The sequence below is a fragment of the Ochotona curzoniae genome, unplaced genomic scaffold, assembly GCF_017591425.1.
Source record: "Ochotona curzoniae isolate NIBS_2020 unplaced genomic scaffold, NIBS_Ocur_1.0 patch90, whole genome shotgun sequence".
NCBI lineage: Eukaryota > Metazoa > Chordata > Mammalia > Lagomorpha > Ochotonidae > Ochotona > Ochotona curzoniae.
Genome location: NW_024467073.1, coordinates 1 through 59,532, shown reverse-complemented (window position 1 = coordinate 59,532; position 59,532 = coordinate 1). Strand labels below are relative to the sequence as shown.

The 59,532-nt window shown below is 40.7% G+C and overlaps 1 protein-coding gene across 3 annotated transcripts; it reads right to left on the bottom strand.

Moving 5' to 3' along the window:
- Positions 1-9,155: 9,155 nt before the first annotated feature.
- Positions 9,156-49,902, bottom strand: LOC121168286 (E3 ubiquitin-protein ligase MARCHF5). Of its 3 annotated transcripts, none has more exons than XM_040998224.1 (6): positions 49,498-49,902; positions 37,246-37,448; positions 18,675-18,805; positions 11,494-11,677; positions 10,860-11,026; positions 9,156-10,111 (listed from the first exon to the last, which is right to left on the bottom strand). In XM_040998224.1, exons 1-6 carry the CDS (start codon positions 49,530-49,532, stop codon positions 9,995-9,997), a joined length of 837 nt encoding a protein of 278 aa, XP_040854158.1. In that variant the 5' UTR covers positions 49,533-49,902; the 3' UTR covers positions 9,156-9,994. The 3 variants fall into 3 exon arrangements, with proteins under 3 accessions (XP_040854158.1, XP_040854160.1, XP_040854161.1); XM_040998226.1 differs by lacking the exon at positions 49,498-49,902 and adding an exon at positions 25,316-25,471 and having other exon boundaries at positions 37,246-37,332; XM_040998227.1 differs by lacking the exons at positions 37,246-37,448; positions 49,498-49,902 and adding exons at positions 25,316-25,471; positions 26,212-26,334.
- Positions 49,903-59,532: the final 9,630 nt, after the last annotated feature.

Sequence of the window (59,532 nt, the reverse complement as noted above, 5' to 3'; positions counted from 1 at the left end):
GATGCCACCTGCAGTAAGGGTACACATGCCCTGGGTGGGAACTGACCTGTGCTAGAAACCCCAGGATGCCCTAATAGGCTGTCCTGGGGTCCCCTGTTCTTGTTCCTAGCAGCACCACAAATTTGCTAGTGAGGGGGTCATAATCACCTCTTCATGGGAAAGCTGATGAGAGTTTGGGTGTTCACTAGAAACTCTGCCCAGGGTGTCCCCAATTTTTAAAAATAATTATTTGTTTTTATTGGAAAGGCAGATCAGATTTATGGAGATGAGAGACAGAAAAATCTTGCATCTGCTGCTTCACTCTTGAAAAGGCCACAATGGCTTGAGCTGAGCTCATCCGAAGCCAGGAGCCAGGAACTTCCTCTGGGTCTCCCACACAGGTGCAGGATCCCAAGGCTCTGAGTCATCCTCTACTGCTTTCTTAAGTCATAATCAGGGAGCTTGATGGGAAGTAGAGCTGGAACATGAACCGGTGCCCATATGGGATCCTGGAACATTCAAGGTGAGGATCTAGCTATTGAGTCATTGCACTGGGCCCCAGGGTGTCCCCACTTGTAACACATACAGATCAGCAGAAGTTACTCAGATGAGGCTTCTGATTCAGTGAATCCAGATGGGGCCTGGGATTCTACTTTTTTTTTTTTTTTTGTATGCAAGGTGTGTTTATTGGGAAAGTCTTCCACTCATTTGATTTAGATTGCTTCTTTTGGAAGGAAGGATTTCTGTAAGCCTCACTTTGTCCCCCGTGGACTGGCAGAGGACAGTGGAACAGCCAACACACAAAATGACTATTTGTGTGTGGCTAAAAGCCATGGTGATTTTGTAGCATGCTGGACACTTCCCACCCATGAAGTAGGAATTGGGCTTGGCAGTAGGTGCTTCTCGTGTTTCCTCTGGAAATCCTTGACGAGAGGCATGTTCTCGTGGGGGAGGTCGTCACCTCTGGAAAGGGGGATTCTGTGCTTTATTATTTTTTTTTAAGATTTTTATTCGAAAGTCAGATATACAAGGATGAGGAGAGACAGAGAGGAAGATCTTCCATCCGATGGTTCACTGCCCAAATGAGCGCAACAGCTGGAGCTGAGTCGATCTGAATGGTCCTTTTCTGGCCCAGGCTCTTCAGCTGTTGCTCGTAGGCTGCAAGTCCCTAAACCTTTCCTTCCCTCCAGTCAGCCTGTCTTGGTTTCTGGAAATGCAAGCCAGGAACCTTAAATGGCATGGTCTCTGAGCCTCAGGTCCCCTAAGCCAGGAAAGAGAGGCAGTGATCTTTATGGGAAGATGGTTGTGATATGACAATGACCTGCCCTCAGAGGCTGCCGCTTCTCCCAGGGTCTGCTGCGGAGGTCATAGCAGCGACTGCCCAGGCTCCATCCTCCCTTACCCTCTGCCTTGGGCTGGGTCAAGTGTTAGGATACAGGAGCAAGCAGAGAGTTATTAAAGCTTTGAACTGAGAGACTGCTTTTCCTAATTACCACTTAACACCTTCCCACTGGGGCCTCAGATGGCCTTGTCACTGTTACTTAAAAATCATATGACTTGGATTTTCTCATTGCACCAGCTTAATGTAAAATTCTTCACATCACATAGAGCAAGTCTTCACTAACGGACTTGGCTGGTGAAGCACTTGGCTTTCGGTGATAATATCATTTCTTTGTACATACTACCCTCTCGGTTTACCTTGTTTGTGCTTTCTTGGGAAGTGAGGGTGACTAATACAGTAGGCATTGTTATTGATCTTATTGATACTGATGAAAATGAAGAGCCAGTATTTAATGAGTGCTTAGGTGTGTTGGGCAATGACTTAAACGTTTTGCATATTCTGCGTTATTTTGTACTTATAATCTTATACCACAAAGTGTGTTTTGATTCCCATTTTACTGCTGGTAAATTGTAGCACAATTAAGTTGGGAACGTGCCCAACATTACACAGTGGTGGAGTTGGAGCTTGTGGAGTTGGCCATGGTTTAATATATAGTCCATTCTGAGGATTTCTATGTTATACTTGAGAAATGCTTGCAATAGTGGGCAAGAGACTTTTTACAAGAGTGATCATTGTCATTTAAAAAAATTTAAATTATTTTATTTGAAAGGCAGTGAGAGAGAGTGACAGAGAGAGAAAGCAAGAGAGTGAGAGAGCACGGTCTTACATCACTGGTTCACTCCCCAAATGTTCACAGTGGTCAGTGTTGCACCAGGTTGAAGTCTGGAGCCAGTAACTCAATCTCTGTATCCCACATTGGTGGACAGACACACCTGTGTGAGGTATTACCTGCTGCCTACCAGCATGCACATAAATAGGAAACTTTTTATAAAAAAAAGATTTTTTAATTTATGTTTTGGAGAGTCAGATATACAGAGAGGAAGATTTTCCATCCATTGACTTACTCCCCAAGCAACCGCATTGGCTGGAGCTATGCTGATTCGGAGCCAGGAGCCTTGTCCAGGTTTCCCACACAGGTGCAGGGACCCAAGGCTTTGGGCCATCTTCAACTGCTTTCTCAGGCCACACATAAGCAGGGAGCTGGATGGGAAGTGGGACTGCCAGGATTAGAACCAGTGCCCATATGGGATAGTGACACGTGCAAGGAGAGGACTTAGCTTCTAGGCTACCACGCCAGACCCAGCAGGAAGCTTGGATAGTGAGTAGAGCTGGGGCTGAAGCCCATACACTTCACTACAGGATATGGGTGGTGTCTCAAATGGCATTTTAACTATTAGGCCAAATGCCAACTTCTGTGTAAGTGTAATTTGAAAGAGCAAAATAAAAAAGAATTAACCAAAATCAGTTGGTTAGATAGCACTTGGTAGATCCCATAGAATGTCTATGCAGCTGTTTGGTTATGTTTTTAGATTTATTTATTCACTTCAATGGCAGGATTATACATAGAGAGGGAAAGGCAGAGAAGGAAGGTAGATATGAGAATGAATGAGAGAGAGAGATCTTCCGTGTGTTGATTTACTCCCAATGACCGCAATGCCGTATCTGGGCTAGGCTGAAACTATGAGCCTGGAATTCCTCTGGGTCTCCCGCATCACTGGCAGGGGCCCAGCACTGGTCCACCTTCTGAAGCCTTCCTAGCATATTAACAGAGTGTTGGACCGCAAGTGGAGCAGGACTTGAACTGGCATCATAGGCAATGGCTTAACTCACTGTGTCACTGATGCTAGTTCCTATGCAGCTTCTTAAAAAAAAAATATAGGAGTTATTTTTCATTATATCATTTTATTTATTTGAATGACAGAGAAAGAGAGATACTCATAGATTTCACATGTACTGGTTCATTCCCTAAATCCTTGCATAGTGGGTACCGAGCCACGTCAGCACCAGGAGCTTAGAACTCCATTTGGGTCTCCCATGTAGATGGCAGGAACCATCTTGAACTACTTGAACGGTCATCTGCTCCCTCCCAGGACATGTACCAGCAGGCAGCTGGAATCAAGAGTAGAACCAAGACTTGAACTCAGTCACTCTGATATGGACGTGCAAGTGTGATCTTAATATTATGTCAGTGCCTTCCCTTTCACAACCATGCAACAGCTAAAAGCTGCTGGCATTGTGGCACATCAGCTTAAGCCACCACGTCACAGTGTTGGTTTGGGTGCTGGCTGTGCTGCCTCCTAATTAGCTCCCTGCTAATGTGCCTGTGGAAACAGCAGAAGATGGACCAAGTGCTTAGGCCCCTGCCACCCACGTGGGATAAAGTCCCAGGCTTCTGCTTTGTCCTGGCTCTTCCTTAGCCACTTTGGCCTTTTGGGAAGTGAACCAGCAGATAGAAGACTGTTTCATTCTGTTTCTCCTTTGTTGTCACTCTGTATTTCAAATAAATAAAACTTTATATTAAAAAAATTACATATATACAGTTTAGAAAACATGAAAAGAAGCTAAGGTAATTGGTAAAAAGCATAGTGCCTTACATGATACACAGACAATATAAGCTCACTTTTTTTTTTTAAACAGCAAAAGCCATTTAGTTGTGTTGATGGTGAAAAAGTCTATAAAGGAAATTGTACACTCTTAGAAATAGAATGGAGGGCCCGGTGTGATAGCAGAGTGGTTCAAGTCCTTGCCTTGCACGCGTCAGGATCCCATATGGTTGCCAGTTCTAATCCTGGCACAGCTCCACTTCCCATCCAGCGCTCCCCACTTGTGGCCTGGGAAAGCAGTCAAGGATGGCCCAAAGCCTTGGGACCCTTCACCCGTGTGGGAGACCTGGCTCCTGGCTTCTGATTGGCTCAGCTCCAGCCGTTGAGCTCACTTGGGGAGTGAACCATTGGACAGAAGATCTTCCTGTCTCTCCTCCTTTCTGTATATCCGCCTTTCCAATAAAAATAAATACATCTTTTAAAAAAAGAAATAGAATGGAGAAGGTGGAAACTTTATTGATATGCTGGCTTATCTGTTGAAGTTTTTGTCAAGTACATTATTCACATAATATTTAGGAAATATTGGGAAAAATTTTGCTCACTTAAAAAAAAAAAATGGAAACACATTCTTCACACTTCACGGCTGTCATTTCTGAGGACGAGGTCTGGGGAGTCCAAGCCCCTGGCTTCAGCCTGGTCCAACCCTGGATGTTGTAGGTATGTGGGATGTGAGTCCTTAGATGGAAGATCTTAATCTGTTTTTGTATATATCTGTCTCTGCCTTTCAAATCAAATGAAAGTAACCAAATACGGGGTATGGCATGACACAATGCTCAAAGGCTCAGATTCTCACCTTGTAAGCACTGGGATCCTATACAGGTGCTGGTTTGTCTCCCGGCTGCTTCACTTCCCACCCAGGTTCATGTTGGTGGCCTGGAAAAACAGTTGAGGATGGCCCAAAGCCTTGGCACCCTGCACCCATGTGGGAGACCTGGAAGAAGCTCCTGGTTCTGGATTGGCGTATTTTTACGGAAAGGATATATTGAATATGTGGTGTTGTATAAAGTCATGGTATTTGAGGATTTCCTAGATTATTTCTAAGTTGGCAAAGTGAAAAGCTACATTAAAAAAGCTACAGTCCTGCAGATTTTGAAACAATAATTACTGCCTGTTGGGTTAGTCAGCTTTGTCAGGGGTACAGAGGGAGCCAGACACCTGGGGCAGAGGGTAGAGTACAGACCACTCTGCCTCTGGGCCCCAGTATGTGCAGAACTTGGGAATCCTGTAGCAGAGCCTGGCAAACAAGTCAAGTTAAGGAGTTCATCCCCCAAATGACACTTTGGGCAACATGTGTAGTAGCCTAAAGAAAAGAAGACAACTTCCAGCTGGAACTCAAGAAACTGTCCACTGTTTGGGAATGGATCCTTCTGTGCATCCCAGCCACTGAGCACAGCATCCAGCCTGGAGTTAATCCTTAGCAAAGGATGCAGGATGAATGAGCATCATGGGTGAAACCTACTCATGTCAGAGACTCCCGGACAGACTTGGGGGTTCTGAACTGAGGCCACTGCTGACTGGTGTGTTGATCTTGTAAATTTGTCAGCCCACTGAGCATGCAGTTCCTCTTTTGTAAAATAAGCATAAGGGTACTCAGTTTTCATGACTTTTATAGTGTAATGCTTGTAAATTGCTCTGTGAAAATACATGGTCCCAGAACAATATTGAATAGCAGTGGTCAAAGTGGACACCCTTGTCTGGTTCCAAATCTTGGTTGAAATGCTTCTAATTTTCCCCCATTCAATATAATGCTGGTTATAGGTTTGTTAAATATTGCCTTGTGTTGACAGTGTTCCTTCTATTCCCAATTTGTTAAGGTTTCTATCATGAAAGGACATTTTATCGAATGCTTTCTCTTTATCTACTGAAGTAATCATATGTTTTTTTATTTGTCAATTTGTTAACATATCACATTTGTTGACTTATAGATGTTGAACCATACCTGCATACCAGTTTTTATGTTAAAGTCCATTTCATCTGACATTAGAATGGCTACTCCTGCTTTTTCAATACATATAGTGTTATTGGATCACATTAGGCAATTTGCATTTCTATTTTTTTGTTTGGAGCCTACCAGCACCTCTTCCAGTTCTTCCTACAGAATATAATACATCCCTGGATTTATAGTCACCCATCAAACTGTAGAGCATTAGAATACATCTTTTTAACTGTTTTTGTTTTTTTTTTCCCAAAGATTTTTTTGAAAGATGGACTTGGAGAGGCAGAGACAGACTTCTTCCATCCTCTGATCTTACTCCTCAAATGGCCATGATGGCTTCAGCTGGACTAGACTGAAGCTGGGAGCCAGGAACTTCTTATAGGTCTCCCACATGAGTAGAGGGGCCATTCTCTGCTGCTTTCCCAGGCATGTTGGCAGGAAGCTACATTACGAGTACTAGGGACTCAATCCGGTGCCCATTTGGGATACCAGTGCAGCAGACAGGGGCTTAACACACTCATCAGAGCACCGGCCATGTAACTGTTTTGGTTCCCGTTAACCAACCTCCATCATTCCTCTGTCCCTTCTTAGCCTTAAATAATGACTGCTCTTAAGTCCTGATAGACTTTTTAACTTCCATGTAAGAACATGTAGTATTTGTCTCTGCCTTGTCTCACTTAACACCTCCAGTTGTGATTTTGCAGTAGATGACAGGATTTTCCTCATGGTCACTTAACATCCCATGCATTTAAGATATTCCTTGATAGACTCCACATCTTAGCTATTGTCGGTAGTACTGCAGTGAACATGGAAATGCAGGTTTCTCTTCGATACGCTGATTTCATTTTCTCTGGGCATTGAAATTACTTTGCAAATCTGCTTTGCTAAAAAACATTAAGCAATTCAAAACCAGAGATGAAAAGTTAAAATAATTCCTGCTTTAGGAATGTTAGGCTTGTGACTGTATCACTAATATGATATCCAGGGTGTTTGACCTAGCAGTCGAGATGCTAAAGAGTTAGAGAGGGAGGGAGACCAAGATTTTCTGTCTGCTGGTTCACTCTCCAAAAAACAGCAATGTCCAGTGCTGACCTGGCTGAACCCAGGAGCCTCATCTGGGATGCCCATGTGGATAGCAAGGGCACAGACACCTGGGTTGCCATCTGCTGCTTTTCCCAGGCCATTAGTAGGCAGCAATTGGGGCAACAGGGACATGAAATCGTGCCCAAATGGGATGATGGCATTGCAGGTAGCAGCTTTACCTGCTATGCCACAATATATTTGAGCCCATTCACGTATACTTTAAGATAAAATGGCTTGTAATCACTTACTGATCTCCATATGCCCATCCTAATCAAATTCAGTGCAAGAAGCTCTGAGGGGTGAGTAGGTGGGTATATGTAGGATATACTTGGATTCTAGACTTAGCCTGCTATACAATTAAGACAAAATCCTCTACAAGACTTTTAAAAAAATTGATTATCTTTACATAAAATTCTGTCTTTGGTAACTAGGTTAAAAAGTTATGTAAGCACAGAATAGCATTTTGGGATTTGAACAACAGAATATCCCCAGAGAACATAAGAATTCTTTACTTAACCTAACAATCCAGCTAGAATTGATAATCTGCTATATTAAAAACAAGACATTAAAAAAGATCTGGCAGAAGTAGCAAGGCAGTGACTAAGTCACTAAGTTTAATTATATATTTGTCACAGCAATTTGATAATCATGTAACGATGAACAATAGTTTCAGCACTTTGAATAGAGGTAAGTTAATTTCTGCAAAGGAATATAGTTGCCATTGAAATTTATAAAACTGTTTCCAGAAATAACATAGTAAAGCAACACGAAAATAAGCCAGGAAACACAATAGACTTTTCTATCCTAGAAGTCTTCATGATTGCTTTAATTTGTCCCCTAATACCTTTCACTTCTTTATTGTTTTTTCCAAGAGTCCAAACAGACTGTTTAGCAATTAAGAAACAACTACTGCTCTTCAAGGGCTACTTGGAGCGCAGAATATCTCCTTCCTTTGATTTAATCATAGAGTTTAGTAGTCTTCTGAGATAAGAAGTACTGTTGCATTTCAGAGATGGGGGCAACCGTAGCTCAAAGTTACCTGGCCAAGGTCATAAATGAAAAGCTGGGTTAAGAGCTGAATGCAGATCCATCCCACTTCAGGCCTACCCGTTCTTTCCCCTTTCCTGGAAAGGCTGTCCTGGCATGTGAGGCCTTGAGATTCAGTCTTCAGTTACCAGGCTAGAGGTTACTCTGAGTCCACTGCCCAGGGCCTGAGAAACCCCTATTTCCTGCCTACAACGGATAGTTGGTTCTCTGAGGCCTCGCGAGCTGTGATAACAATAAACCAAACTCCTATTCCCCATCTTGAGCAACAAAGTAGTAAATTGGGAATTTTGTGCTTGTTTAACTTTACTAAAGTGCCTAAAAGCTGTTTTCTGACAAAATTATGCAGAGAATGTCTACACACACATTGCACATTCAAACTGAAAGCCAATCTTTTTATAATTAAGTTATATATCATATTCTTACACATAATCATAGAGTTTTATATTTCCTTCTCAGAATTCTGTTTTTAATAAGGTTGTCAGTCAACTGTTTCCTCCCCAAGGAATTATATATAACTTTGAATGTTCAACAACCACTCACATAAATATTCTAGAACTCAAACTCAAGACATTTGTACTACAGAGTAATACCAGTCTTGATGAACATAGCTCAATCTACATACCTGTCACTCTCTTAATGAGAAGTGGCCACTTATTAGTAAGGGAAATGGGCACTACTGTCATGCATTAGATACTGTGAATAAGAAAATATGATTTTTGGAACTGTCTTTTAAAAAATTTATTTTAAAAAATACCTGAAAGACCATTCAGATCACTGAACATTAAAATGGTATAAAATAAGTAAATGCCTTTGGAAAATGAACATATATATATATATTGCTAATTAAGAGGCGATTATTTATTGGTGGTAGCCCAGTTGGTAACAAGCAATTAAAATCAAAAACACATTAGTAATGGTTTCCTATAAAAAAACTGAAGGAAATACTGATTTCATTATTAAGACTCATTTTCATAATTACCTTCTTACCAAATGAAAACAACTAGCTCAATGCTTCACCATGCTTACTTGCTGCTGAAGCTCGGTCAGGCTACATGTAAGCTGGCTCAACCCTGTCCTGTTCACCACTGTGCCCCGCAGCACTGCCCACAGTGCCCGGGCAAAAAGGAGGTGATCAACAGACGTCTGAAGAACCAAATCCAGGAAAGAGGAGGTAAAATAACTTTATTGGTTTCTTTTTTGCAAATCGTTCTGCTCAAACTATAAACTGGTAGCTCTAATTTTTAGAAATATTGATTTTAAAAACCTTACTTGAGAGGTGGAAGGACATGATCACTCGTTCTTACGCACACATACAGTAATCCAGACCACACGAGTCAAAGTTACATTCTAAGCTATGAGATATCAATAGTATATAAATAAAATTTAATAGTGAAAAAGAGATCTGGAAGCCCTGTAAATGTTTACCTTACATATGTTTGGAGTACATCTCATGGATTAAGGAAAACACAGGAAACTCATTTGTTCAGGCGGTTATTTAAGTGTTTACATACATTCTTTGTTATTTATAACTAAATTTACATTTCCTCATATTAACATATGTTCCTAATTAGCAGGTAATCAAATTATGCCAGTGAGAAAAATCCTTATAGTACCTTCATTGACTTGCTGACTCTAAGAAAACACTGAACATGAACATGTACAAAAGAGGCATCTGAATAAAACAGCATGTGCATTCTTTAATATTTGTACAATACGAGCTTTACACTTTTGTTTGGAGCAAATCTGAAGAAAACTCAGGCTTCCCATGCTAAGATAATGGTTCAGGTGACTGCCACAGAAGTACATACCAAACAAACCAAGTCACGTCCTCAGGTTTTGCGAGTACTGAGAGGATTTCCCCTGCCCTAGATGCTTTATTACATTCCTGAAAAATATAGGAGCAACAGCTTATCACAAGTCTCCACTAGCGCAGTAATGATGGAATCAAAACAACACATCAGACTTGTAAGGATGCGAAGATGCAGAACAGCTAGAAGTCACAGTTTATGCCTCTTCTTGCTCTGGATAATTTAGAATTTTACGGTGTGCCTGACGTAAATATTGCTGCTGTTTGAAATAAACCTTAAATGCTCCTTTTATGGCAACAAAAGCAATTCCACCCTGGAATAAAAAGGAAAATTAGTTTTTAAGGATATATGTTTAGAGATACATAATAAAATTTACTCAGATCACAAAAGACATGGGCATTGCTGCTGAATTAATTCAGATAACTGCAAATGAAAAAGTTCCCTTTTCTATCATGGGGTGAGACAGGGAGAGAAATCAATGACTGCATGTAATGGTGGAGAAGGGCTTCCTGTGATCCTATCTGAGTCATCTTCCACTCTGCTACAGAAAGGAGAACGCCAGCACTATTACAGATTCCCAGGAAAGGGCAGCGGCAGTAGGAATATTGGCAGCAAAACCACCTGTGGGTCCAGGTCTCATTTAATCCTCCCAGTTATCTGGAAGTATAGCATTGTCTCCATTCTAAGGGCACAGAGAAGTCACGAAGTTTGATTTGGGTTTCACACCAAGGCAGCTTCTGAGTTAGGACTTAAACCAGGCGGTCTGACCCTACGAGTAGATACGCATCACAGTAAACCAGCTGGCAAGAGGAACGTGTGGGCTGAGTCGTGTACATCACAGGAGAGAAAATGCCCACAGCATTGTTCCGAAAGGCCAGAACTGCCACAGTGAGTTCTCTTTTCTTATTTCCTTGAAAGCTATCTGATGACAGAATCCAACCAAGGTGTAAGGCAAAGGAGTCAGAGATCAACTACTTAATACAGTCCCCCCCACCTTATAAAACCAACAGTTTATTCTCCTTTTATGTCACTGGAAATAAGTAACACTGAAGCCATCTTACCAAGATTGTCCTTTGTAAATTAGAGTTAACACTACTGAACATCAGTTTACCAACTATTGTTGCAATAGTAGGAAAGACAAGAGCTCCACACAAAATTCGGGTAGCAGAGACATGATCTGCTAGAGGATTGGCCTCAGCTGGAATTCGAGGAACAGGACAGCCAATACCTAGAGGAAAGCAGTGCAGTTTTAGTGCTAATAAATCAGAATAGCTAAAATATCCTCAGAAAATTTCTAAAATCATGTTATAGTTTGAAAACAAGATCAATTTGACATGTACTTTATAAACACAAATTCACAGGGCCCAGCGCAGTAGCCTGGTGGCTAAAGTCCTAGCCTTGCATGCGCCGGGATCCCATATGGGCGCTGGTTCTAATCCAGACACGCTTCCCATCCAGCTCCCTGCTTGTGGTCTTAGAAAGCAGTCGAGGATGACCCAAAGCATTGGGACCCTGCACCCGTATGGGAGACCAGGAAGAGGCTCCTGGCTTTGGTATGGCTCAGCTCTGACAGTTCTGGCCACTTGGGGAGTGAATCATCAGACGGAAGATCTTCCTCTCTTTCTCTGCTCCTCTCTGTATATCTGCCTTTACCAAACAAAACAAAGCAAAACCCAACACAATTCATGGCCTTACCTGGAAATATACTGTTCAAAATCTGTAGTTTATTTGAGTATTTACGCCATAGTCTAAGCACGTAGTCCTCCCAGCGAATCATCTTGCCTAATATCAGCATGACAGGAATAGTAGGAAGTCCGATCAAAAGGAATAAAGGATCAGCTCTCTCCATAACATCCAGACCTTCTTTATGGCCTACAACCTATGAAACAGAGGACGGCTAGAATCACTTCCATAATCTAATAAAACATGGAATGTTGAAGCTTAATTCATTTTATAGAAGATACTTAATTTTGAAAAAATACAGAAATTAAAAGCTTAAAATGTCTTTCAAGGAAAAGCCAGTCTTGAAGCTATTTCATGTTATACTGGAATAAAGTTTTTAAAGTGGCTGATAATTGAATATACTAATGAAATGGAAGGGGAAGCACTCTAGTTCCTCTCATTTGATTTGCTCAGACTGGGCTAATCAGAGGATAAAACACTAGGGACTCTGTCTTCCAAAGAAGTATCTATAGTCTTGTTCTGTTTAGCAGGCAAGCACAGTCGGGGAAGGGGCAGGAGTGGCCTGCAAGACCAGGACTTCCAGATCACTCACCTTTGGCTCTCTGCTTGATTGCTTAGGGTGTTAGGGTTCTGGCTGGCAAAGTGTGTGCTTCACAGACCTAATCTGTTTAAGGTAGGTTTTTAAGGTGGAGATTTGGGAGATCATAGTAGCAAGTCCAGTTTTCCCCACAGAACCCAGGCATTTTCCAGTGGAACTGTGGGTATCTTATCTATGAGATAATAAAGCTAATACAATCCCTTCCCACCTCTATCTGGGACTTGGGGTTATTTCTTAATTGTTTTAGACCCCAGAGGGCAAGAAGGACAAAACTTACAATTGAAATTCTACACATCCTCTCAAAATCCTTTTCACTTCCTGCTTGGTCTCAGCCTTACATTTCTCTCAGCATCTCCATTCCTCAGGAGAGTTTCTTATTTCTGGTGAATTTTCCTGAAATCCTTTCAAAGATCTTGAACGATAGTTCCCTTCAGTGCAAAGTCTCAATGCTTGCAAATTAAGGCTGTTTCTCGGAGGAGTCATTCTCATTACTTTTAACAGGGGAAGGAGAGTGAGTCTTGGGCTCCCTGCTCACTCAGGTATTGTACAACGAGGTGGCAATTTGATTTGGAAATACTTATAGTATGCTATAGTTCTGATCACACTTGAGGAGTGAGGAAAAAGGGATATTAAAAAAGATCTTGCCTGTCTCTTGAAAGAGGAGAGAAGCAGAAAAGAGGAGAGGGAAGATTACAAGCACCCAGAGCTGACACAAATTCAGGGAAATAAGCTCATGAAATATAAATGGGATTTCTCCAGAAGTAAGGTGCCCTTTGTGTCAGCCATTACATCTGATGGTTTTTAAGGTGAACAACAAGGGGATGTAAAATAAGGTCATGCTGAGAATGGTCAGGGCAGATTGAAATCCTCGGAATCAGATTTGACCCAGGTGAATATGTTCGGAAAGGGTAAAGCTTCAGTCAAATACAGTCTAGGCCTACACAGCACAGAGAACTTATCTAACCAAGACACAATGTTAAAGGGGAGGCTAGCCTCTTATTAGGGTCAAAAGTGATGGCACTGGATATGATATCTCCCATGTCTCCTCACAGAAATGAACACCTTCACATCTTGCATATAGAAGGTGATTATTCTAAGTTGCCCTAAAGTGAAAAGGCCTATATCATAATATTTCAAGAGCTCTAATTCCACAATTTGGCAAAAGTGGATTATAGCTTAGGGACTGTTTTATCCATAATGCTCTTATGGGACATTCCATTTTTGTATTTTTATTTTCCACATAATGACTACTTTAAAATTACAACTAAATGTGATTAAATTTTCTCACAGCAGTATCAATTAAATTTCAGGCACTTGGAAGAAAATCTCTCCTTTTTTGATCTAGAAATATAAAGCAGTGTGAATAGGTATGGACTATGGCAAGGGGAAATTTGTGCATCACGGTAGTGAGAACCTTGTAACCCAGAGGAAATTAAAGGGAATAGGATAAAGGATGAGCGAAGATGGGGCCCTGTACCCCTGAAATAAAGTGCACACAATAATGGGTCAGCCGTAATGATGGTCTACACAAAGTCAGTGAGCCCCCAGTATTATCAGGAACAGCCAGGCTTCATGCTTCAAAACCAAATTATTTTAAAACTTCAATTCTGGGGGCCTGGTAGGATGGTTTAATTGGCTAATCCTCTACCTTGTAAATGACAGGATCCCATATGGGAGCTGGTTCATATCCCGGCCGTTCCACTTCCCTTCCAGCTCCCTGCTTGTGACCTGGGAAACAGTGGAGGATGGCCCAAAGCCTTGGGACCTTGCTCCCATATGGGAGACCTGGAAGAAGCTCTTGGCTCCTGGCTTCGGATCAGCTCAGCTCTGGCTGTTATGGCCATTGGGGAGTGAACTAGCAGACCCGTCTCTCCTCTCTGTAGAGCTGCCTTTCCAATAAAAATAAATTAATCTTAAAAACTTCAATTCTGGGGTAAGATTTACAAAATACAGAAAAGCTTCTTGAAGATCTTACTATCCATGATGTCTAATAGGCTTACAGCAATATGCTTGTCCCACTCCCCAATGCCCAGCCTTACTGAAGAACTAAAAGCTGGATCTTCATATTCACATAGGTTGCAGTTTGTTGATGCTGAAAGGCTAAAATTTAATTAACTGTAAAATACTACTTATTTGGAACTCTCTTTTCTTTTTTTCAAAATTAGCTAAGCTGGCATTGTAGTGGGATGGGTTATGGTGCCATCTGAGTCCTAGTTTTAGACTGGTCCAGCTCTGACTGGGGCAGACATTTGGGGAGTGAACCACCAGATGAAGAGCTCAGTCTTCCTGTTCTCCCTAACCCCAACTATGCCTTTGGAATAAATAAATCCTGGGCTAAGACAGGAGCTTCTTCAGATCCCTCCTACGGACCTGGGTCCTGTTCCACTGCTTTCCCCGGGGGCATTAGGAGGGGGAGGGATGGGATGTGGAGCAGGTGGGACTTGAAACAGTGCTCATATGGGATGTCAGTGTTGCAGGCATTAGCCTATGTGTGTGTCAATGCACTGACTCTGACCTTTTTCTTTTTTTAATTTATTGCAAAGGGAGACAGAGATCTGTTGGCTCACTCCCTAAATACCTGTAATAGTCAGGGTTTTCCCAGGCTGAAGCCAGGAGCCTGTGACTTGATCTGTGTGCCCTATGAGAGCATTAGAGGTCCATGTACTTGAACCTTACCTGCTGCCTCTCTGTACAGATTAGCAGGAAGTTAGAATGAAGATGGAGTTGGAATTTGAACCTATGCATCAAGTGTTCCAAGTGGAGTCTGAATTACTGTGCCAAATGCCCACCCCAGAACCCTACTTTCATGGAATAGTGATGAACCAACAAGTTTTCCCATTCAGAATTAAGGATACTTAAACACTATAATTAAGAGTGGGTTGTCTTCACTTTAGAGACAAGAACGGGAACTAGGCTGAATATTTAAGTCCCACTGTTCCAGGATTAAATGTTCCATCTGCCTCCAGACCAGGCTTCAGTTAAGGAGCCCTAGATTAACACAGGAATTGTAATGCTTCTTCCTTGTTGTATGGCACAGGAGTAAGTAATAAAATTTATTCCACAAAATTTGTAATGAAGATTAAATGCATCAATACTTAAAAGATGTCCAGCCAGGTCCTGGGTGGGGGTGGGGAAGATGACTGTCATGTGTAATCACAATAGAGATTCAATCAGAAGGTCAGATTCAAACATGCTCCCTCCACTGCTCCGCCCCAACAGGTGAGCTTGAGCTGGCTCATGGAGAGGATGAAGGCAAATGGGAAAAGAATAGTGATCTGATTCCTGGATCTGATTTATCCAACTTCCAGAGCATTCAGAGAAGAAAAGGTGAAGAAGGAGCCAAATTTTGAAAAGCAGATCCTAAATACTACTCAGGATTCAGTGGGGCTTATTCCCCAACATATCTGCTTAGACAGTATAAGTTATTTTACTAACACACTTCATAATCATACTACAATTAACTGTTGTCACAGCCAGTCCTCCTCAGTTATGGGTTAAAAAGATCAAAGATGTTTTCTAGTCAGACAGTATATGTGAAGATTATTGCTAAATGATGCCACATTATTTGTAACTTTGGCTTGCTTACACCACTTCCATTTTATCAATCCAAATTATTTATTTCAGGGGCCAGCCTAGGTTTACTTTTCTTGAAACTCTGAATTGGGGTCAGCATTGTGTCACAGCTGGAAAAGTTGCCACCCACAACACCAGCATCCCATATGGACACCATTTTGAGTGCCAGCTGCTCCACTTCGAATCCAGCTCCCTGCTAATATACCTGGAAAAGCAGTGGAAGATAGGTCAAGTGCTTGGGCTCAGAATGAAGCTCCAGGCTCCAGGCTTCAGCCTGGCCCAGCCCTGGCCATTGTAGCCATGTGGGGAGTGAAGACTGTAAATAGGAACATATCCCATTATGCTCTGTCTCTCCCTCTCTTTAACTCTTTAAAATAATAAAATGCTTAAGTCAAAAAGCCCCAAAGTTTGAATTATCTTTCACTTTTTCTAATTTAAAATCTTGTTTGTGGAGTCTCTCTTCACACTCCCTGAATTGTATGAATGCCTCAGAAGGACAGGATGCCTGATCTCAGGGAACACCTCATAGACATGTAGTCTGGCCTTAGCTGCAGGACTGGGCCATCTCTGTTGCTGACTTCCATGCAAGGACGAAAAACACCCAGATACACACAAAAGACAGCCAGTTCTTTTAAGTCAACAGAAGAACTGAAGTGCCTCTTCAAAGAGTGGACAGAAAAGCAGCTGAATGACATTTCAGGCCAAGTTCTACAGCAAGCACCTAAGTCTGTGAACATTCTGAAATAGGCATGGACAACCAACAGGCCTTACAATTTGATACAGAGAGAACAATGAAGAGCCTGTGTAAAGACAGATGGAATTTGTTATCTTAATGACACCGGGGACAAGGCCGTAGCCACTGAAGGGAAGGTCTCTTCTGACTAGTGATGGGGACCCATTGGTGAGGACTGAATTGGGAATAAGAAAGCAGCAAGCTTAGGGTCACAAGCTCAAAGTTGTCAGTCTCACCTACCTGCCACTCAAGTAACAGCCGTAGGGCATTCTTTCCCTTCCTGGGATCCCTTAGGGATTCCTGAGGCAGCATCAATGGAATAGCTCCATCTCCTAGCACCAGTGTAGTCTGACTGCAAGGAATGGTGCACCATCCTGCCACAGACATAGGAAGGAAACATTTCTCTTCCTTGTCTTTCCTTGCTTGATTCTCACCAGCAGACCAGATGGGTCTGTAATTCCCCGTCACTTTTCTAATAAGCACTAAAACAAACAGTGCAAGCCTGAACTGAAGTTGGATGGTGGTGGTACTCTACATATTAAATCAGGCTAAGGAAATGGAATCTAAAAAAGTAGGTGGTTTTTAACCTTTTTTTCACTATACTGATGATCAGTGTTTTATACTTGGGACTCAGCTTAGTGACGGTTTCCTTACTCTTTTGGTGTCATCAATATTTTATGAAGAAATCTCACAATACTTTGTCTCACCATGACTATCAATGCAGCAAAGCAACTATAAAAGCTGCTCACTATGGATCCTGGCACAGATATTATAATGCAGTGTCTAGAATATTAGATGTAACTCCTTCTATCCCATTTTCTTCTGTGCACTCTCATATATGTATAGATATCTTCATTTTAATCAACTTTATTTGAAAGTCCAAATTAGAGATAGAAAGATCTTCCATCTGCTGCTTCAACCCCCCGACAGGCTGAGCTGAAGTTAGGAACCAGGAGCATTGCGGTCTTCCACAAGGGGGCCAGAGCCCTCCACACTGGGCTATTTGCTGCTGCTTTTCCGAAGCCATGAGCAGGGAGCTGGAGCAAAAATGGAGTGGCTGGAACACAAACCAGCATCCAAATGGGATGTTGGTGTAACAGCCTGTGGTGGCTCAACCTGCTGTGTTCTAATTTACATTTTTAAAAAGCAAATACAAGTGTGTGGCAAATCTGAGCTACTTACAAAACACTTAATCATTCTGCTGCTCTTAAAAAGCAATACTTAAGATAATAGAATAACATAGGAAGATGGAAAGTAAGATGTTGATGGAATTATTTTAGAATGATTCATTTGGGAAGAAGGATTGACAGAAAAGAATGAAGTAAGAATAGCAACCAAGAGGATCCTTTATCCACCTGGGTATGGCAGACAATGACAAGAAGCCAGGTGCTAAAGACTGGAAAGGAAGCCCAGATTCAAGACACCATCAATATGATAAAAATACTTGGACTTGGCCAGTGTTGGGCTAGGACATAGCAAGTATCAAAGGGAGCCCCAAGACTGTAGGATGTAAACTGAGCAGATGGGAGAACAACAGTAGTAATCAAAACTTAGAGAAATTATGATGATGGGGCACAGGTCTAGGTTGTAAATGGAAGAGAAAAAGTTTTGATTTCAATAATGGTGAGTGTGGAATCATAAGAGATTACTTAAGGAGAATGATCCAGCAGGGCTGGATTTCAAAGAGCAGAGAAAGATCTGAACATGAAACAACAGAGATGACCACAGGAAATCTTTAGGAAGAAAGAGAATAGTAAAGGGTCTGGTGTGAAGTATTGAAATTTAAGTCTGATATTCATCACTGGTGGTGGCATTGTTAAAATAACAAAAGACTGGAAGCAACTAACTGTCACCAATAAGAGACAGATTAGTTAAACTGTAATTTTGTAAGAATACCATAGAGATTTTTATTTAATAATATATATGAAAAGTTTTCTAAGGTTCACCATGAAAAAATAAAGAGATGTGGCTAAAATAAGCTTTCTTTTAGTAAAAAATGTAGAGAAAGGCGTTTATTTTTCTCTCAAATACATATAAAAGAAGTGTGGAAATATATATATTTCCTCCCTAGCTAGCCAATTCATATATATGTGGAAACAAAAACAGTGGCTAGCTAGGGAGGAGAGGGGCAAATGAAGCCCAGGAGTAGGAAGACGTTTTGCTAGATGTTTATGTTTTCTTACTTTCACGTTACAAGAGTGTTGTTATTCAAAATAACTTTAAAATATCCTAACAAGAATTTTAGATCTTTACACAGTAGTTATCACTGAATAGAGTAAAATAGTGAACCTGCATCACTGTCACTGCTCCATAAGTCACAGCTGTCCAATAGATAGAGCCAACCATTATTCCCGCTGCAGCAAATGGACAAGCTTTTGAGATCAGTCTATCTGCAAGATCCAAGACGTAAACAACTGGACCTACAATACAAAGAAAACAAAGTTCAATACAATCGTTGGTGAAATGACTTGGGCAATATTTTCTAAAAACCTAAAATACATTTATGAAGTTGGATATTCTAATGTTTTAGAAATAATTGTTATAAAATTGCTAAGAACCCAGATTTAAACAGGTTAGAATTTCTGTCATTTGCACGAACAGCCTAATTATTACTTCTTAAATTCAAAGAAATATCCTCTTCAAATTTTCATCTGTGTTATTGAATAAAAAGTCAGATCCCCAAATATAGCTACTGCTTATAAAGGAAATAGTTCTCTCAGTTCCACCTATTGTAGAATCAAAAGGCCATTTCCCTTAGCTCTTTGCAGTTACTAGCAATGATTAAATTATTCTGTACTCAGTAATTGGAATATCACTTCTCTGACTTCATGCATTGTACAGTATGTAAAGATAATCAAGGCTATTTTCTTACTTACAAAGTAAATATCTTATTTATTTCAATGTGCTATATTTAGTTGGATATTATTCCTTAGCAATCTTCATTTTATGACACCAGTTTTTATGGCACTCTAGAATTTGTATGTGCCAATTATGAAATTAGGCTATTATTTCCTTCTGGAACAACTAAATTTGAAGGGATTCTACTAATTACCATTAAAGCCCCTTTTAATTTTGCAAGATCAGGGGTGGGTATTTGGCGTAGCAGTGAGAATGTAACACAGGGCCTATATCCCACACTGGAACTTGGGTTTAACTCCTGCTTCTGGGTCCTGGTTCTAGCTTCCTGCCAATACAGAGCTTGGAGGTGGTGGTGAAAACTTAAGTGGTTGGGTTTTGCCACTTAGGTGAGAGACCCAGATTGAGTTCCTGGCTCCCCATGTTATAGTCATCCTGGGAGTGAACTAGCAGTGAAGCAATGAAAACGCTCTGTTTATCAAAAATAAAAACAAACAAACAGCCAAAAAACAAATAAAAATTTGAAGTCAAAGAACTGCAAAACCAAAAGAATATGAAATATTTCAGTAAACTTCTGAAGAGTCTATACATATGATTATGTGAGACATTTTCTTAGAATGTTTAAGAATTACCTACTTTCTGAGTTATTCTAAAAGAGAATACTATATACAAAACAGCCTATTTCCACTGTAAAAAGAACATGGCAATCTGATGATAAAATAATGAATCATGTATAAAAATAAGTATTCTGCAGAGACTCAATCAAGATTCCCTGAAGATGGCTTGAAGCAGAAATATCACTTGTCACTGTGTAGGGAGACTATATAATAAACTAGAGAGAATATTAAAGGAGATGTTGAAGGACCTGTGGTTTAAATGTAGTATATTGTAAGTTCTATCCTACAGAACATTTGCAACTAAAAGTATCTTTTGGGATCAATAATGAAACAAGTCTGAGTTCATGTTGCCTCTCTTATCATTTAATACAAGTTTGCATTTCTTGAGTGTTTACATGATACCAAGTGATATGCCACAGGCATATTTATTTAATCTCATGTAAGGGTGCAATTCTCAAAATTCACAGTTTTGCTGGGTTCATTTTCATAACTCCCCCAGAAGGCACAGTAGAAGTTACCATAGTCAATCATGAAAGAACCCTCAAATGCTGGAAGTAGAAGTTAAGGTCTGTGAGTATGAATAAGGAAAGCCTAGAAATATTCTCCATTAAAATCATCTGAGAAAACCGAAGACTCCTCAGTTGCAGGCAACTGCCTAGGTTGCCTTGTACCCAAGGAAGTGTTACACTGCTGGGAGAAAAGCAGCCAGTAGCTGGTGGGCATTCTGGGCCTGGTTAATGCTAAATTTGTGTTAACTATACCAGTATAGTTGCCTTTTTATTTATTTATTTTTAATGTTTAAAGATATGTGGGGAAGGCAGGGAACACCAGGCTGGAACATACCATCCTGGCCCCCAGACAGGGTGCTGCAGATGGCTTGGAGAAGGTACTAGAATGGGAGCAGTACTACAGTACCTGCCCACAGGGGTTGGAGCAGGGGGTGGACCATGTCAGGCTGGGCACAGCATCCACCATAGTGCAAGAGAACCAGTTTAGGGGGCAGATTCTGTAGGGGACTTGTGGGCTTGCCTCTGTGGGTTTGTGAGGAGAGCTGGGGTTGGTAATGGATCCAGCCAGAGTGAATCCACCCAACACTCATAGGAGTGGAGGCTAGGAGAAGACCAGGTGGGGCCAAGCTGTGGCACTTGCCAGCACATGCAGAGGCTGAGACTGAGGGCAGACCATGCCAAGATGGGTCACTGCCCCCTGGCATGTATGGCATCTGGGGCCAGGAGCCAGCCTGGTAGGGGAACATGGGAAACTCCCCTACTAGGCTACAGTTCACAATGGGAAGCACAAGAGATGGGTTTGAGGGTGAAATTGACCAGGCAGCTTGCATACACGGGTAGGTGCACTGGCTGCTACAGGTCACAGATTGAACCAAAAGCGTCAAATCTGAGATCACCCCAGGAAAGGTTTCTTGGGGGATTCTCTGAGTAGAGTACTGAACTCAGGCTCTGACCACAGGGAAAATCACTGGCCACATGTAGTCCAGCCTTGAATTAGATGTACTGAGACTGGGCCTCCTCAGCTGCTGATGCCTATGCAGTGGACAGCATGTCCAGGTGCACAAAGGGGACATGACAACCAGCTAATCTAGGCCAGCAGGCAACGTCAAGTGCCTTGTCAGAGGATGGGAAACAGAAGAGGTTGGACAATTCACCTGACCAAGCTTTGCAAGATGTTCCCAGGTCTGTGGCTGCACTAAGGTGGATTTGGTCAGCCAATGGATCTTGGAAAAATTTTCTCAACCCTGGTGCAACAAAACCAACACCTCAGAGCTATCAATACCACTCAAATGACACACTCAGTATCAGTACACTATTACCCATATCAGAATCTCTAGGGTGTCATCAGGCGACTTCCCTCATCCCTCTTCCCCGGGTACTGGTATGATCTGACAGCAAGGAGTGGCTTCTTCACCCTCCACTGACACAGGGGAAAAACAAACATTCGCCCAACCACCCTGCTCCGTGCCTGGTCCTCACTACCCTAATTGGAAGGCCATATGAGCATGCATCCCTGTCATCTATGCAAACAATATTAAAAAAAGTAAAGACATAAGAAAACATGCACAGATTCTTTCCAGCACATCTATCCAACTACATATTCCATCCATTTGAAGTCAAATCTGTACAAAAGATCCCTTCTCCTTACCAATGCAAAGCCTCAGCTCTAGCAATTCTATCTATGCTACTATATCTCCTCCCTACTTTGAACAGATTTATTCTCATCAAGTGTTAACATTGCTTCTTCTCTGTGGATCCTGGTTGCCTCTCTATTCCATTTCTCTGCTCCCCTTGCAATAACTTTTTTGAAAGACCTGCCTGTATCTTCCTCCTTTAGTTTACTCTGGAATCTATTCCATCAACACACTGCAAATTGAGGTTACTGACAGTCTCCACACAGTGAAAGCCAACAGTCTAATTTCAAACTCCATGGCTTATCAACAACCTCTTGACACAAACAATCCCCTGCCTTCCCCGTATATGTCAAAGTACAACATCAATATCTCCTGGTTTATTATTATTATTTTTAAATTTTCCCCTTGTTTACTGTTCATTTTTCAGTTTCTCTTACTGGCTTCTCCTTTTTTTTTTTTTTTTTTTTTTTAATTCTTGTTTTGTTAATTCAAGAAGCAGAGAATCAGAATGAGAGAGGAGAGGAGAGGCAGAGAGCCAGAGAACACCTCCATCTGCTGGCACACTACTGAAATACTCAAAATGGCCTGGACAAAATTGAGAGGTCAATCATGGTGAATGGCAAGGACTTGGCTACTTGAGCCATCACTGCTGCCTCACCCTCCACTGACACAGGAGAAAAACGGGGTGTGCACTGGGGAAGCCAGAATCAGAGCCAAGAATGCTGATGTAGGATGTAGTATCTTTTTTTTAAAAAAAAAAATTATTTTTATTACAAAGTCAGATATACTGAGAGGAGAAGAGACAGAGAGGAAGATCTTCCGTCGATGATTCACACCCTAAGTGACCGCACCCATATGGGATCCCGGCGCATTCAAGGTAAGGACTTTAGCCGCTAGGCTATGCCGCTGGGCCCTAGGATGTAGTGTTTTAACTGCTGAGTCAAATGTTTGCATTACTTTCCACTTCCCTTCCCTTTTTAACCACTAACACACTCCCAAATTTACTTATTAATTCTGTTTCTACTTCTAAAAATTGGAAAACTATGCCCTGTGAGCCAAATCCATCTAGATGCTTGTTTTTATTAAGTTGTATTGGAAGAAGTTCACATAACAAAGTCTTTTAAGATATTCATCATCTGGTTATTTATAGAAAAAGTCTGTGTTCCTGTGACTCTCTCAAGTATTTATTAAATTGAATTCTTTGTTGGGAAGGTGCTTCTAGTACTTGGAATTAATTACTACTGGAATGAAGCAGTAATTGCTAATATTTATATGAACATCTAAATATATTGTTTTATTCTTTTATTTTACTTAATTGGAAAGGCAGATACACAGAGAGAAAGATCTATCCACTGGTTCACTCCCCAAGTGGCCATAATGGCTGGAGCTGAGCCAATCCAAAGCCAGGAGCCAGGTGCTTCTTCCAGGTCTCCCACACAGGTTCAGGGTTCCAAGGCTTTGGGCCATCCTCCACTGCTTTTCCAGACCACAAGCAGGGAGCTGGATGGGAAGTGGAGCAGCAGGGATACAAACTGGCATCCATATGGGATCCTGGATATAAGAAAGGATTTAGCCACTAGGCTATCACTCAGGGCCTGAAAACCTAACTCATTAATTAGAATAACCCATCATTACTATTTTTGTTTATCATGAACGGCAGAGATTTTTAAATTGTTTTTTCCTGGGAAAATCTCAAGAAGGTTCTAACATGTGTCGGTTTTTCTCCAAAATCATTGGCTATGAATTCTGTAGCACAAGAAAAAAATCAACTGGATTCTTTTTAATGTGTTACAGCAAAAAGCATTCTGGAAAGTGGGGGAAAGCTAAGACTGTGACTCTTGGAAAAACTCAATTCTAGCGAGAGGAAAAAGTATGAAAAATCTGTACCACAAGTTAACTATGTAAGGGCATTAAAAATTTAAATTTTAAAAAAGACATTACTGAATTTTTAATGCCTTAGTAGGAGTTATTAAGTTTTGAAAAGTATTGCATTTACACAATGGATTCTAACTGAAGAAGTTTTATGTCTTGAAAATCCAATAAATTCAAGAACACTATGGAAGGTTGCAATTAAATGGATGTCTACTGTAAATTCTTGGCACAAGGGAGTTTTTTTTTTAAAGATTTATTTATTTTTATTGGAAAGGTAGATATACAGAGGAGGAGAGACAGAGAGGAAGATCTTCCATCCGATGATTCACTCCCCAAGTGACCACAACTGCTAGAGCTGAGCCAATCCGAAGCCAGGAGCTCTTCCGGGTCTCCCACATGGGTGCAGGGTCCCAAGGCTTTGGGCCATCCTTGACTGCTTTCCCAGGCCACAAGCAGGGAGCTGGGCTGCTGGGATTAGAACCAGCAACGATGTGCTTGGAAGGCGAGGACTTCAACTACTACGCTATCGCACCAGGCCCAAGAGAGCTTTTTAGAGAGAAAATGTATACCCTAATATCATGAGTAAATTCAGAACTTCACATTTCAGATTGGAATGACATCAGAAAGCAAGCTGAAATTTATCTGAAACTCCTAGGTCGATGTCTACTGAATAATAAATAGTTTTATTTGGCAGACACCAAAAATATAATCTCCTACTGCTGTGAATCAAAGTCAAGCCTATGAATCCGTGGCTACTAAAAGCATGCTGCAGAATTTAAATAAATCAGGGACTGAAGGGCAAGTACGCAATATTTCATGTTAAATACCTGTTAGCAATGCTCACAGTACTATCCAGAAACATAAGGACCTAATTCCCAAGTGAAAGATATCCTTAAAAGCCTAAAATCAGTGTGCTAAAGTATCTAACAGTAATAATGATGTAATGAACATATACAAGTTCCTCACACAACCTCAAATAAATTCCTTAGAATACAGCATCTGCATAAATTGTTAAGGCTTTTATTGTTAGATACAGATTATAGATTAATTATAGATTAATTTATAAAATATTTAACAAGCAAATTAGGCTGCTTGCAGAAACCAATCCAGTTGCTACATTTGCCTTTTGCTTTGCATTGAATTGGTAATGATAAAAACCCAACTTCTAAGCTGAAAAAACAACCCCACCTTGAGAGCAGTCTGGAACTGCAGATCTTGAAGCTCCTGAGGCTTCAACAACATAGGTCCAGACTCAGTCCTTGCTGCATATTTTTTTGATACACATTATCTCAAATGTCCTGACCTTTTCTTCAGTCTGTGAAAACTCAGCTAACTCCCCAGGGAAAATTAACCTAACTCAACAGAGGTTAACTAGTTTCTCTATCCCACCCTGTCCATGGCCCATGAGGCTTCCTTCACATACTACCCCAAAATGCACTTACCCCTTTGCTTGTGCATAATGTTAGTACTTTATGTTCTTGTTCAGTGTTTGTTCAGTTGTCTCAATATCCTTTATGTCTGTCCATATCAGCATCATCTTAGACTGAAAACTCCCAAGGGGCAGGGACCATGTCTGTTTAACTTGTTTTGTACGGTGCCTAGGATAGAACCATGTACAGATAGGTGCTTTAAAAAATGCTTTCTGAGAAGGAGCAGCATTACTCGCAAGGACTCTAGGCCACAGCTCTCTCAGCACATGGTACTTGTCAGTATGCACTTCAGCCTATTGCACCAGGCACTGAAAGATAATGGTCCAGGACCTAGTCATAGCACTCTGGCAAGCACTTAACTCCCTCTGTTGTTAAAATGGACTTAAAAAAAAAAAAGAAAAGGTAATAATTACATGGTTCCAAGTCGACACATGTGGACCTTGTTGAAGACATGAACTATACAGTAAAAACCAACTTCATTAACAGTGAAGAGTATGCAGGCTTCCTAGTGGAACAGTGGGGAGTTTTCAACTCCATCATTCAGTACTGTCGGAAGATTAGGCTTTGGAGGTTAGGTCTAAGAGCCTCGAATGAGTCTATGTAATTATTTTCATCTTGATTTTCTGTTTGCAGGTTTAGGTTTCACCTTTTTTATGTGAGAACAAATATCCTACAAACTCAGGATGTATGTTGCTTAGTCATCAAGATTATAAAAAGGGCTATGTTCTTTGACATTTTGTTTAAGATGACCCAATTAATAACAGCTGATTTTAAAATCTCAGCCCTGAAGAATTAAAGATGATGGGTATCTATCTATACATACATGGTATATATCACATTAAGATTGATAACTAAAGAGTAACATAGTAGTTCTTTAAAAATTACAGTTTGTGCCAGAGAAAACTTACTTGTCCTTATAAGAAAACAGCCTGCAGAATACTTCTGTGTTGTAAGGTACTTATGAGGCATCTACTGTATACCAAACATTTTACTATGTGCTAAAATGTAAATAATATTTAAGACATTAGCTGTTACCTCCCAGGAGCCTATGATCTAGTTAGGGCCAAAGAATAAATATGTATTAAATAACTAAAAAACTTTAAAAGTAACAAACCTATGCTATTACAGTATGAACTATACAGATAAAATGTTAAGAAACTTGGATCCACTGTGGTAGTGTAGCGGTTAAAGTCCTCATCTTGCCTGTGGCTCTGCTTCCAATCCAGCTCCCTGCTTGTGTCCTGGGACAGCAGTTGAGGATGGACCAAAGCCTTGGGACCCTGCACCTTCTTGGGAGACCCAGAAGAGGGTCCAGACTCCTGGCTTCAGATTGGCTCAGCTTCTGCCATTGAGGCCGCTTGGGGAGTGAATCAACGGACAGGTGACCTTCCTCTCTGTCTTTCTGCCTTTCTAATAAAAATAAATAAGTCTTTTAAAAAATGTTAAGAAACTTGAATAAGTATTACAGAAGGACAAGAATATTCAAAGTTTTAAATACTTAAAAAAACTCAAAAACCGAAAACTGAAAAACAAAACAAAACGCTGAATCTTCATCAGGACTTGACAACTCTGATGTGAACAGGGTGACCAATTCTTAATAGAGCTGAAAAAACAAGGGAATTCATATAAACTCAAACAGGGCATTCTGAGAAGACATTTCTATCTGGAGGTGAAAAACTGTTGACAGTTGATAGAAGATCTCCATCTCTTCCTGCCTTTCAAGTGAATAAATTTTGGCTTAAACGTTTTTTTAAGGTGAAAAAAATAACCACTGCCCTTCTTTATTAATAATGTTAAAAACAGTTTGTAGCACTATTTATACTCATTCTACATGTATGCCAGGTAATCATATACTATCTTTTAAATCATACCCATACCTAAAATTTTTCCATTGAATCATTTTTATTAAGAAAAACTATATTTTGTAAAATAACAAAAGACTATGAAAATTCCAGTAACCATATAGCCTGAGGAAGTCAACTGGACATTTAATTTACATTTTCCATTTAGGGTATATGAGAAGCTTGGCTATTAAACTCTTTTAGGAGACAATAAAAGAAGTTAGGCAAAAAAAAAAAAAGTTGGGCAAGTAGACTTTGCTGTGTGAATTTTGGAAAATTACCGTCACTTTCTACTTGTGTAGTAGAGAGAGAGAGTATTATCTATATCCAAATTTATATGAAGAGCTATTATTTCTTTCACTTCTAAATTATATGGATACCCAACTATGGACAAATTAAGCATGACAAAATTATGCAGTAGCGGTATACCGACAAGAGATGCTTGAAGAAAAAAATATTATTTAAGGCCCTGGAATAAAAAAAAGACAGCTTCAGGAAATTCTCTGGAAAGAAATACAGGATATTTGTTTTTTCCTTTCAGATCTAGCACAAGGAGTAGAAGAGAAATTCATGGGTCAAGAAATCTGAAGAGACAGAATTAGAATTAATATTCTGCAATATGCAATTACATTTTATTAAAGTTTCTGAAAATTTTACTGTAACATATAATTCAGCTATCCATATGTACATATAGTATATACCCAGAAAGCCTCACACTGATGAAACATCTTAAAACAAAATCTAGTTTTCATTCTTAAGGAGCAAGATCAGATGTAATCCATTAGAGCACACATGGAATCCTTCTTTTGAAGTCACTTTAGTAATCTGCCACATAATAGGGATATATATGGATTCTAAAGAGCTACTGAGTTTTCTTAACTATGAGCTTTGAACAACAAAGAGTATGCAAAATTGAACCACTATGGAATAGCTTTAGGTGGAAATTTTTTTTAAAAAGACTTATTTTTTTATTGGAAAGGCAGATATATAGAAAGGAGGAGAGACAGAAAGATCTCTCCACTGGTTGAATCTGCAAGTGGCTGCAATGGCTAGTGTTGAGTTTTTCCAAGCCAGGAGCCAGGAGCCTCTTTCGGGTCTTCAACATGGGTGCATGGTCCCAAGGCTTTGGGCCATCCTGCACTGCTTTCCCAGGCTACAAGCAGGGAGCTGGATGAGAAGTGTAGCAGCCAGGACAGGAATCAGTGTTCACATGGGATCCTGATGCTTGAAGGGGGAGAATTAGTCAATTGAACCACTGTGCCAGGCCCAGGCTGAAATTTTTCTTTTTTTTTTTTGACCATATAATATAAACTTGGACCGAAAGCAAAGAAAGACAAATTTCTGAGGTTGAGTTTAGGTATTACTAGAAACTTATAAATATGAAGTGATACTTGAATTCTTAAATGAATATTTGAAACGTGGTAAGACATGTCATGAAACTTCATGACAGCAGGTGGAATTCAGCTTGTTAGCTGAATTCATGGGTGATGAATGTCAAGTAGTTAGAGGAAAACAATACAGCCTTTTTATGATATAACCAGTACTTTGGGGGGGGGGCGGAAATCAAGCAAAAGTGTAAAATCACTCCCGCTTAACATTTGACAACCAATTTTGGGGGATGGTTATTCAACTTTTATACAAGCAGCTTCAACTATTGTTTCTGGGAACAACAGAAAAAGAACAAAACTGTAAAATTTTTTCTAATTTCATAGCAATCTAAGGATTTACTACTCATCAAAGACACAGGAAAGTATGCTAAAAATCAATCAAAATAGGCTTTAACACTGATTTTTTTTCCCTTTTTACAAGAAACAGCAAGGGTATTTTATAATGGATAAAGGGAAAATCCATTTCTAAGAAGATATAAGAATCATAAATATACAAGCTCCCAAAGAAGCTGCAGAATAAATGAAGCAAAATGTACCCAAATGGAGAAAGACAATTCGACAACAGCTGAATGCTTTCATGGCCCATCTTCAATAATGGCAAGGTAAAAGATCATCAAGGAAATAGAAGACTTGAAAAGCACTGTGAATTAGACAGACATCTAAACAATACTCCATCTAATAACAAAATGCAGTCTTCTTTCCAGGACATGCCATATGTCAATCCATAAAACATATCACAATGTATTTAAGAAGTTGGGCAAAGTATACTTTCTGACCACACTGAAATTAAATTAGAAATCAGCAACAAAACACCATTTGGAAATTTATAAATTCATGAAAAATAAATAACCAGTGAATCAAAGAGTAAACTAGAAAATATTCTGAAATGAATGAAAACACAGCAAAGTATCTAAGATACAGCTAACACAGTTTTGAGAGGAAAATTTAAGAGTTGTAAATGACTGTAATAAAAAGGAAGAAAGATCAAAGTATGGGAAGACAAACTAAGAAATTAAAGAAAAGGTATTAATACATATCTGACAACTCTTGTCTAAAATACCCAAAGAAAATTAAAAATGAACAGCAAGAAAATCATTATCCTGATTTTTAAAAAAAATAGGCATAAGAGCTGAGCACTTTACCAAGTATATTCAGATGGCAAACAAAGCATATGAAATTATGCTAACCATATGCTGTGGGACTGGCAAATAAAAAACAAAAAACTACATACCTGTAAGAATGGACAAAATCGAAAACACTGGCAGCACCAAAGCAGACATGGATGTGGGAAGGCAAAATGGACTATGGTACAGTCGCTTAGGACAGTTTTGAATTTTGTTTTTGTTTTCAAGACTATATACCTTCATCCACTTCAAATGCCTATAAGAGTCACAGCTAAGCTAGGCCAAAACCAGGAGCCCAGAACTTCATCTACATTTCCCACAAGGATGGTAGAGACCTAAGTACTTAGGCCATCACTGACTGCCTTCCCAGGTGCATTGGCAGGAAGCTGGATCAGAAGAGGGGTAGCTAGAATTAAAAAGCACTGTGATATGGGATGCAAGCACTTCAGATGATGGCTTAACTGACTGTGCCACAACATCCACTCCAGTCCTGACGTTTCCTTCATTTTCTTTTTTAACAGTTTTATTTGATAGGTGGAGTTAGAGAGAGAGAGATGGGGAGAAAGGGAGAAATCTTCTATCTGCTGGTTCACTCTCCAAATGGCTGCAATGGCCAGATCTGGGGCAGGCCAAAGCCAGGAGCCCAGAATTCCTTAACCTGATACACCCTGATACACCTCAATGCCAGCTTCTTGAGGTTTCTTACAAAATGAAATATACTTACATAATTCAACAATCATGCTTCTTGGCATTTACTCCAATGAGCTGAAAACTAATACCGATGTAAAATTATACATATGGATATTTAGAGTAACTTTATTCTTAACTACCCAAACTTGGAAGCAATCATGGAGTCTTTCAGTGGGTGAATGCATAAATCTCCACACTCAGTAAGGAGTTTTATTTAGAGATAACATGACATGAGCTATCAATCCACAAAAAAACATGGAGGAAGCTTAGAGGCAGATAATTAAATGAAAGAAACCAATCTGAAACAGCAATATACTGAATGAGTTCAACAACATGGCATTCTTTTAGAACAACAACAAAAAACCCTACCCCTCAAAACAAACAAACAAACAAACTACAGAGGTGGTAAAGGAAGAAAAAAGTTGTGGCTAGGGGTTGAGGGAGAGAGAAGACTGGATAGATGAACACAGGATTTTTAGGAGTAAAACAACAGTAGAATAGGACATGGTCAAAAATGAATCCTAAACTGTGGTAGGTGAGTGGTAATGATATGTCAGTGTAAGTTCCTTGACTGTAATAAATGGTATAACTACGGCACAACAGAAGGTGTGTGATGGCAGCAGAGTTAACAAGAGTCAATGCTCAGTTTCTCCAAACACCTAAAAATGTTCTTTAAAGAAAAATCTAGTGAGAGTGAGCAACAGAGAGATCAATCTCAAATCAAGAACTTGAACCTTCCTCCACGAGAAACCAGGAAAAGGGAACTGAAACCAGGCAGTAATGGGAAGTAATAAAAATTAGGGGGAAAAAAATCAGACTAGAGTAATAAAAAAAAAGTACTGGAAACAAAAACTTAAGGATTCATTTGTTGGGAAAAAAACTGTCAAATATTTAGCTAAGCTGACCAAGGCAAAAAGTTTCAAAATACTAAACAAATGAAAGAGCAAACAGTACCTTCAGTGTTGTAACAATTAATAGGATTTTAAAGGAATGCTACAAATAATTAAGCACCAACAAATTAGATCACATAAAGGAAATGGACAAATCTCTAGGAAGATACAAACTAACAGACTTTACTCTGGAAGAAACAGAGGATCTGAATAAACCTGTAACAAGTGATGGGACTGAGTTAGTAATCAAAAAGCTTCCCATAAACAAAAGTCCAGGACCAAATGGCTTCACTGCTATTAAACATTTAAAGAAATAATGCCAATCATTCACAAAACCTCCCCAAAAATATAAAAGAATGCCTTCACTTTGCGATTTATCCCATGAGGCAAGTTATTACTCTAGTACCCAAACCAAAGATACCACAAGAAAACTGCAGCCCAATAAATATCCATCATGATTGTGGACATAAAAGTCATCAACAAAATGCTAGCAACTTTCAAAAGATCATACACTCTGACCAACTGGAATTTATCCCAACAAGGTCTGTCTAGCATATGAAAATCAGTGTAATATATCACATTTATAAATGACACAATGCATAAAAACACTTAAAAAATAAACCAGGGTATATAACACATTTTAACAAAATCTAATACCCTTTCATTATAAGAGCAACCAACAAGAACATCTTAGATCTGATAAAGGTGATTTCTAAAGCCGAATTAACACACATATGAAAAAAACAGATATTACCCTTTTGAGGTCAAGAATAAGACAAAGATTTCTTCTGTTTTCTTTGCTTCTACTTAATGCTGTACTAGAGGTTATATCCAGGGCAGTTAGACAAGAAAATGAAGTACAGATTAAAAAAAAGAATGAAACTATTCCGACCCAGAGATATGATTTTATATACACAAAATCCAAAGGAATTCACTAAAACATCTCATTTTTAGATGAGTTCAGAAAGGTTACAGGATACAAGATCAAGACACAAATCAACTGAACTCAAGATACTTTGTAATAAAAAACTCAAGTTACAAAAGCACCACAATGAAAAATATTTAAGAATAAATTTAACAAAAGCACAATACTTGTACTTTGAAAATTATGAAAAAGCAGCAAAAGAAATTTAAAGGATAAGTTAAAGTGAATTCTATGCACAAGAGTCCAAATATCTCCTTTTGAGAGAAGTCTTCTCTGGATTCTGCTTAACCACAAATAATATTACTGTCAGGGCTCAAACTTCATAGAAATGCTTTCCTCTTATTGGCATCACAAACCTTGTTTCAGGTGGCATTTCATATTTCCAATCAATGCTTCTTTGTTTTTTCAAAAAAGATTTATTTATTTGACTGCAACGGCCAGTGCTACGTGGATGAGAAGCCAGGAGCCCAGATCCTTTTCTGGGTCTCCCACACGGGTGCAGGGTCCAAAGCCTTTGGGTTGTCCTCAACTGTCCTCCCAGGCCACAAGCAGGGAGCTGGATGGGAAGTGGGGCTGCTGGCATTAGAACAGGTGCCCACATGGGATCCCGGTGCATCTAGGGTGAGGACTTAAACCGTTAGGTCATGGCGCTTGGCTATAAGCAATGCTTCTTTATTTTGTAATGTACAGAAAAAGACAAATTTATTGTACAAAGAAATCTTATGATTTCATAAAATGCAATTTTAAAAGACTGACTTATTTTTATTGAAAAGGCAGATTTACAGAGAGAAAGAGAGACAGAGAGAAAAGATCTTCCTGGTAAGCTAGGAGTTTCTTCCAGATCTCCCACATGGATGCAGGGTCCTAAGGCCCATCCTTTATTGGCTTTCTGACTTCCCAGGCCACAAACAGGGAGCTGATGGGAAGTGGAGCATCCAGGACACGAAGCAGTGTCCATATGGGATCCTGGCACATACAAGGCAGGGATTTAGCCACTGAGTGAGTCATTGTGCCAGGCCCAAAATGTAATTCTGATTTACTAAAAATGGGGGCGTGATGAGGGTCTGATGTTCTGCAACCTTAACAGTTTTCAGATTACACTGATATTGCTAGTCCTCAGGGCATACTGTGGATGGTAAGATTTTTTTAAAAAGATTTATATATATATATATATATTTAAAGATTTATTTTATTTTTATTGGAAAGTCAGATATACAGAGAGGAGGCGAGACAGAGAGGAAGAATTTCCATGGATTGATTTACTCCTCAAGCGGCCAAAACAGCAGGAGCATAGCCAATGCAAAGCCAGGAAACCAGGAGCCTCTTCCGGGTCTCCCACAGGAGGATGCAGGATCCCAAGGCCTTGGGATATCCCCCACTGATTTCCTAGGCCACAAATAGGGAGCTGGATGGAAAGCAGAGCTGCAGTGATAAGAACTGGTACCCATATGGGATCCTAGTGCATGAAAGATGAGAACTTTAGCTGCTAGGCTACTGTGCAAGGCCCAGATTGCAAGATTTTAAGTAGGTACTTACAACTAGTCTAATTTGTAAAAAAAAGGAAAAGAGAAAGAGAAGAAAAGCAAACCTTAAGATGAGTGATAAATTAAGAGAAAGATGGAAGTCTGATGAGTCCTCTAAGCTTTTCATAAATGCACACAGTAAATTCTCCGTAACAAAGAAAATATACTTAACATTACCTATTTTAAGAGCCTGATTTGGCCAGCTAGCAAGCCAGCAAGTGGCTCAATCTGTAGGAAAATGTTTTTTAAATTTTTGATTTATTGATCTATTTAAAAGGCATAAATAAAGAGAAAGGGTTCTTAGCTGCTGGTTCACTACCCAAATGCTGGGAATAGGCAATTCAATCCATATTTCCCAAGGGAGTGGTAAAGACCCAACCACTTGCTGTTTCTCAAGGTATACATTAGCAGGAATCTAGAAAAAAAAAAAAATGAAAGTGGAGCCAGGAGTTGATATAAGGCACTCAGATAAGAAGTATTCCCAACCAGTGTATTAACCCCTAGACCAAATACCTGACCCTGAGAACTTTTTAAAGTACCTACTACACATTTATAATCTTAGAGAACTGACTTTTTTCCTGTTTCCCCTTCTCTAATGTCTCTTATCGCTTCTTTTAGACAGTTTCTGAAACATCATTTGGAGACCAACTGTGATGCATGAGGATCTATTAATTGTTCTACAGACAGTGTGAGAACAAAGGTAACACAGAAGACTAGTTTTGACTTTCAAAGAAGCCCTGTGAGATTGTTAATTGCTGTTACATCCCAAGAGCGACTTACGCTCTGGAAGGAATAACAGAACACTGTTTCAGCTAATATGTAAGTTTTTTACTTTGCTTAAGTGTATGTTTGTTAGTACTACCACAATAGGTTAAACCTCACATTTAGGAAATGAATCAGTGGATCAAAAGTGTTCCCCAAAAAAGTAAAAAATACTTTTAATCCAGAATGCCATAAATGATAATATTATGATCTCAGAGTGAAGACTGTAGAATGGTCTGTGGCTAGTGCATTCAAAATGATGAGCTTGCAATTTGAGACATCCTTGTTTTTCTCACACTTTAATACATAATTAAATAGGGCAAAGAAGCCACTAACATATTCATATCCTGTTGAAAAAAATTATGCTGAGAGGCTGAGACAAAAAAAAAAAAAGAGAGCATACTACCATCCACTGGCTCACCCCCCAGATGCCCAGGCTGAGTCAAACCACGAGCTGGTAACTCAATCCAGGTCTCTGATGAGGGTAGTAGGTATCACTTGAGCCATCTACTTGAGCCGTAACCTACTTGAGCTGTCTCCCCCGCTTGGGATTTGGGGAGTGAACCAGCAATGGTCTCTAGCTCTCAAAAACAAAACAAAAAAGAAAGCCAACAAAATTATAAAGATAAAACTATAGTCAATACAAGCTTCTTTCAACAAAACAGATGTATCTTGTCAACTGGAAAAATAATGACAAATATTCTCCAATATTCACAAAGCAATCTTCTGACAAAATTTCATCATCAGATGACACTACTGGACAATACGTAATATATGTATGAGACAGGAAGAACAGCCAACATCACAGATATATGTTCCTAAGATTCTGTTTTATGGCTGTAGAAATCAACTTTAAGTATACACATCTGAAATATGTGAATCAAGAAATACAGGCCATTTTAAATTCTGATTACCAATGGAAGTATGCTTTGAAGGACAGATTTTTCTTTTAGTCATTGATTACTTTTGACTTCAGAGTCAAAAGTATGGTCAGAGCTATGGTCAGAGTACAACTCAAAGTCAATTTGCACATCCCTTCTTTGACAGACAGTAACTGGCATCTGACAATGTACCCTCTGTTTTTAAAGTAAGTGCTAAAGACTGCATGGGAAATTCTGAATGTAATTCAAAATGCAGTCCATGAACAGACATCTTCAGCATGTTATGTCAAGAAAGAACAAATACATTTTCTATTTTGTCAAAGAGAAAGATGCTAACAAAAATTTCAAATGAAGGATGTACATTTTCTTCACAACACTGATAGATGTCAGTAAAACAATTCTATGATTTTAAGATGTTAACTCAGTGTCATAAAATATATATCATGTGTATACATATATACTTAACTATACTGAAATATGAAGACCAAATTGCAACACTGTTTAACCAGAATTTGACTCTTAACTAGTATCTAGATAGCTTCTTTCCCAAGATATTTGATTAAGAAGTCTCATAGAGATTAATTCAGCCAAAAGAACAGACTGTTGTCATCTCTCAAAATGAAAAATTTAACTTTTTTTAAACTTAACGTGATATATGTTTCAACCCAATGTTTGAGTTTTCAGTGAGAATTCTTGCACTAATTTTTATTTCCAATTATTTTAATGTCTGAAATATTGACTGCTCTTCCAACAATCTATAATTGAAAGCAGGGCTGTCTAACATAATGAGCAGCAGAAAAGGGACCAGTTAAATATTAATCCTCAACATCAGTTAGCCAGATTCCAGTGTAGTCAGAGAATGCAATAATAACTGCTTGCTTTTCCTGATTTCAAGTTATTTTACATTTTTTTAAATAAAGGACTGTTTTGGTCCTAAAATAAAACATTTTGGACTATTCATTTGCATTTAATGTAACTGTAATCATGGTGTGCATGAATACCTATCACGTAATCCACAAATTCCAAATGTATGAGATGATTACTTTGTCTGTTACACTATTTTTACAAGAAGTTATCATTTTTCCTATGCCTCACGCTAGAGAAAAACAAATATAGAAATTCTCTTGGCCCTCATTAATATTATATTAAAAGGCATTTTATTATCCACACTTGTATTTCTTCATTAAAAAAAAAGGGCCTGACGTCAATATGTAATTAAAAAGAAAGTATATAATTTCTATTTCCAAATTTTCCTTCAATCCTACTCCTCCAAAATCCATCCTTTTCCTGAACTCAAGCTGTCTTTCTATATGCTGGGTTATAGCCGGGGGTGATACTAAAAATGCTTAATGACTAGCAGAGGATAAAAAACAAGAAGAATGAGACCAATTCATAAAGGAATGACTCTAACGGCAGAAATATTAGCATGTTAGAGCTTCTTAAGCAGTCTGCTATCCAGCTTTTCCATGTTAGCCCCATTCTCAAAAGCCTTTGATTATTCCTTCCAATACCCAGAAGGACAGCAGTTTTCACTAAAGAAATAAATTAGATTCCAAAAATTGGACTTTATTTATGTCTTTAATTTCCCTATTCTTTCTCACCAAGAGAAGCATTTGAAACAGCACATTACTATTTTCTTTCTTTTACATCAGTTGACTTCAGAGAACGAGGATCTTTAAATTGTCTTTTTATTATACCTTTGTTACTTCATTACAGCTACAAAGATAGGCAAGTTCTTTCTCCTCTCAAGCAAGTGAAATAGTAAGGTACAAATGGATGGATCTGGAACTATACTAAAGATATTGTATAAACTGTTAGCAAAACAAATTGAAGTCTGATGTTTACAGAGGAAACAACAAAAATGGAATGAAGAGAATCACAAAAAAAGTAGAGATGGATCATTTTAAAATAAACTTACCCAACTTTGGAAAAACTATTAAGTATTCAGCATTGCACTGGGGGCAAGCCACTCTAGCTGTGCTGTTTCCTCTTTGTTTTTCATCCACCCAGCGCTGCAGACAAGCCTGGTGAACCCATTTTGTAGATCCTCTACATCTGCACGGTCTCACCCATTCAGCCGTTCTATCATCTTCATCAGTGGCAAAACATACCCAGCAACTTCTGTAAATTAATAGAAAACTCATCTTTACAATCCAAGCATTCTCTATGTTTTTATCATGGACTGACCCTTCTATGTTTATATATATATATTTATTTATTTTTATATACTTATATATATACATATATATTTTCTTTAATTGCAAAGTCAGATAGAGAGGAAGATCTTCCATTTGCTGATTCACTCCCCAAGTGGCCGGAGCTGAGCCAATCTGAAGCCAGGAGCCAGGAACTTCCTCCAGGTCACCCACACAGGTGCAGGGTCCCAAGGCTTTGGGCCATCCTTGACTGCTTTCCCAGGCCACGTGCAAGGAGCTGGATGAAAAGTGGAGCTGCCGGGATTAGAACCAGCATCCACATGGGATCCTGCTGTGTTCAAGGTGAGGACTTTAGCTGCTAGGGTACTGTGCCCAGCCCCTTCCTATGTTATATTAGAGCACCTCTTCTGCTACATTAAAATAAGGAGACAACATACCAATGAATTTTTTGTAGAGTGGCTTTTTAATGTTTCCTCTCATCTTCCTCGGTAGGATGTTGTAGTTCAGAATTTTGCTTTTAATGTAATTCTGCCAACTTTCTAGCAATTCCTTACCTCTCCAATGAACTAGGATGCATAGAGACAACCCTCAAGCTGCCGCTGTGAATTCTTTGATAAATAGTAAGCACTGAGACACATCATGTGAAATTTGGCATTCTAATCCAATTCAACACTAATCTCTCAACTTCGAGAAAAAAAGTACTAACATACATGATATCGCACAGTTACATTCAATTTATAACTCAGGGAAAACCCCCACCCATTTCTAACTCAGCTAAAGTACGATCATAAGGAAACACAAGGAATATATTTTTATTTTTATTTATTTATTTTAAAGATTTATTTATTTATTGGAAAGTCAGATATACAGAGAGCAGAAGAAACAGAGAGGAAGATCTTCCATCCAATGATTCACTCCCCAAGTGAGTGCAATGGCCGGTGCTGTGCTGATCCAAAGCCAGGATCCAGGAACTTCTTTTGGGTATCCCACGCGGGTGCAGGGTCCTAAGGCTTTGGGCCGTCCTCGACTGCTTTCCCAGGCCACAGGCAGGGAGCTGGATGGGAAGTGGAGCTACCGGGATTAGAACCAGCGCCAATATGGGATCCTGGCACATTAAAGGCGAGGACTTTAGTTAGCCGCTAGGCCATGCTGCCAGCCCCAAGGAATATATTTTTAAAAAGAAGCACAAAGACTAGGCATTGGTCTAGTGGTTGAAGCCAGATAAAATATACATATCAGCCTTCCCAGGTTTGATGCCCACTTCTGGCTCCTGATTCCAGCTGCCTACTAATGAAGATTGTCAAAGATAGCAGTGACAGCGTAAGTAATCAGTTCCTGCCACTTACGTAGAGGGACCCACATTGAAGTCTCAATTCTCAGAATTCGAGCCTGGCCTGGTCCCAGTCATTGTGAGCATTCTGGGAGTGAACCCCCAGATGGGAGTGTGCTTTTCTTTGCCATGTTAAAAATAACAGCAAAAAAGGTAAACACTGATAACTACAAAGGAGGTGGAGCTAGTAGGACAAACTGTTTCAGGACAGTGATATGACCAATGCGAGTCTGGTTTCATTACAGGTATGAGTAGTTCTTTTATTCATTTATATTTACTATGCTTGGCATTTAAAAGTCTCAAGTCTGGATGCTTACTTTGAAAACAAAATCCTATTGAGATGATTACTTTTAAGACATTATTCTTCTCCAGCTGTAGGCAACTGCCTAGGTTGCTTTGTACCTAGCAAGTGTTACACTTTTGGGAGAAAAGCAGCCAATAGCTGGTGGGCATCCTGGGCTTCGTTAAAGCCAAATCTGTGTCAATTATACCAGTGTACAGTATGGTTGTCTATTCTCTGTGTGTGAGTTTGTAAAGATATGTCAGGAGTGGGAAACTCCAGGATGAGACACGCCACCCTGACCCCCAGGTGGGGTGGCTGCAAATTGCCTGGTGAAGAAGATCTGGGGACACTGCAGTGGGCATTTTTGACAGGGGAGGAATGACTTTCAGAGTCTTCCTCAGACGGGGCCACTGCATTCATAGGTAGGCGAGAGAGCTGAGATGAGTGGTTTGTGTGTGTGTGTGTGTGTGGGGGGGGGGTTGACAAACAGAAACAACTGCTACATTACAGCTTATTATCTACTGTGCATTTTTCACTTAAATAAGTGGCTTCTATCAGAACAACTGATTATGCTATATAGTCCAACATTCAAAGATGGGTGAGGTCTTTACTCCTTGTGAAACACGACCTTCAAGAAATTCAACTGTGTGTTTTTAAACTTCCCAGGGTCCAGGGCTGTGGCACACTGCTTGCAAAGTTGACATTCCATATCTAAGTGCATACTTCATTCCTAGCTACTCCATTTCTGCCTCAGTTTCCTGTTTGTTAAGACTCGATTTGAGTTCCAATCTCTCAGTAGCTTTGGTCTGGCCCAGCCCTGCCATTATGTCCGTTTGGGAATGAACTAGAGGATGGAAGAGCTTGTCCTCTGTTACCCTGCTTTTCAAACAAACAAACCCTAAAACATACAAATAAACTTTTCAATTACAATGGTGAAAAAGCTGAACCAAGCCATGGTAATAATTTCCAAAACCATACTTGGGCTTTGCTACCAACAATGGGAAACCCACCTGGAATTCCTGGTTCCTGGCTTCAGCCTGCCCAGCCCTGGCTGCTGCATCCATATGGGAAGTAAACCAGATGAAAGATCAGAAAGAACTTTGCCTACTGGTTCACTCCCCAAGTCCTGCAAGGGCCTGAGCTGAGCTGATCTGAAGCCAGGAACTTCTTCCAGGTCTTCCTTCATGGATAGAGGGTCCCAAGGCCAAAGCCTTCCTCCACTGCTTTCCCAGACCATAAGCTGGGAACGGGATGGGATGTGGAGTAGCTGGGAAATGAACTGGTATATGGAATGCCAGTGATTGCAGGTGGAAGAGTAGCAAATTGAGCCATTGTGCTGGCCCAATCATAACAAAATTCTAATCTCTTGATAACTTTATTTCAACATAATAGGTTACATTTCTAATTCTACTTCTTTTTAAATACTCAATTCATTTTTCTTCTACCCTTTTCTTTCTACTGATTTTAAATTCCTTTTGCTTGCTGACAACCACACTACTCCTTATACCATCCCATCTACCAGGCTTGAGCAGAGTAGTCCAGGGAGATATGGAAAATATCATGATTAAATGATTATTATTAAATGCAGGTGAAAGTGAACTATGCCAAGAATATCTATAAAGAACAATACTTTTTAAATTTTGTATTTTTAATTTTATTTAATACTTATTTCTTATATGTACGGTCATATTAATATTGATAACATAACCCACGTGTATACTATTCATAAAAGATAATTTAATTCTCTGATTAAAACGACAATTTTGCTAATTTATATATCCTTATGACTAAAATTTATGAAGAGCTTAATGTTTATGGCTAAGTTGCTTTAAATCCAGAATTATTTAAGATTTCCTCCTGATTCAGCTTTATACATACTAAGTACACTTACTATTTATGCCTCCAAGAACCATATTTAAGAAACTTACAATCTAATTAAGGACCAAATATGCATACAATGATCAAATATCATGACACAAAACACTAAGTGCCAACAAAAGTTCCGAGAATACAAGATAAAAAAGAAGATAGATTGAAAGAAAAGAAACATAGATTGAAATAGCTAGTTTCATGAAAAGGAAATAACTTCAAGTAAAATCCAAATTAAACTAAAAAAAGGGTATCAGAACTAAGAAAAACAGCGTAGATGGAATGGCATGGACTGGCAGGCTAACCTCTGCCTGTGTTGTCAAGTGTTCCAAACAGGGGCTGGTTCATGCCCTGCCTTCTCTACTTCCAACCCAGCTTCCTGCTTATGAGCTGAGAAAGCAGAGGAGGCCCCTGTGTGGAAGGCCTGAAACAAATTCCTGGATCCTGGGCTCTGAATTGGCTCAGTTCTGGCATTGCAGCCATTTGAGAACTAGTGAATTGAAGATCTTGCTGTCTTTCCTCTCTGTAGCTCTGCCTTTCAAATAAAAATAGAGTTTAAAAAAAAAAAAACAGCTTAGAAATAGAAATAAGCATATATTCATAGATCTGTATGGTTTTAACAGAAAATTTTATAACAAAAAGCTAGATATTACAAATTATAGCTGGGAAAGGATGAATAATAGAAACTTTTCCTCCTATGGCCCATTTGTTACTCAGACACAGATAATCTAATTCAGTGTTTAAAATTTATGTGGGCAATAGCCTAGTGGCTAAATCCTCGCCTTTCAACTGTTGGAATCCCAAATGGGGGTTGGTTCATGTCCTGGCTGCTCCACTTCCATTCAGGTCCCTGTTTGTGGCCTGGGAGAGCAGTAGAGGATGGCTCAAAGCCTTCACCCATGTGGGAGACCCGAAGAAGCTCCAGACTCCTGGCTTTGGATTGGCTTAGCTCTGGCTGTTGTGGCCACTTAGAATGAATCAGCGGATTAAAGATCTTTCTCAGCCTTCTTTCCAATAAAATTTGTTTTTCCAATAAAAATAAGTCAATCTTTAAAAAAAAAAGTAAAAATAAAAATAATGTAGAAAAAACTGGGAGGGAGACTTACCAATAATTTCTCACTGGCACGTAAACCAGGCAAGATAGGTATGGTTATCTAAAAATAAGAGGGCTGCGGCACTGTAGCCTGGCGGCTGAAGTCCTCACTGTGTACAAGCTGGGATCCCATATGAGCACCAGTTTGTGTCCTGGCTGCTCCACTTCCCTTCCAGCTCCCTGCTGTGGTCTGGGAAAGCAGTTGGGGACAGCCCAAAGTCTTGGGACCTTTCACCCATATGGGAGACCTGGAATAAGTTTCTGGCTTAGACCTGCTCAGCTCCAGCTGTGGCAGCCATTTTGGGAAGTGAGCCAGTGGAGAATCTTTGTCTCTTCTTCTTTCTGTATATCTGCATTTGCAATAAGAAATCAATAAATCTTAAAAAAAAAAAAAAGAGTTGATACTATGGTTTATAGGAAATGTAAGAATTTAGGATGAACAGAAACGTCTGGAAACCCAACTCCTGCCTTAGAAATCACTGTGTTGAAAATTGGAGTATACTGGAAAGCAATTCTAAAATACAGGCATGAGCAGTGAACAACCTTAAATCGCTAATGTTTATTATATCCTGTACCATAACATCTTCAAGTGGCTGTTTTAAAGGAGAGCAAGAGCGCCTTAATTCAGAGCATGCTCAGAGAACCACAGTCCAGTTAATACAAGGAAGGTCCAATCAACAATGAGAAAAACTACATTCTGCTTGTCTTGCTTTGGATTAAAATCATCAGGATTATATACTCTGGAGTGGGAAATAAATCATCAAGACTAAAAATCTCTTTATATTTATTCTGTTCACTCAAGTAGAATGGAAGTTAAAAGTTTCCACATCTGTCAGAGATATAACCACAATCTTGACACATTATTAAAGGGCAAATCTGAGGGGAAAAACATCACAATGAATGCAGTAATTTACTGAGTACATGGATATGTATGCCATGCCCTTTTGTTTCTGATCTTCATGAATACAGAAAGTGTAAGTGTTCTGATCTTAAGCAAGGAAGCAAAAGCCTAGCCTCGAAAGGTTAAGTGAGCTGTCCATAGGGGAAGTAGAAAGGCATGAATTAACTTCGGCCTCAATCTAAAACACTTTCCCCCAAGATTTATTTACGTGAAATGTGGAATAAGAGAGACGGGGAGTAACAAAGGAATTTCCCCCACCTGTTGGTTCATTACCCAAGTGGTCACAACAGCAAGAGGCTGGGCCTGGAGAAAGCCAGGAGCTTCATCAGGGTCTCCCATACGGGTGGTGAGAATCCAAGGACTTGGACCATCTTCTGCTGCTTTCCCAGGTGCCTTAGGATGAAGTTGGATGGGAATCGGTTCTCTTATGTTAGTCATTGCAGGAGGCAGCTTTGCCACCTATGCCACAATGTTAACATGGGTTTCTTTTTTTCCCCTCACTGTACTACCTAGTGTATTATAGTGTATTGAGAATGTTTTCTATTTGTTTTTTTTTTTAATTGTTAATAACATTGTATTATGTGATACAGTTCCATTGGTGCTTGGAGAATGTTTTCTATTTCTTAGAAAATTATAGTCAATACAAAAAATGTTTCATTTTTGCTAGGGAAATTTTAATTAAGCAGCCTCATCTAGAGATCTAAATCTCTTCCAATTGACTCCAATGTGCCATTTAAGGATTACTGTTTTTTAGGCATTTATTTGAGAAAGATTAGAGAAAAACAAAGGTATTCCATCTGCTAGATCACTCCTCAAATGGCCACAATGGCTAGGGCTGGGCCAGGTCCATGCCAGGAACATCCTCTGGCCCCAGCACTTTTCTTCCACTGCTTTCCTAGGTGCATGAGTAGGGAGCCCAATCAGAGGTAGAGAAGTTGGGATTCAAAGCTGTGACCATATGGAATGCCAGCACTGCAGATAGTAGCTTAAGATGCTGTGCCACAATAGTGGCCTCTAAATATCTTTAGTTTCTACATGAACTATGGCATAGTTAAGAAGTGGTGAAGATCAGTTGTTAACTTTGAAGAATAAAAAAACAGGTCTGGCTAAAGTTTTCAGAAGAGTTTTATAAACAAGGTCTTGAAGAATGGGTAGAATTTAAAGACAGGTTGAGAAAAAGAACACTTTTGTGTTCAGAGGAAAGTGAGCATGCCAGTTTGCCCTGTGATAAAAAACTGATAAATGGAGAAAAGTTCTAAAATGGTTGTTGGCCCAGTATATAATCCAGTTCTTATAACAGGGAGCACAAAAATGTGTGTGAATAATGAGGTAACAGATGGCTTGGAGGAACAGGCTAAAGAGTTTGAATAAGGAAGCACAGACAGTTTTGAGCAAATGAGATGATTTTTTAAAATGTTGCTTTCATAGATTATTCTAAACACTAAGCTACGAGGAATGGATGGGCATTATGATTCAAAATAATGTGTCCTGAAAACACAAGCAGTTTCAATTTTCAATGAACGTCCAATTGAGTGTGTGTGGTGATTAAGGTAGATGTGTGGGAAAGTCCAAGTACAATAGATGCAGTAAAAAAAAAAAGTACATGAGATACCATAAAAATTACAGAAAGGTTTCACAGAAGCCCAGGAAGGAGTTACTTACTCTGTGTCAGGAGCTAAGCAAGGCTTCTGGGACAATCTGAGCATAGTTTTAAAGATGAAGAAGAGTTGGCCATGTACTAAGACTAAGAGGAAGGAGAGCATCCAAAGCAAAAACAAGGCAATTAAAGAGCAAGACTATTCACAGGACAACAAAGTGCAGTGTAAGGGGTTGATTAAGGTAGGCTGTGGCTGCATTCTAAGTATATTAGGTCTTCAAGGTTAACTTTTATCCTTATAAGTTATTGAGAAAGTGACAGGTTCTCAAAAATAGAAACAGCACAGTAATACTTCTGATTTGGGGGGCTGCCATGGCATAGCAGCAGAGCTTACACCTGCAGTGCCAGCATCCCATAGGAGCACTGGTTTGTGGCCCAGCAACTCCACTTCTGATCCAGCTCCCTGCTAATGGCCTGGGAATGATCCAAATCTTTGCACTCCTGTACCTACATGGGAGACCTGAAAGAAGTTTCTGGCTTTCGACCAGCCCAGCAGATGGAAGATCTATGTCTCTCCTCTCTAACTCTGCCTTTCAGATAAAAATAAATACTCAAAATTAAGATAATTGAGACTTCAGCAATTCTTCATCCCATAAGCCAAACAGGACCCAAAAGAAAGAAAACTGGAGCCAGATAAAGAAGAATCTACAATATTTGATCAGCAACTGGACCTGGGAAGAAAGAACGCAAAGAAAGAAGAAAAAAGACTTTTAGCCAACAAAAGAGTGGTCACACCAAAGACTAACAAAAAGTTAACTCATGTGAAAAGTCAGGGAAATACAAGCAGTTTAGTATTAGACAGACTGAAAACTCTGTGTGCACACATGGGATTAGGGACTGGCCAGTTCAAAATGACGAGGTGGGGATGAGGTAAAGAAGTCAGGAACAAAGAACCAAGACGTGCTCAAATAAAGGGTCAAAGTGAGAAACTGGGTCCCTATTTCAAGTCATATTTATGGATTAAAGATGACAAAAAAAAAAAAGGCAACATGACAGAGGAGGAAAAAAAGCACACCACAGAAAAAGAACGGTAGTTTCATCGCTGTAACATGTTACACCAAGGATTTGAGGACTAAGAAAAAAACAATATATCTGCTGATTAAGGAATCACTCACCATTTAGGATACTTTTGGTAAAGCTGAAGACAAGAAAGGAATGAAAGTCAAATTATGTGAAGAGACAATAAAGAGGAAAAAACCCCCTAAATGTCATAAACAAGGGAACGGATTAGGAAAAAAAGAGTGTATATTAAATACTTTCACATATGAAAGCACTAAAGAAGGCAGGCTGGAAAAATGTAGACGCACTTCATTACAGAAGAAATGGGACTTGGGATGGTGGGCAAAAGGAATGTTATCTGTAATATCTCTATGAAAGCAAATACAACTGTTAATGGTTTTTAATTCTCCAATTGTTGGTCTGTAACTGTCAAAATGAGTTTTTAATATGACTAAGACAAAGATGTCACAGAGAATCTGAAACTAATAAACAAAGTGAAACTGCTTTAATGGAAATGAAGAAAAAAATATCAGATACCGCATGGTATTATCAGAACGTACTTTCCTTCCTCTCCAAAGGTATATAATTGTCTGTAACTAACATTCTTACGGATTGCCGTTGTTGGAAGCGGGCAGGCACACAGGTCTCTCTGCTCTCCCATCTAATTGTTCTAGACACTCTATGGTTACATTCTTTACCTAGTCCTCCCTAGGTACAAATAAGTGATGCAAAACAAACTCAACAAACTCCCAAGTATTTACTGTGAGGTAGAGCAATAGTCAGGTTTCTGGAAGATTGTTTCAGCAGTGGAGGGCTTCAAACCTGAGGTCCATTCCTGCAGTTTGCTACAAAATTCTTTGTATTTTTCTCTATATGTTTAATTCTAGCAAAGTAGGAGGCAAGAGAAGCGCGTAACACATAAGAGATTCCTTGCTAAAGAAGTACAGCAATGAAAGAAAGAGACGTTGATCAACATTCAAAAGGCCTGATATAGAGTTTGGGTATTTGTAAGTGGTTATAATTTTCAGCCAATGATGTTTGTGTTTCCAAATCATTCATAATACTAAAAAATAAACAAAAAAACCACTCTCCCTTCCTACTAACTCCTATTACTCTCAAACAGCTGTTAACTACAGTAACTTAAACAAGATTTAAATATTGAACTTACTTAAAACAATGATTGTTTCTAACAAATGAAAAGCTAAAAAAAATACATACACTCATTTACTGGTGTATTCTTTGACCTACTATAAATACAGTAGGAATCAAATTTATCAAGATTGATAACCAAACTGAAGTTAGTTATTTGCAAAGGATAAAGTAAATTAATTCCAGTTGCTAATAAGTTGCTGACAGTTTGGTTTACTGTGACAGTTTATAGAATATAGACATCACTGAAATTTAAACTACAGAAGGGCATTTTCCTAAATAGCAGTGGCCTAGATTGGCACTGAGTATATGTGGGAACTCAGTATAAATAAATCCACAAATGTTTAATAATTTAAAAAAATATGTAACCTTCAAAAAAAATTGAAAAATTAAAAAAAATAAAAAACATGTAACTTTCATCCTAGAAGCAATACCATATCATGCATATTTCTTCCATCTTTTAACAGTATCAAGCTTATTCCACTTTACAAAGAAAAAACTTGGCACTGAAAAAAACTACAAAACTACACTTGGACCTATCGGAGTTAAATTTTGTTCCACAGAATAAGTGGAGGTGAAATTAATTTCACGAGAAGAACTCTATATTTTACTAGTCTTATGTATTGTAGTCTGCTGGATCTCTTGATATTTCTCAAATGAACAAAATAATCTTTGTGTTCAATTTCTATTCAGGCCCCGTCTAAATTAGGATGGTTGTAAATATGAAGAGGACAGAAGAAAAATGCCACCCTGGTTACACCAGTTCAAGTACCTGCTGTCTTGCTAACATTATCAATAGTGTCTTAGGAAGATGCATGTTCTTGAGCAAGCTCCATGGGGGTAGTAGGCTAAGTCTCTGCCTGTGGCACTGGCATCCCATATGACCACAGGTTTGAGTTCCAGCTGCTCCACTTCTGCTCCAGCACCCTGCTGATGGCTGGGAAAAGCAGCAAATGATGGCCCAAGTCCTTGGACCCCTGCACCAAAACAGGATACCCAAAAAGTTCCTTGGCTCCTAGCTTCAGTTAGTGTGGCCATTCAGGGAGTGAAATAGCAGATGGAGGATATCCCTGTTTCTCCTCTCTGATAACTCTGCCTCCCAAATAAAAATAAGACCTTTAAAAACAAAAACAAAGATGCTGACACAATCCTGTGAGGTTGGGTGTTTTCCATTTTATAAATGAAGATATAAACAGCCTCTGAAGTTAAGTTGAAAGTCACACAACTAATGAGTAGCGTGATGAGATTTTTAAGATTTCCTACTCTGAAGTCCAAGCTATTACTACTAACCATACACCCTCTCATGTTTGGGGCAGTTGCCCTCAGTTGTACCAGCAACACTCAGTAGGTTTTTGTAGATGCATCGATGTCCAGTCCCTCTCCTACAGAAATTGTGATCTCATTAATCTTGGGCAGGGTCTAACCACCTATATATATTTTTGAAAATGCTTCCCCAGCAATGCTAACATGAAGCTGGGTTGGAAGCAACTGATTTAGACAACGCAAGTCCTGGTGCCATTTCAGGAATCTACCTTGAGGTATGTTAAGGAGGTACGAAGATGTGAATAAGCCAGTGCTTCCGCAAATGGCAGCCACAATTTCCAGGTTTTCTGTTGAGAAGTCTTAAATGCGTCTCCAGCACTCCTTGGCTTCTTCTCACTTTTATGAAAGTCTCCAAAGGATATGTTTGAGAAGCCAGGTTAACTTTTGGACATAAGATCTTTCTGAAGACTCACTACATGAAAGCCAAAGCAGGAGACTTTCACAGGGAAAAAAAAAATTAACTACAAAATGCCCCGCTGCCCTAGAACAGGATTCTAACTAAACTCTAATTGGAACTGGCAGGGGCAGGAAGTCAAGGGCTTACCACCTGCTTAACAGGGAAGCAAATGACGTTAACTGAGAGTTGTAGGCAGTCACAAATATCACGAATTAGTTTGTGTGAGTGACTAGGACAACGAAGTGAAGACTTGACCTGGGGAAAAGGGCGATTTGGGTGACTCCAGAAAACTCATCATAGAACCCAAGCCCCAGAATTTGGACAGCAGAGGGCGGTGCAGTCGACCTCACAAAAGGAGTCAGGACTGGAGGCCTCCCGGAACCGGCGAAGGGCCCCCAGGAGGGGCTGTAACTTCCTCAGTGCAATCAAGGATCAGAAAAGTACAGCAAGTGCTCGGTGTCGACTCTGGTGGCCGCTTTCCATAACCTCTCCTCTGGTCTGACCGTTCAGGCTCCCTTGCGGATACTCTTGACCTTACAGCTTTGGGGTGGGGATGGGGAGGAATGAAACCAACCTATCAGGCTTTTCAAAAGAATGTTTATCCTTGGCTTTCTTTTGGGGTGGTGGGGAGATATGCGGGGAGCGGAGAGGGAAGGTTTAATCTGGTGCTTCCTGCCGGTATAGCGTTGACATTTTTATAATATAGTGCAAGTGTTGGGGGAGGGAGAAGAGGACAGGATCACAAACAGAAAAAAAGAAACTAACGCTAGGGGTCAATTCTAACGCTTCAAAACCGTGTGTCCCAGCACAACCACACGCCGCTCTTCAGCTAAGTTTCACTCTCGGGTCTACGACCCTGGCCGCCCGCCCTCCCCATAGCTCCCCAATACAGACTCCAAACTTCCTGCCCCTGGTTGTAGAACTCCTGTCCAGCACGCGGGACCCGGCTCCGGCAAGGGCCAGGGCGAAGGTCGGCGGCTCCCGCTCTCCCCCGCCCCCAGAGCAGCCAGTACCTGTCCAGCATCTGCTGTAGCGCTTGGTCCGGCATCTTCCGCGCAGCCGGCGGCCCTCGGCCCTCCCCGGTGGACCCGTCAGGGCCAGGCCCAGGGACAATAGCACTGAGAGGCGGAGGAGTAGGCCTCAATCCGGCGGTAGCCGCGAACCCGCCACCAAACCTCCTGGGGCGGCTCCGCGAGCCCGGCGGCGGCTGTGCGCGGCCAGCGGGCGTCCGGAGGAGGCGGCGGGGAACGAGGAGGAGGAGGAGCCTGGGGCTGGGAGGCGGCGATCGCGGCCCGGGTTCCTGCCCGTCGGCCCAGGGTTCCGGTCCATGGACCGCGGGGGCCGAGTTGCTGTCGGCGGAGGAGCTACCTCTGTGAGGTAAGAGTCGCCGCCTCCGTGTGCGCCGGGGTCACGACGCAGGGCGGCCCAGAGCAGCCTGGGAGATGTAGTCCTCGGATCATCCCCCCACCCCCCGTTAGAGGCTGCACAGCCCGCCCCGACCACCGCCGCGCCCGCCGCAGCCCGGCCGGCGCCCTCCCGTTTCCTTCCTCCAGGGAGGGGGGAACATGTCCTTCGGGTCGCTTTCCAGGAAGCTGCAGGATGTGCCGTTCCGCTGTCAGTAGCAACAAGGTCAGCCCTCCCGGTCTGTTTTCTTTTTTTCCCCTCCCTCCGCCGCAGCTCTTGTCCTCAGGTGGGACCAGCGAGCCAGGTGAGGGCAGGGGGCTGAAGGGCCATTCCTCACTAGGGTCCCCAGCTCTCGGCCGCGGCGTGTGGACCGATCTGGGCGACGGTGGGGAGAGAAGGAGGGGGAATGGCAGAAGCTCCTTCAGAAGCCCCGGGCGCCCGGGACCCTCTTCTCCCGCGTCACAGCCCGATTTGGGGTAAGGGAGTTACATACACAGCCCCCACCGGGAGGGTCCGGGGCTTTACTGCGTGCAGTTATTCCTGAGGGAGCGGGTGGCTCGACGGTTCCACCCGAGCCTGTCGGGGTGTGCCGAGGGTGGGGCGGGAGAGGTTTCTCTTCCTCTCTAGGAATCTCCTGAAATATGTTTGGGTTGTCCTAGGGCTCGCCGACAGCCTCCAAGTGGAACACGTCGGTGAAAAAACAGCTCTTGCTTACTCAGCTGTGGCTTGTCAGGGCTGTTTCTCTCCGCTGCTAGTCGCTGTTAACCATTTCTTGTCTCCTTGACACCGCCCAGCAGGTGGATTGGAGTGGGTGGGGATCAGCAGAGAGGAATCGCCAATCTTCCGTGGCGGGGTCGTTCCCTGACCTTCTAAGGGCTAGTCTTAGCGGGAGGTGAGAGCTATTGACTACCACGGATGGGTGTTGGAACGACCTGTGGCGTTTTCTCGTGTTGTGATTGGTGGGACGTCTGGTAGTTTCTCCTTGATATTGTCTGATTTCTGCTGCAAGATGATGAGACAGTGGTTTCTCGATTCCAAATGTTAACGATCTGGTCGCAGTTTGCTCTCTGAATGTATTTGATCTAGCCTGTGCCGTGACCAGAAAAACAACAGCAACATGTGACTAGAGTTTTCTTGGCCTCCAGTTCCTGAAACGATTTCACGAGAGGCTTTGAAAAATTAAATAATGAATGTTTCACCTTTTCCTCATGATATGAGCAACAAGCCCATCCTAGGGAAGGAAAATTAGTATTCTCCTATAATGAGCTCACTCAGGGTGTCTAATATTAAAAACAATGTTTTGTTACTTGTGCTAAACCTTTACTGTATAATTGTATCTTAAGCAATTAACAGCCACAACGAGCAGGATATATGCATCTGACTAGAAAATAGAATTTTAGCGTAGTAGATTGGACCAAGGCAAACTCCATTTTAGCTTTATGATGTTCACTAAAAGGATCCTTACCTCATTTTATATTTGTTATTGACCCTAAATTGGAAGATACAAGTCTGTTGACAGCAGAGCCTTCGTACACCAAAAAACCCTGATGTTTTCTCTGTGAAAAACTTGTTTCCTGATTGTCAGACTCTTTGAAGCTAAAACAACAACGGAATTGTTACTCATCTAGAGAGGGAATAACCGTGGCCTGACCCAGTATTCCACTTCTGGGTATCTCCCATGAAAAATGAAAGCATGTTTACACAAAGACTTGTTTGTGAATGTTCTCAGCAGCATTATTCCTAGGAGCCAAAAAGTGGAAAAAACCCAAATACCCACCAATTGACCCATGAGTAAGTCACATGTGGTATATCTGTACAATAGAAAACTGTTAGTTAATAACAAGGAATGAACTTTGGATACATGTTGTAACATTGGGTGATCTTGAAAACATTACACTAAGTGAAAGGAGCTAATCACACCAAACTGCTCTGTGTGTACGAAAGGTTAGGGGGAGGCAAATCTCAAGCTGGCGCTAGTGGTGTCCTTAAGACAGCCTGGTTTGAGTCCTGGCTCAGCTTCTGATTGCAGCAGCATTCTGTTGTGCCTGCTGGGAAGGAGCAGGTGGGGGCTCAAGTGTGTGGCTCCCTGCCAACCAGCTGGAGATCTGGATTGAGTTCTAGGCTTCTGCTGCCACCTGGCCCTGGTCCCACTATAGGGGGCAGTTGGGAAATGACCTAACAATAGAAAGATCTCTGCCTTCCAAAACAAAATAAATATTTTTAAAAGGACATACAAGTCAGTAGAGACAAAGTGGATTAATGATGGCATAGAGCTGAAGCAGTTGAGGAAATGGGAATGATTGCTAATGAGGTTTCTTGCCAGAATGATCAAAGTATTCTAGAACTAGTGGTGATGGTTGTATTTTGCGAAATACATTAAAATTAAGAAAATAAGATACTGTAAAATGAGATTATAGTGACAGTGGCACAGTTCTATAAGAATCTCATTCAGTTGTAATTTAAAATGAGTGGGTTTTATGGTATTTAAACTATATCTCAATAAACCTATTAAATTTTTATTTAAAATGTTCATAGGGACATCTAAAAAAAGAAATAAATAACTGGTGGTTCTTTTTTTTTTAAATAAAGATTTATTTATTTTATTGGAAAGACAGAGTTATAGAGAGGAGAGAAAGAAAGATCTTTCATCCACTGGTTTCCTTTCCAAATGGCCGCAGTGGCCAAAGCTGAGCTGATCCAAAGCCAGGAGCTTATTCCAGGTCTCCCTGTCAGGTGCAGGGTCCCAAGGTATTGGGCCATCATTCGGTGCTTTCCCAAGCCACCCAAACAGGGAGGTAGATGGGAAGTGGAGCAGCCAGGACACAAATCAGCGCCTACTTGGGATCTTAGTGCTATCAGGGGAAGGATTAGCCAATTGAGCTATCACATTAGGCCTAATAACTGGTAATTCTTTATCAACCTTTTCTTAGTATGCACAAAAATATGTCTGGTAAATTGATAAAATAATCCTTGGATTTGAAGTGGTGACAGATACTCAGAATTTCAATATTATCAGATTTTAAAGGCTTAAAAGTTAGTATGACCAAAAAGAAAAGTTGAAATGCAGTGCTGCATTTTAAGTAGGATTAAATGTTTATGAAAACTGATAATCAGTGGAGTAACCAATATGACTATAGTTCTCTTCCTCCATTTTCCCTTAAAGATATATTTTAAAATACAAATTAACCCACTGATAATGTATAAGTAGTCTCCCAGTTTCAGAGGACAAGAACAATGTAGAGTTATCATCTTAAAAGTATCATGAAATTATTTCAAATGGATTTGTCTGTCAGACTTCAAAACAATATATTATCATAACATCCTTTCAGTGTACTTGTTTTGAATCATCTACCAAGAGGTTCCCAAGAGGAATTCCATGGAGAAAAAAATCAAATAGATCCTCTGAGAACTGTCAAGTACCAGATTTAGTGAGAAACTGTAGGCTGAGTCCTCACTGCCAGCTATAGAATGTTCTTTGGTAATTCCTTCAACAGATGTTTCCAGAGACCTAAGATATATGCGGGGACTCTAGTTGCAAAGTTACATGCAACTACCCTTGATGAATGTACACACTACCAAAAAAAATGCATTTAGGAAAGTAAAAGTATTTGCATATGAAATATTATGTAATGATATAGTAGCACATGAGCAAGTGTTGAATGAGTGGCCTAAGCATACAAAGTGATGTAGAAGTCCCCAGGAGACTGTTGTGGGCTGACAAGTTAAAGAGAACTTTGTAAAACAGGGAATTTAAGTTTTACCTTGGAGCAAAGAGAAGGCATTTGGGTGTGGATGAAGGAAAAGGCAGGAAGAGTAGTTTCACTTCTGTAGCTTGAGAATCGGATTCTCTGTTGTGTAAGTGGAAAACAGTCGATTGGTCAAGCAAAAAGTTGTTAAAACAGTTTGAACTTATTTGTGAAACAAATACTTATTGAATGTACATGACAGGCACAGAATTAGGCACTTAGAATGAAGTGATGAGCATAAGTAAGTTTTTGTTTTTGTTTTTGTTTTTTTACTTTTGTGGCGTTTATAAGCAGGAGATGCAATCATTCACATAGATTTGCAATTCTGGTACTTCACATAGATTTGCAAAAGGACAATATGTGCAAACACTGAGAGGGAAAGCCCCTGTGATGAGTAAGAAAAGCTGTAAGATGAGATCTCAGGGCAAGATCAGCCAAAAAGATCAATGAGTGACAGACTAGGAAGGTAAGAACTTCCAACGAAGGGACTTTATTCCTGTACCATGAGAGAAAGAAACGCCTCTACAGAGAGGTGTGTGTATCAGAAATACACCCCAATCTGTAGGAAATGGGGAGTTCACCTATACTGGTTCCTAAATCTGCTGTGCGTTAAAAAATTACCCAGGAGATTCTGATCTATGTGTTCTGTAATGATGCCTAATTTACCGTCTTTTTTTAAAGATTTATTTGTTTTTTTATTGCAAAGTTAGACATACAGAGAGGAACAGAGACAGAGAGGAAGATCTTCCTTCCGATGATTCACGCCCCAAGCGGCCGCAACAGCAGGAGCAGAACCAATCTGAGGCCAAGAGCCCGGAGCCAGGAGCCTCTTCAGGGTCTCCCATGTGGATGCAGGGTCCCAAGGCTTTGGGCTATCCTCAGCTGCTTTCCCAGGCCACAAGCAGGGAGCTGGATGGGAAGTGGGGCTGCCGGGATTAGAACTGATACCCATGTGGGATCCCAGTGCATTCAAGGTGAGGACTTTAGCCGCTAGGCTACTGTGCCTGGCTGTTTCTTTCTTTTTAAACAAGTGTCCTGAATCATTATTAGACTGAGGCTCAGGAATCTTTGCACAGGTCTTGCAGAAGTTGACAGCTTAAGCTCAAACATAGCTTTGAGTCTTAGCATAGTCACCCTGGAGCTCAGCAACTTTGGGCAGGTTACAAAATCTCTTTAAGCTGGTTTCCTCATCATTGGAGACAATTAGAGAACCTGCCTTACCAGGTTTCTAGGGGAATTAAATGAAGAAGGTCATTCAGATTGTTTAGTACCAGACTGAACATATTGATAAGAACTTGCTTGGTGTTAGCTGGTAGGTATCAGTACTGAAAGTTCTCCAGCAGAGGTGAGAGCGGTCAGGGTATCGATCTTGTGGCATGCAGGATTGGAAATAAAGACAGATAGGCCTTGGTTGGGATTGAGACACTTGCCTGTGGTAAATATTTTCAGTCATTTGCTATAATACAGCTATAGTTCTTGAAGATCCTTATTAGGGTAAGTAGTTCTCCAGTAAGTAGTATTTCTGGTGTCCTATAAAAGGACATTTTAGGCAGACTTGCTCCCTACAATATATGTTACTGCCATAGTGCAACTTGAAGTTGACCTGGTTTTCTTAATTTTACACAGTCTTCTCTGGCTAGTTAGATTCTCTGATCTTCTGGATTCTAGGGCTCCCTGAGAACCTTCTCCAGGGAGCATGTGTCGTAAACTCCAGTTTCATAATGGTGAAATATGATTTGTGTTTTTTATACTGATGACACAAGCTATGATAGCCACACTTCTTTGCACCTTAACACCACTCAAGGGCTCTATACCAAATGGTACAAATGGTCATGTATTCTTTGCAGTCACATGCATGCAATAATAAATTTATAAAAACAGTTTTATTTGATATACAATTAAGCATTAACATATATTCATTTAATTAAATCTTGACTTAATTCATATATCTTTAATAATGTATATGATGAATTGGAGGTTGGTAGACTTCTGTCACATCCAAAGTATAATAGTTGCCTTCGAGAAAAAGCATTCCTGTGATGAAATTGCAAGTTAAATTTGTTGCTTTGTCTTGATACACTATTTCTGTTTTGAAAGGCAGATAAAATTCAAAGAGCTTGTGTTGCAAGGATGCTGTCAGGAAAGAAAAATTTGGAAATCCTGTATTTGAAAAGGGACTTGAATTTAAAATGAAGATTTAGTGTAACTCAATAATAGGAAAAGAAATACTATTTAAAAATGGGAAAAAGACTTAGATATTTCTTCAAAGATACACATATAAGCACATGAAGAGATACTATCATTAGCCTATACATTATAGAATAGGGATTTTTTTTAAAGATTTATTTTTATTATTTTTTTATTGGAAAGGCAGATATACAGAGAGGAGAGACAGAGAGGAAGATCTTCCATGCGGTGATTCACTCCCCAAGTGAGCGCAACGGCCGATACTATGCTGATCCGAAGCCAGGAGCCTCTTCCGGGTCTCCCACATGTGTGCAGGGTCCCAAGGCTTTGGGCCGTCCTCTGCTGCTTTCCCGGGCCACAGGCAGGGAGCTGGAAGGGAAGCGGGGCCGCCGGGATTAGAACCGGTGCCCATATGGGATCCCGGGCATGCAAGGCGAGGACCTTAACCACTGCGCCACCGTGCCGGGCCCAGACAAGGGATTTTTTTTAAAGTATTTATTTATTTGAAAGTCAAATTTACTGAGAGGGAGAGACAGAGAAACGTATTTTACCTGTTGGATCACTGTGCAGGTGGCCACTATCCCCAGGGCTGGGCCATGCTGAAGTCAGGAGCCAGGAGCTTCATCTGGGTCTCTCCTGTGCATGGCGTGGGCCCAGACACTTCTGTTGCTTTTCCGAGGCCATTTGCAGGAAACTGTATTGGGGACACAGTATTGTAACATGCTGGTGTCACCCCTAGCATTTTTACCTTGTAGGCCACAATGTCAGCCCCAGGGATTTTTTTTTTATATATATATATGAAAGTTTTGGGCCCCTTTAGGATTTTGCTTTTGGTTTTATATATTGTACTTGCTTGCTTCTAAAATTTTATTTCCCTTCTTGGAAAGTTCTTGACCCCAAATTGATTAATAGCTGTTATTCTTCGAATTTGATTTTCAAAGTTTGCTATTACTCTAAACCACTGTTGATTTCAAGCTTTTGCATAAAGTTAACAATAGTTCCTTGTTACGGTGAGAGATCAGATAGATCTTCTGTTGGAAGGAATAAAGACTGATATCAATCTGAAGTGGAAAATGCTATAAATAGAGACTCACTGTAGTACTGAAGGAGAAATGGAAGTAAATTACCAAAGGAGAAACGTAGAGCTTTAGAAAAATGTACACCAGAGCCTTTGACTTACCTAGAACTCAGATAGAAAGGTTGTAGGCTGACAAATAAGAAAGGAAGAAAAGCGGCCTTTGGGGAATATTTAAAAATATAATTAAACATTTTTTTATTAAAGACTTTATTTTTATTGGAAAGGCAGATATACAGAGAGAAAGAGAGACAGAAAGAACTTTGTCTGCTGGTTCACTTCCCAAGTTGCTGCAATGGCCAGAGCTGAGCTGATCTGAAGCCAGGAGCCAGGAACTTCTTCCAGGTCTCCCACACAGGTGCAAGGTGCCAAGGCTTTGAGCCATCCTCTACTACTTTCCCAGGCCACAAGCAGGGAGCTGGATGGGAATTGGAGCAGTTGGGACACAAACCAATGCCCCTTTGCAATCCCAGCGCATGCAAGTGGGGGATTTAGCCACCAGGCCATTGGGCCAAACCTAAATATTAAGCATCTTTTGCTCTGTGAAGCAAAAACTTACAAGTACACTGTTCTACTACTTTCAATCGCAGCTTGCTGAAAGCGAAAGAAAAAAGACTATGCAACCAGGTCTTGAAGGAAATTTCATCAGTTGGCAAAATACATTTGCAGAAAGATCTTTAGCCAGTATAATGCCTACCAGTGAGAAGCCTGAAAGTTTGCTCCTCAGGATAAGAACAAACCAAGGACATACACTTTTGTAACCTCTACTCAGCATAGTATTAGAGGTTCCCGGAAGTTACACAGTGAAACAAAAGGTATTCATATTAGGGAGAAGTAAAACTAGTTTATTTGTGGTTTAAGACATCCTGTATTTGCACTTAACCACATAACCTATAATTCCATCCCATGGTATATCTACAGAAAAAGGAAAATACATGCTTATACAGGCACTTGTATGCAAATGTTCATAGAATAATTGTAAATAGCCAAAAAAAAAAAAAAAGGAAAATCACACAGATGTCTATCAGCTAGTAAGTGGATAAATAAGTTTGTGTGTCCTACAGTATGAGAGTATTAGACAATTGGGCCCAGTGCAGTGGCCTAGTGGCTAAAGTCTTCACCTTGAATGTGCAGGGATTCCCACATGGGCGCCAGTTCTAACCCCGGCAGCTCCACTTCCCATCCAGTTCCCTGCTTGTGGCCTGGGAAAGTAGTCGAGGATGGCCCAAAGCCTTGGGACCTTGCGTTAAAGCACAGCCAATCCACCCTCACTCTGATTTATGCATGCACCAATAGAAACAGTCTACTGAGTCTGACTTTCCCCTAATCTAGGCCACATGAGGCACACAGGTATTGTAGCCCTGCCTGGCCTGCTCTGCCCTCATCTCAGCTCACGCTGTCTGGTAGGAGTGATGGTCCAGCAGGGGAGCCCTTCACATTCTCCCTACCAGATTTGCACCCTCCCCTCCTGGGTCTCACATGTTCTGGTTGGGTGCTGTGACACAGTTTGGCATGGCCTGCCTCTCCTCAACATTTGCCAGTAGGTGCGATAGCCTGGCTGGGTCTGTCCCAGCCCCAATTCCAACTCACACTGGTAGGGGCTGTAGCCTAGTCCAGCCCAGCTCAACTGGCTCCAGTCCTGGCCCTCATGTGAACTGGGCTGTGTTGAGATCCAACCTGGCCCCACCTACACTTCATTCTGGTGCTCAGATTCGCCAGGGGGTGATATGAACTGGCCCAGCTTGGTTCGCCCCTGAACTGTGCCAAATGTATGCCAGTGGGTACCGTTCCCTGGCCTGGTCTGAGCTGTTCCCTATCATGGTTCTTGCGCTTGCCTGCAGGGACTATGTCCTGACAGAGGAGTTTTCCAAGCTCCTGCATCAGAATCTCTCCCAATGCCAGATCATACATACCAGTGGGTTTTTGAGCCAGCCATATTTAGTCCACCTTCTGTCCTGAGAGGAACAGTGGCCTTTCCTGAATGGCCTTCACCCATTCTAGTTTTTACTGTTGAATGTTTCAGACCAGCTAAGGCTTATCCACACCCAGACACAACTCACACATGGCTCAGCTGGGGTAGAGACCCAACCTAGTTCGTCCTACACATAACATACCCTGGTTCTCACGAGCACCACTGGGTGTTGGTGTCTAGATGAGTCTGGCACAACCTAGACCCAGTCCACACTTAATGTCAGGGGACACTGTAGCATGCCCAGACTAGACAGCAGCCCCCACTCTGGGCTTTGCATTCACCAGTGGGAGTCACAACCCAGCCAGGATGTCCCCTTTTCTCCCCAGTCAGGCCTGTTCTCAGCCACAGATCTTGTGTGTGCCAGTGGTTGCTCTGACCCAGCTTGGCATAGTCCCTCACCTGTCTTGGCCTTTGCCTTGGATGCTGTAGCCTGGCCTGACCTGGCCTGCCCCCAGTCCCAACTCTTGCTGGTGGGTGCTGGAACCTGGCCCTGCTCAGTCTGCTCCCATCCCTGGCTCATGTACATTGATAGGTATGACAGCCTAGCCCAGCATGACCTGTGTTCCAGCCTGGTTTCTGCACTTTCCAGTGAGCTAAGGTTTGCTTGGCCCTACCCAGTGTGCCCCCTTCCAAAACCAACCCACACTTTAGCCAACAGTTGGAG

Excerpts from the sequence above, each read along its gene's own strand:
- LOC121168286 (XM_040998224.1), bottom strand. The coding sequence starts at position 49,532 with ATGCCGGACCAAGCGCTACAGCAGATGCTGGACAG. Across the intron at positions 18,806-37,245 it reads AATAGTTTTTCCAAAGTTGG|GTCCAGTTGTTTACGTCTTG; the intron begins GTAAGTTTATTT and ends TTTGTATTGTAG. Across the intron at positions 11,678-18,674 it reads GAGCAGTGACAGTGATGCAG|GTTGTAGGCCATAAAGAAGG; the intron begins GTTCACTATTTT and ends TCTGTTTCATAG.